The sequence below is a fragment of the Tenrec ecaudatus genome, chromosome 8 (assembly GCF_050624435.1).
Source record: "Tenrec ecaudatus isolate mTenEca1 chromosome 8, mTenEca1.hap1, whole genome shotgun sequence".
In the NCBI taxonomy this organism is placed as follows: Eukaryota; Metazoa; Chordata; class Mammalia; order Afrosoricida; family Tenrecidae; genus Tenrec; species Tenrec ecaudatus.
This window is the reverse complement of record NC_134537.1, coordinates 13,685,148-13,757,236: the sequence shown is the minus strand read 5'-3', so window position 1 is coordinate 13,757,236 and position 72,089 is coordinate 13,685,148. Positions and strand designations below refer to the sequence as shown.

At 38.7% G+C, this 72,089-nt stretch overlaps 1 pseudogene; it reads left to right on the top strand.

The window, feature by feature from the left end:
* Window positions 1–49,800: 49,800 nt before the first annotated feature.
* On the top strand, window positions 49,801–49,899 carry LOC142455731 (U6 spliceosomal RNA; annotated as a pseudogene).
* The last annotated feature ends 22,190 nt before the right edge of the window (window positions 49,900–72,089 follow it).

Sequence of the window (72,089 nt, the reverse complement as noted above, 5' to 3'; positions counted from 1 at the left end):
GATCAAGGGTAATGTAACCAAGAGGAATTACTGAAACCCAAATGAAAGCTGAGGATGACAGTGGGACAAGAGGAAAGAGCTAGGAGGCAAAGGGCATTTACAGAGGTCTAAATAAAGACATGTATATATGCAAATACATTTATATATGAAGATGAGGAAATATATCTATGTTCATTTATTTATAGATTTAGAATTAAGGTAGCAGATGGACATTGGGCCTCTACTCAAGTATTCCCTCAATGCAAGAATATTTTGTTCTATTAAATTGGCATTCTATGATTCTCACCTTCCCAACACAATCACTGAAGCAAAGCAGGTGCATAAGCAAATGTGAAGAAAGATGATGGTGTCCAGCAATCAAAAGATATAGCATATGGGGTCTTAAAGGCTTGAAGGTAAACAAGCAGCCATCTATCTCAGAAGCAACAAAGCCCACATGGAAGAAGCACACCAACCTGTGCAATCATGAGGTGTAGAAGGGATCAGGTATCAGACATCATCAGAACAAAAAAATCGTATCATTGTGAATGAGGGGAAAGGGCCAAGTGGAGACCCAAAGCCCATTTGTAGGCCACTGGACATCCCATTTCAGAAGGGTCTCAGGGAGGAGAGGAGCCAGTCAGGGTGCGATGTAACAAAGATGAAACATAAAACTTTCCTCTATTTTCTAAATGATTCCTCCCACTCCCCCTCCAGCTATCAAGATTCCAATTCTACCTTACAAATCTGGCTAGACCAGAGAATGTACACGGGTACAGATAGGAACTGTAAACACAGGGAATCCTTCAGGACCAGTGGTGAGCCCTTCAGGACCAGTGGTGAGCCCTTCAGGACCAGTGGTGAGAGTGGCAATACTGGGAGGATGGAGGAAGGGTGGGTTGAAAGGGGGAACCGATTACAAAGATCTACATTTAACCTCCTCCCTGGGGGATGGAAAACAGAAAAGTGGGTGAAGGGAGATGTTGGACAGTGTAAGATATGACAAAATAATAATTTGTAAATTATCAAGGGTTCATGAGGGAGTGAGGAGCGGGGAGAGAGGGGAAAAAATGAGGAGCTGATACCAGGGGCTTGGGTGGAGAGTGGATATTTTGAGTATGATGAGGGCAATGAATGTACAAATGTGCTTCACACAACTGATGTATTTATGGATTGGGATAAGAGTTGTATGAGCTAATAAAATGATTTTAAAAAAAGATGAAAGGCAGAAGTGTTTTATTTGTTAAGAAATTGAGAAAACTGAACGGCTCCAGGGGTGAAAAGCATGGTTTTCTTCAGTTGTACTTCCAGATCTGGAGACAAAGTTAATGAGTATAGAAATATACCAAGGTAAACATTTATTGGAATTATGCTCTTCTTTCTCTCCTACAAAGCAATGCTTGTTCTATGACCTGCTGACTCCCGTCTCTGATGCAGGTGTCCACAGAACATACATCAAATGACACCCGTGCCCTGTGCTTGGAAGGAAGCAAAATAGGAGATGAACTAACTGTCTTATGAAGTCGTTTCTACAGTTTTCCCTGCTGACGCCTAGACGGGTAATATATGAGTCATAAAATCCTGCGATAATATTCTGATGCCTATAAATTTCATCTAAAATATTTGTAAATATCAAAATAAACTATACCATCACAAAAATTAATTCATTAAAATGATTTCAAGGCTAGTGACATATGTGAACCTATACACATACATATAGCACTCTACATACTATAAAATACCTATTAACCAGGTGATAAGCAGAAACAAGCCTATGGAAAGATATTAACCAGGTGATAAGCAGACAACAACAAAAAGAGAAATATAAATGATAAGCATCTTGAGTTTAAAGGAAAGAGAGCTATGAAATTAGAAGCAGTGTGGGGGCTTTGGGTAGCCTAAACCCATTGTTGTGGCCACTTGGTGAATCCAGCTCATGGATTGAATTCATTTTCTTCACTGTCTTTGTCTTTTTCCAGGGCCTGGTCCCTCCTGATTACACATTCAAAATATGTGAAAGGAAGTTTGTTATCCTCATTTTTACTTCATCTGAGACAGATTTGTTTGCTACTTTGGCAGTCCATGGGACTTTAATGTTCCTCATCAACACCATCATTTGAATGCATCCATTCTTTGGTCTTCCTCATTCCCTGTGCACCTTTCATATGCAAAAGAGGGCATTGACAATACCCTGACTTGGGTCAGGCCCACTTTAGTCCTCCAAATAACATCCTTTCTCTTACGGTCCTGAGAAGTAACATTTCCAGGTGAGATGTGCCATCTCACTTCTTGACTGCTGCTTCCATGAGCTTTGATAGTGTTCTCAACCAAGGCAAAATCCTTGACGATGTCAATCTTTCCTTAATTTATGGTAATGTTATCTGTTGACCCAGTGTGAGGATTTGGGTTTTCTCTATGGTGTTGCCATCCAGGCTGGAGGCTGCATCAGCAGGTGCTTCCAGTCGTCCTGACTTCCCAAGTTTGTGTCACTTACACACTGCCGGGTGGTAATAAGCCTTCGTCCGGTCCTGAAGCTAAATTCCTCTGGTCCTGTAGCCTCTCAGATTATTTGCTTAGCATACAGAGTGAATAAGGATGGTGAAAAGATACAACCCTGACGCACACCTTTCCTGATGTTTAACCATCCCAAATCCCCTTGTTCTGCTCAAACAACCACCTCCTTACTGCACACCCAGGTTCTGCATGAATGCAACTACGTGTGCTGGGACTCCCAAGCAGCTCTGCTAGAACTCTGCCGGCATCAGTGGGCGGCCCCATGTGAGCCACACAACCCCCAGAGCTGCAGGCACCCTGCCTGGCTTCCACTGACCTAGGACTTCAAAGACGCTGTACCATGTAGCCTGTGTTCTCTGCTTCTCAGTTCACCATTCTGCATCTCTGGCATGCAGCTACATGAGTCTGAAGGAAGGCTTATGGGCGAACATCAGACTTATGGACTTCTTGATATGAGTCAGCGTGGACTTGATAGCTGTGAATTTGGTTTTCTTGATTTGGAGATAAAACTCTTTCTTATACATAGGTGATTGGGATTTGTTTCACTACACAATCCAGCCTAACACAGGCCACAATAACTAATCCGTAAGATAAACATAAACATTCATAGTTTATAAAATTCAGAACCTATTCAAAGTTTTTAATTGTATAAAGTATTGGAGGGTGTTTTCTTAATAGAAATAAGATCGCTGCTGAAAGTCCACAGAAAATATCACAGTCAGTGATAAAACCCAAGAGCATGTGGTCTAAAGTTCGACGTGAGACAAAGATGAAACCACCAGTGCTTTCCAGCACTACACTGGGAAAGCCTTGGCTGATTGCTGAAAGATAAAGAAAGATGAAAGACCTAAAATAAACAACTAAATAAATAAATGACATTTTCCAAAATATCTAGCCAAATCAATTATGGGGGGAAGGGGGAGAAAATTACAAAGACAATAAAATAAATAAAAATACTCTGTGCCGAAGAGTTTATTACCTATATATATGTAAATATATATGAAAGACTTCACTGAATACAATGTAAATATATGAAAAGCAATTGCAATTCTGTCAGGCAATTCAACACCCATTGTTGTAAAAGAAGTGTCATTTACAAAAGCAACAAAAACTTAAGGCACCTCATATAATAAATATTTCAATATTAGAAAAGAACTCTATGTAGATAACAATGTAAACTGAATTGAAGGAGCTAAAATGAGCTGAAAATATTAAGGAATAAAATGCGGTAATGAAAGGAAAGAGCTGCTGTTTTAAAAATGACTTTGTCTTTATGATTTATTCCCAAGAAGAACTTCTATGTGACTTGGCAAGTAGTCCCTGGAATTCAATGTAAGAGGAAAAGAAGAATTTATGCATAATTTTGAAGCAGGAAAGGATATATTTATCCTAAAGATGACATGGATTTTTCATACTATGGGAAAGTAAATAATGTTGTATTACATAACTAAATATCAATAAACAAAAAAGTTAAGTCTATGCATATTTGACATGGAGTAAAATTGGTTCATGAATTGAATGATACTGGGGCTTTGGGCATTCTGCATTGAAATAAGTAACTATAGTCTTAGTTTACAACAAATTCACATCCAAATGAATTGAAGTTCTGATTGTGAAATTCAAAACTACAAAACATTTACAGAAAATAAGAGTAACGCCTTTAGATTGTGGGAAACGAGCAGGTTAAACAAAATTAAAACATGATTTGTAAGGGAAACAGGAGTAAGGAGCTATTAAAATCCTTAAATACATTTTAAGAAATCACTACAAGCCAACCAACAACTCAAGTGCATGCATGTTTTGTTTCCCTCTCTAAATCGAGCGCTTGCCCAACTGTCACTGAAGGCCAGCATGGCATCCCCTGATAGGAAGTACACTCCAAGAGAAACATCTTAATTCAATGAATCCGAGGCAAAATACCAAGTGATGAAACCAAATTTCATAGGATCCTCATTTTGTATTTTGAGTACTAAGGGGTTCCCATACTTCTCCTAGAAAAATCATACATACAGAATTTTTGACAGTGCATTGGGAGGTTTGGAGTGGGTGGAGAGTGGGATAACTTAAAAAGATAAAATAAACACGTGGAAAGAAAATCAAAGGATTTGAAAATGTGCAAAACTGAAAACTCACTGACATCGAGTCAATTCCAACCCATATAACCCCATCGGCCAAAGTGGAACGCTCTCTTTGAGCTTCAGAGACTTGAACAAGTGCTGTGGAAGGAAACACTGAGGCCCTCCCCACACCATTCATAAAAAAATATACCAGAAGTATTGAAATGTAATTGTAAAAGAAAAAGACATAGAAGTAATGGACAGATAGGTAGGTGGGCAGATAGAATTAGAGTAAGATAGATGATTTCATATATGCCATTAAAGTCAGAAATGATATGTGAGTTTGATTACAAGCAAATGAAACATAATCAAATATCACCACAAACAAAATTAGAAGTTCAATGCCAATTTAGATAGAGTGGAGACGGATTTGCAAAACAAGGCGCTGTGCATAAAATAATAATGAGAGACGCTATCAAATATGTTAGCAATTCAAAATAAAACACAAATGATCTATAAACATAAAAGTATTTCATTTGACTAATATCAACTTAAAAAGTAGCACGGATGAAATGTGTCAGATTTTTTAAGTGAAAATATTCACACTAATTAGGATATGATACGATGGGTACTTTCACACTCCACGGCAAGGACATAAACTGGCATAATGAATTCCTGGAGAGTACTTTGAGGGTGGTTTTCAAAGACTTTAAGATGTTTCTTTCTTTTTATTTGGCAATCTCACATCTAAGTGGCCCCCTTAAAAAAAATACCAAAATGAACAACAATGATAACATCATTATTGTTCAAGGTAACACTTATTTAACTTTTAAGTACTTATTTAATATATTAGGAAACACCCGCATAAAAATGTTCTATCCAAAAATATTCTTGATTTGAAGAATTTGAAGACTGTGTGGAGGTTATCATTATCAACTGTTAAAAGAACATATAAAATGTATTAAAATGATCCGTGTCTCATTTTAACATTAATATTATAATAGGTTTAGAAAGAAATAAGCCCAAACTAGTAGGTTATTAGCTTTGCTTATGTACATCTTTAAAAAAATTTTTTTTTGATTTTTTGTGCTGGTTTCTAGTACTTTCTTTGTAAATAAGAAAATATCCAACTATACTCTAGAGTAAGAATATAAATACTTCTTTCATGAAGTATTTTATACAAAAAGTGTACAAATTCTAAAAATATTTTTATAATGTATCTCTAAAACTCATGTATTTATAACACATATATTGTATTGTTGATAGTATGAATTGTATAGTTCAATGGCTTTGGTTTGAAAACTAGCTCCGTGGGGATCAGTTTCCTCATGTGAAAATTTAGTACCACCCAGGGGTCTAAGAATATTAATCCTACTACTAATAGAAACACCCATCTCAGGGCAAATTTATGGTGATGAACTGATTAAAATGGACTGTGGTGCATTCAACATGGTGTGTGACACATAATAAGCACACTATAAGACTTACCCATATGCTTCTTGTGCGAGTGACGTGATAATCACTTACTACCCTACCTGCTTGCACACAAATGAACTAAGCCATCTTGCTTTTGCTGTGACCTCGGAAGATCCACAGACCTCATTACTCTATTCAAGCAACATTGGTCTAAAGAACTTTAAGGCTCAGAATAATTCAGGGGAATAATTAAATAGTAAGAACTATCACCTAGCCAAGTTATCTATAGTATTTCTATTGATAACTGAAGAATTTTACTACATCTGCTACCATTGTAAGCAGACTAAATCCTGCTGATGCCCTTGATTGGGTGAATTATGCAATGGGCTATGGAAAGTAACTGCTATAAGTCTGTCTTACTATCGATACAGACCTCGTGATACTTGGATGCTATTCCTATTCTTACATTTCCCTGTGGTTTATTCCAATCTAAGGGTGTGTGTGCATGGAATCACAAATATAGCAGCTTAGCTTCTAATGTATTTTAAGATTATACAAGAGAAAAGAAACTATGGTTTATTTTAAAGTTTCTGTTCAATGAAAGTTAAAGATCAATTTTATTTTTTTAATAAATCCTTTCATTGGAAGCTCATACAACTGTTATCACAACCTATATATCCATCCTTTGTGTCAAGCACATTGTACATTTGTTGCCATCATCATTTTTAAAACATTTCCTTTCTACTCGAGTCCTTGGTATCAGCTCCTCATTTTTATCCCTTCCTTCTTCATGCACCATTGATAACTTAGAAATTATTATTTGTTCATCTCTTGCACTGACCAATGTCTCCTTTGCCCCACTTTTCTGTTTTCTGTCAACCTGGGTTATAGGTAGGTCATTGTGATCCATTCCCCCTTCCTCCCCCCACCTTCCCCTTACCCTCCTGGTATGGCTACTATCAATATTGGTCCTGAGGGGTTTATTTGTCCTGGATTCCCTCTTATAAAGGTTAATTTTAAATGTATTCTATTTTTTAATTTCTTTTCCAAAATATGCAGGCATTTGTATCTGTTATGGGAAAAAGTGTGCGCCCCCCCCCCCCCCAAATACTTGTTGAACTACTAACCCCTCTATCTCTGGGTCAAGATCCTTTTGGAATTAAGATTTCCTTTGCCACATTAATTAGGCTAAATCATTGTATCAGCACTCATCTGTCAGTCTGCCATATGATGATGATTGGTATGCTGCTGGGATGCCAGAAGCTATAACACCCATGTTTCAAATACCGGCAAGATCCTCTATGATGGACAGGTTTCATTGGTGTTTCCAGAATAAGATCAACTAAAAGCCAGGACCGAGCAATCTATTTCTGAAAATATTGACTGGTGAAAATCTTAAGACTAGCTGGAGAACATTGTCTGATATAACGCTAGGAGATGGGCCTCTGAAGTGAGGAGGCACCTAAAATATAACTGGGGAAAGGCTGCCACCTGAAAGTACAGTTCATCTAATGATGTGAAGGGAAAAACACTTCAAGACATCACCTCCGGATGTGGCAAGACAACGGGAGAAGGCATAGCTGCAAATATTCACTAATTATTTAAATTTAGAATGTGTGAATTATGAAACTAAGAAAATTAGAAGTCATCCAAACTAAAGAGGAATGCATAAAGAGAGATCTTTTAGGCATTAGTGAGCTGGAATAGATTGGGATTAGTCATTTTGAATCACAAAATATATAGTATACTGTGTCAACTATGACCCCGAACCGAGAAATTACATCACATTCATCATCAAAAAGAATATTTCAAAATCTGTCCTGAAGTATTTTTCTCTGTGAGAACATCACATCCATATGATTACAAGGAAGAGGAGATAATACAACTATCATTCAAATTTATGCTGGAGACTAACCTGAAATTTGAAAAATTAAGGGTTTTACTAGAGTCTACAGTCTAAAATTGATCAACCACATGGTTAAGTTGCAAAGATAATTAGTGATGGTTGGAATGAAAAAGTTGAAAGCAAAAAAAAAAGAAAAGTTAACTAGAAAATATGGCTTTGGTGATAGATTTGATGCCAGCGATCACAATGACAACATTTTCCAAGATAAACAACTTATTCATTGGAAACAGTTTTCTCAATAACAGAAAAGTCAACATGCATCTGAAATTTTGATGGGTAGAATACACAGGAGTAAAATTACTGACATCCAATGAAAGATGTAGTAAATTGGCACTCAGGATATTCAGAAGTACTATATTGGCAGTCAGAACAAGGTTGGGGAAAACTCAGGGACAAACCAAGTATTTCTCATATTCAACTTCAAATTGAAGCTGAAAAAATTAACATAAGTCCATGAAAAGTCAAAGTAAGCATTTGGGTATACCCCACCTGTATTCACAGACCATCTCGAGATCAGAGTTGACACACCGAAAACTAGAATCATGGGATGCCCTCAAACCATCACACATGGCTAGAGATCATTTAAAAGACAGGAACTAAATAAAAGACCAAATGGAAGTCATGAAAAGACTGCGACTTGATCTGAAACATGGACTAACTAAAAGAATTGGAGAAATAAGGGAAGTAAAGAAGCTCAACACAATATGTCAAAGGTGGCTTCTGAAGACAAAGTAAAGCATTGTAATGACATGTGCAAAGAGACAGAAAATCAAAAGAGAAGGACAGGTTCAGCATTTTCCACTGAAAGAATTAAGGAAAATTTCAAGCATTTATTTTTAATAGTGTAAAAGTAGTTGGGAAAATATTAAATGATGCCCAAAATATCATAAGAAGATGAAAGGAATATAAAAAGTCACTAGACTAAGAAGAAAGAGCGGATGAACCTTTCAAGAGATAGCATATGATCAAGAACCATTAATACTGAAGGGAGAATTCTAAGCTGCACTGAAATTATTGGTGAATAAGATTTCAAGAATTGATGAAAACAGAACAGAGATGTTTCAACAAAGCGATGGAATGCTAAATGCATTCACTGTTCACTGTCAAGAAATTTCAAACACAGCTACCTGGCCAACTTATTGAAAGAGTTCCATGTTTGTGCCCATTCTAAATAAATGATGACTTAATATAATGTACCCATCATCAAACAATATCATTAGTAAAACACACAAGTAAAATTTTGCAGAATTTAAAATGAGTTGACGTAGTACCTGAACAGTGGAATTCCAGAAATTCCAGCCAGATTTAGAAGCTGATGAGCTACAAGGGCTATCGTTCCTATTGTCAGAGGGATGCTGGCTGAAATGAGAGAATACCAGAAAGATGTGTTTCATTGAATCTGCAAAGGCATTAAACTAGATAAGATCATTTTTTAAAATTATGGATAACACTGCAAAGAATGAGAATTCTAGAATCCAGAATTATAAATGTGCCCATGTGGACTATAGACCAAGAGGCAATTGTCTGAACAAGGTGCTAGGGGTTTCATCCTTTCATCTGACTCAGTCTGTACACTGAACAAACAATCCCAGATGCTGGATGAGATAAAGAAGAAATGTGAAGCGGGATTAGAGAAAGACTAACTAACCAACTGTGATATGCATGTGATACAACTTGTTTGCTGAAAGCAAAGATTTGAGGCACTGATCGATGAAGACAAATGACTACATCGTTCAAAGTGGATTACAGTACCTCTACATTCTCACCATGATACATTCTCACCAAGAAACATTCTCACCATGATAAACAAGGAAAATATGGAGATGGTTAAAACTCTCATTTGGCTTGAATCCTCAAGCAATTCTCATGGAAACAGCAACCAAGAAATCACATACACAACCCCCTTCAACAGATCTCTTTACATTGTTAGAGACCAAAGATATCATTTTAAGGACTACATTTTTGCCTGATCCAATCCATTCTATTTTCAATCACCTCATATGCATATGAAAGTTGGACAAGAATACATAATGGACGGCTTTAAATTATGGTGTTGGCAAAAAAAAATGTTGAATAGAGAATGGACTGACAAGGGAACAAATAAATCTGTCTTGGTAGAAGTATAACCAGAAGGATCCTTACAAGCCAGGATGCTGAGACTCGTGTCTTAAACTTTGGATTTGTTGCCAGGAGAGAGCAGTCCTTGGAAAAAGACATCTTGCTTGGTCAAATAGAAATCTCTCGAAATATACTCTCATCAACTCACTCTGAGCCACACTGGCCCTACCGGACAGAGCAGAAGAGCCCCGGTGGGTTTGAAGACTGTAAATCTTTACAGGAGTAGAAAGCCTACCAGGACCTATCCATTCTCACCATCGTTGTCCCATGGAACCCATTGTTGCTGCCCCCTGCCAATCTAACTTGTCCAGAGTGCTTATTTTTTCACTGCTGTTCCACTTCACTACAGATCCCTCATGCCATACGTCACTCCCCTGGTTTCAATTACTACCTGCATGTAAACCACTCACTCACTAATGACTAGTTCAGATGCCTTTTTTGAACTCTCATATCCAACTGGCACATCCCACTTTGATACACAGATACTCAAGTTCAATCCCTAAAATCATGAACATGTCACCACCCGAACCTGTTCCTCCTCTCTACCTTAACTTTGTCAATGTCAAAATTATTTCAATCACTCTCAAAGCTACTTTGATGCAGGTCACAACCTAGGAGCATTTCTTTTTCTAATTCATCATTTTCCTACATTCAAATAAAGACTCTGCCTAAGCTAGTCTACTCACTCTACTAGTAGTTTCTCCTCTCCAGTCAAGCCTGATCCATTCATTCTTCACAGAATTGTTCGAATGACATTTTCCAAATACATCCAGAATATGTCTGTCATCCCACTTTAATGATAAGACTGAGTATAAATTCCATAACTTAGCACACAGGGCCCTTCATTGTCTACTGCAACTTCCTACTTCGGTTTCGTCTCCATTATCTATAACACGTACCTACTGTGCTCTTCCCTAAGGGCTTCAGATCCTTTTATGTATCCGAGTCTTTTCCTGTCCTGTTTGCTCTTTCTGAAACCCACACCTCAATGTCTAGCAAGCGCATGCACACAAAAAAATAAAATTCTCTAGAGCAATTTTTCAAATAGGTGGTAAATAGATTTATAATTATATTAACCTGTATGTAGAATAAAGGCTTGAATAAGCTTAACATTGAAGCCTGTCAGAGTTAAAATACTTAGACATGATAACTACATGCATAAGGAAAAATTAATTGTTTATATAATTTACCCTTAATTTTGACTTTCTGCCAGTGTCTCCCTAGAAACCTATCGACAACTCCTAGCAGTCCTGTTGTCTCCGGAGAGCAGAGTTCCTGCTCAGGCTGTGTTCAACTGGTCAAGAGGGAGACACTGGCTTGCTTCTGAGGTGAATTATGTCTTCCGGCCACATGAGGTTTTGTTCCCTTCCTGGCCTTCTCCTTAGGTAATTCTCCAGTTTATCTCTCACTCTGCTCTCAAGTAATCAATATTGATGAGACACTGGAGGCAGAGAACAGCAGTCGTAAAATATCATAACACCGTGTTGTCTCCACCAATTTCTCAGAGAAGAAAACGACTCCCTTCCCTCCTTCCATCCCATTAGCTAGATGTAATGTCACTTTCTAAAAAGCACAGTGCTTGTTTAGTTAATAAATAGACCCAATTAACTGATCTCTAACAGCATTTAGCCATTGGTCACTTTCAGTAGTTGTTTCCTTTGAAAAGACAACAGTCTGTACATCACTTCCACGATTTTATAAATCTTTTTTTTAAAGAGACATACTAAGTCAGAAAAGGACAGAACATACATCTGCGGTATGATTCGTAGTAATTGCTGTTCATCGAGTAAGTGAATCACTCTTTAAGTTATGCTGTAACTACCTTTTGATCCCCCGTTATATTTCAGTCACCATGTAAGAATCTGAAGATTCAAGAGTGAACATGACGCAATAGTTGCTCAACCCACAGGCTCTCTCTCTCTCTTTTTTTTTTTTTTACTATTTAGTAGCCAGAAATCTTAGTAACAGCTCAGTGGTAGGAGTTTGTTTGTTTGTTTGCTTTTGAACCAGATTCTCATAGCTCCTTTTTTTATTAAACCTGGAGATACAAATAATAGGATTATTATATTCATGCATGTTAGAGATAAAATGTAAGAACTCTAAGTATTAAAAAAATAAGAAACAAACTCACTACCATCATTTTGAATCTGATTCCTAAGGAGATCTGAGTAAGCAGTCTATATAATGTGTGTGACTTTGTGTGTGCAAACCCATCACCATCGGTCCATACCGACTCGTTGGGTTTTCAAAGTTGTAAACCATTCCAGGAGCAGGTAAACTGAATTTTTTTATTTATTCATTTATGTTTGCCTCCTTGAAGTGGTCGCTGGTCTTGAATCATGCCGCAACTGTGCTTATGTTTGAGCCCATTGTATTAGCCCCTATGTCAATCCATCTTGTCCAGGGTCTTTTGTGCTGCCCGTCTACTTGACCAAGCATGACGCCCTCCTTCAGAGACTGGCCTCTTATGAGAACATGTCTGAAAAACATCAGGCAAAGTCTTGCCATCCTCGCTTCTAAAGAGCATTCTGGCTGCACTTCTTTCAAATCAGATGTGTTGGTTCTTTCAGCAGTCAATGGTGTTTTCAACATTCTTCACTGGCACCTTATTCAAATGAAGATGCTTCAGTCTTCCTGATTCAATGTCCAACTTTCACATGCTTATCAGGCAATTGAAAACACGAGGGCTTTGGTCAGGTGCACCTTTACCTCAAAGTAACATCCATGCTTACCTACTCTGAAGGTCTTTATTAATTAATCAGCAAGTAACGGAATGATACACTTTAGAATAAGTTTGAAGCAGTATACAAATACAATGTACAGTTCTTATTATACAAATAGCAGTGTCTACATTAAGTCACTCGGAAACTTATATTTTGCAACTGTATTATGATTTTCCAAGATTTTGTAGGTTAGAATTGAGGACTTGGTGGTGAAATACAAGAATAAAAACTAAAAGTTGTATTATTTCTCTTCTACATCAGAAAATCTATTAAGTATACATATTTTTAGGACATCTGATGTGCATTTATGATAATATGACAACTATGTAAGATCATATAAATTATTATGAAAGCTAACTATATTAACTTGTATATAACTTCCACTATTTTATGAAAATATACAAATCATTATTTTTAGTTTTAATACAACCAATGAAAATTGTAGCAATTCATATGCATAAATTAATTTTATATATATATTAATCAAAATTGTTTGTCAGACTAAACCTCTAAAATGTCATCTTAGACAAGTGATTTCAGGTTTTCATGTCCTCATAAAAATATTGAAGATGTTTTCTAAATTCTGCATATCTGTACATGGATATGTATAATTTTAATATAAATTATACATATATAAATATTTTAATGAAGTACATTAGAATAAGTTTGGGGGGGTTGTTTTCTTTTTTTAAGATGATGCCATGTTCCACAGAACTGACCATTTTCCAATGTGTCCATTCTAGAGCTCTTTGTTGAGGCATGTTGGTTCAACATGCTTTGCTTTATTACACTGTTTTTGCCTTTTAAAAACAAAAACTTTTGAGAGGGATTTTCATACTGTCCAGTAACCAAACTAAATTTCAAGAAGAAGCTCCTGATGGTGCCCGGATATCAAAAGATATATAGCATTGGCATCCTAAAGGCTGGAAGATAAATAGCGGCCATGTAGCTGAGAAGCAACAAAGCCCACATGAAAGAAGCACACCAGCCCGTGTGATCAGGGGGTGTTGATACGATCAGAAACACACAGCTTTCCTCTAGTTCCTTAATGTTACCCCCACTCCCACTATCATGATCCCAATTCTACCTTATAACCCAGGCTAGACCAGAGGATGTACACTGGTACAGATAAGAACTGGAAACACAGGGAATCCAGGACATAGAAACCCCTCAGGACCAATAATGAGAGTAGAGATACCAGGAGGGGAAGGGGAAGGTGGGGGAGAAAATGGGATCTGATCACAATGATCTACATATAGCCCCCTCTCTGGGAGACAGACAACAGAAAAATAGTTGAAGGGAGAAATTGGACAGTGTAACGCATGAAAAAATAATACTAGTTTATAAATGATCACGGGTTTGTGAGGGTGGGGCAGGAAAACAGAAGCTTTCTGAGAAAGAGAGAGATGCTTTGAGAAAACAAGAAGCAGCAGCTGAGGGGAAGAATCACACGCAGTGATAGAAATTCCACTTGAGACCCAGCCTAGACTAACAACATACTCTACTTCCAGTTTGCTCAGCCTTTGAAAATAAGAGAGGTTCTCTTTCTAACGATAGGAGAAGAAAGTTTGCCAGGCAAAAGTCATCCTGTGCCCAATGACAACAAACGCCAGCATGTCTAATTTTCAGAGACAGGATGGCGGTGTGAGTAGCCCATGGACATCTCAGGAGCTGTAGGGCACCCAATGGGCTTGTCCTCCTGACAGGCAAAAAAATACTGAAAGCTGACCTGAAAAATATTTCTTTTGAGACTCAATAGGTACATACCCTTTAAAATGGAACATAGATTATTTCCTAGAACAAATGATTTTAATATACAATATTTCTATTTTAACAGACAGCTTCAGAAATGAGGGGAGCCAAAAGAAATGGAGCTTTCTGGAAGAGAAAAGGTTTGTCTGACTATCTACAGTCCACAAAGTTCAAGACTTTTCAGGTGGCAATGATTTCACTAAAATTTATTCTTTATCTTTTTTTTTTTTTGCTTCCTGGAATTCAAACTCTGTATTTGAAAGTCAAAGCTGGGAAAGGTGAATTCATTCTAAACGTCTCTTCTGCAAATCAGTATTTTCAATATTTCAGTGTCCATTTTCCACAGTAGGGAGTTAATCCCCACTTTAAGTCCAATGGCCAATATTTCAAGGGACTAGAGGGAGAATAATTAACATGTCACTTTTGAAGTCTTGAAGTTTTGTTTCATTACTCTAGAAAAAGCCAGGTACTCTTGCTAAGAGACAGGTCAGATGCTCAACCTGCAGTAATAATCAGTACAGATTTCACATATATTTTCTTTCTAAAGGGACATAACGCTTACATTTTTCACATAAAAAAGAACTCAAGAATGGGGAAATTTTAATATGGAAAAGGTTTTAGAGGGATAATGGACCTTTCATCAAGGTCTGCTACATAAGTACAGGATTTTAGTTTATCATTACAAAAAATATTCCTTATATTTCACACTTGAAAATGAACTTTACATAAAAAGGACAGATATCCTTCCTCAGTATGGCTATCGTTGGTGAAACAAACAAATAGGAATCTCTGAAATGTTGTGTTTCTAATAGAATGTACAGGTCAACACTGTTTCATTATTCATGATGTAAATTCCATGAAGATAGCTTCATAAGATGATAGATGAAAACAAACTGCTTATCTCATTTGTATCAAAAACTTAGGAGATGAACAAAAATGCCTTACACTGCATTAACAATTCTCGTGGGGCTGAGCTGATGGTCAGAAAAATTTCTATGAATACAATATTGTAGCCAAAGATATTAAATTCTCTAAGTATGTGTCCTTATGACAATTTTTATGTGTTCTAATGCCAGGAAATCCTATTTCTTTATTAGTAATAATAAAACAGCAACATATTAATTTTGTTCTGAGTATTACATAAAGGGTATTTTTAATATGTCCAAGGGTTTTGTGAGATTAATAAGTTCCTTTCACCTGAGGCACAATACTAGGTACTAGCAGCCCCTCAGGGCTAACTCAAATCCAATTTGCTAAGTGAAATTATTCTCCTTTTTAACTATTTAGTACAATTCCTAACTTTGCCTTAGGAAAATTCTACTCTTGACAGAGTACTTTCTAGGCAAATAAAATAATTTCCTATAAAGCTCACATTTACATTTTCATTATAAACTCTGAGGCACTGAAACAAAAGAGCCATTCACAAAGTCACCACAACTAAATACGAAATTGTGCAACTATGGGAAAGATTTTTAATAAGTAAAAAAAATCAAGAAAAGAGATAGGAAAATTTATATGTGGTCTAATTTTTAAAAATATAACCAGTGGGCACAGTTGGAAACTAAGCATTTTCAGATTTATCTACTATCCTAATGTACCAATGCTTTGTCACTGTGTTTGGGGGACTGAGAATTGGGCTTCCTTTACTTGGGCTCTAATTGCCCTTTCTTAAGAGAAAGACTGCATGCTCCCTAAGTCTCTAAATGCTAAGATGACTCCTCAGTTCCTCTAAATAATGTACTTGTGGTGAGTTTTATATTAGCCTCAAACACTTCTGCCTTAATAACCAGATTTAAATTTCTGGAAACTGGAATTCATTACCTTCTTTCTTGGAATGTCAACACTGCTAAAAATTGCAAACCTGCATGCTTCAGCAAAGTTCAGGTTCATGATCTCTGCGCAATCAGAAGCCTGTCTATTTGATGAGGAATTTCTCTAGTGCAGAGGAATATCACGTAGCGTAGACACAAGTTCAGACGCATTAAATGTGTGTGCTATGAGCATTTTGGTTTGGGGAACCAATACCAAAAATCCATTTCTATGGAAATAGTCACAAAAGAAAACCACATACAGTGAAATTTGTCTTTTAATAAACTTTAAATATGGTTGCCACTCATGTACGATACATGTTTACTACAGCGACTAGCTGACACTGTGGTACTGCTGGCTCACAACACATGTTTTATTTAGTTAGTGTGTTTCTTTGTAGACAGTCTCTCTCTCTCGCTTTCAAATATCAGCCACCTCCACTGACCTGGAACAATTTATTAGAAGTTACCTTCCTTTCCTTGAAGCTGACTCAAGCTCACAGAAGTACCTCAAAATGTAATGACTTTCTTCCATAAATTCCTAAAAGAATTGCATTGTTTTGTTCTGTTTCCTCTGGAGGTAAACTTATTCTTTCATTTCAACCCTTACCAAAAAAATTGGAATTATTATTTGCTTATTACAGAGTGCACAGGAAGTTAGCCCTCTAACCCCTGAATTTTTAATTTCAGGAAAAAGTGTTTTTATTCTTTACTTTCATAGTTATCCATATGTATATTAATATATATATTTTTTAATTAAATGTTAAGAAAACACCATGCGTTATAGGGCTTGGACTAAAGACTCCGCTCTGTCTTCGGTTCCACCACATGAAGAGGTCCTCTGTGTGGAGGAGTAAACCCTTCTGCAGCCTCTACTGGATTTCCAGGAAAATTAACAAGCTCCTAACCGTGCAGGAAGGCTGATATATAAACAACCAATCAAGATACAAGGAGCTATGTGCTGTAGTAAGCGTACTTAATATATATCGAGTGCTAAGTGTCTTCCAGGGACGGCAATAGACACTGAAACAGGGTTAGTTCATGGAACCCTATAACTGATTTAGTAGGGGGGTACTGTTATTACTCTAACTTTACATATTAAAAATGACAGATATGAGAAAAATAGCACTCAGGGGGAACCCACATTCACAAAGCTACTTCAACTCAGACAGTCACTGTGTTAGTCCCACTGCTCCGGCACTATGTGCTTGGGATGGGGGAAAGAGGTCAGGATATCATCAACCAAATGTGCTTGGAAACTCGCCCATGGGTAAATCTTAAAAGTAGATAAAGTCAAATGGAAGCATCTGGAGAACTGATGGCATCCACAGCCAATCCTCAGCATACTCTGTAGGGGAGTAATGATAATTACAGATGTACCGGAAACCGGAGAGGACGGAAATGAGTCTGAAGTAATGATGTGGAGCACACTGAATGCCCTGCAGGATAATTCAGAGAGTACTCTGGATGTGAAAGGAGGCACTAGAGGGTTTTGAGTATGTAAGAGATTCCATCATTCCCTTATTTTAAACCCGAAGAAGAGTAATGTATTTAGATCACGGGGTTGGTTACGGATAGTGGAATTATGACGGACTTGCAGGAGAACTCATACATCTGTCTTGGAAGAAGTACAGTCAGATGCTCTGTAGAAGCAAGGATGATAAGACTGGATTTCAATGGCTTTGGACATTGTCTCAGGAAAGATGCATCCCTGGGAAAGTACAGCGTGCACGGTGAAGCAAAGTCTGAGTAACAAAGAAGACCATTAACCAAGCAGATTGACATAGAGGCTGTAAACATGAACTCAAACATAGCCACAATTGTGAGATGGCGCAGGGCCAGATAATATTTCATTCAGTTGTATATAGAGTCAACACAAATTGGAACGGATATGATAACACCTAACAGCAACAGAAGTGCTTTCTCTTTTAATCATTTTCAATTTTTTCAACATTCTGTGACTTTAAATGATTTCCAGATTTAAAATAATTAAACACAAATATATATTATGTTCATATGTACAGACAGAGAAGCATGCACAAGCAAGTCCTGATGGCACTGTCAGGTAAGACTTGGACTGCTAATTGCAAGGTTGGTGGTTCCAATCTACCAGCTACTTCAAAGGGAAAAGGATGAGGCCTTCTACTCTGAAAAAGATCCACATATTGGAAACCCACATACCGTTGCTATTAGTCCAAATGTATTTGATGGCTATGGGGTTAATTTTATATCTCTACATATATGAATCTAGGAAAATTGGAAGTGATCAAAAATGAAATGCAAAACATAAAAATCAATACCCTAGGCCTGATTGCTGGGCTTAAATGATGTGGTTTCCAACATTTTGATACACACAATTTTATGGTTTACTATGTTCCAAAACACAAAATTCCCTGCCATTGAATCTATTCCAACACAGAGTGAGTCTCAAAGCTATTCCAACTCATAGAACAGGGTAGAACTGGCCCCTGGGAGTTTCCAAGACTGTAACGCTTTACAGGAGTAGAAAGCCTTGTCTTTCTCCCTTTGTGAGGGTGTGGGTTTTGAACTCATAACTCATGCACTACCAGGGTTCCTCATAATGACCAATTCAATAGGAATGGCACCACAGTCATAGTCAAATAGGATATTTTAAGATCTGCCTGTGATGATATAATATATATATGCATACACGGAATTTCAATTAATACTACTATTATTCAAATTTACAAACCAACCATTAAAATCAGTGAAAAAGAAATTAATGAAATTTACCAATTTCTTCCCTCAGAAATTGATCAAACAGGCATTCCAGATACCTGGATAGTTATTGGCAACTGAAATTCCAAAGTTGGAAACAAAGGAAGGAATAATATTTGAAAAATATGACCTTGGTGCTATAAACAAACCTGGAGATTTCATGATGAAATTTTGAAAGGTCAACAACTTCTTCATTAGAACTACCTTTTCCAAAAACTGACCCATGGAAAACACACAGGGACTTTTCCTGATGAAATATACAAGGATCAAATTGACTACAACTGTTGAAAGAGACAATGGAGAAGTTCAATATCAGCAGCTACATTGAGGCCGGAGCTTGACTGTGGAACAGACCATCAATTGCTCATAGGTGACTTCAAATTGAAATTGAAGAAAATTAAAACAAGTCCACTAAAGCCAAAATACAATCTGGAATATATCCCACCTGCATTTAGAAAACATCTCAAGAATATATTTGACTCGTTGAACACTAATGACAGAAGATCTAAGAATCTACGTAATGATATCAAAAATATCATAAATTAAGGAAGCAAAAGGTCATTAAAAAGATAAGAAAGAAAGAGAAGGTCAAAGTTTATTTCAGAAGAAAGTCCAAATCTAAAGAAAAGAAAAGAAATGCTGAAGCAAACGAACTCAGCAGAAAAAAATCACAGGATAGCTAGAGAAGACATAGTATTATAATGAAATATGAAGAGACTAGACATTTTCAGAAGGGAGAACATGTTCAGCATATATTAAACTGAAAGCACTAAAGAACAATTCAAGCCTCAGTTGCAATATTGGAAGGTTCTTTGGCAATGCCGCAAAGAACTACTCGCCATTCAAACATTTCCAGCGGTAGCATGGGACCAAGAATTGATGGTACTTAAGAGAAGTCAAAACTGCACTGAAGGCATCAGCAAAAAACAATGCTCCCAGAATTAGCAGAGTATCAAGTGAAATGTTTCAACAGCTGATGAAGCCCTGGAAGCACTGATGTGTATATTCTAAGAAATTTGTAAGACAGCTGTTTGGCCAAGTGATTGGGAGAGATCCATATTTATGCCCATTTCAAAGAAAGGTGACTGAACCCAATGTGAAAATTATCAAACAAGATCAGTAATATATATAAGATGGTGATTCAGCATCAGTTATAGCAGTACACGGACGCGGAGCGGTCAAGAAATTCAAGTGTGAATCCGAAGAGGACTAGGAATATCGCTGCTAAGGCCTTTACCTGTGCTTTGCTGACTATGCAAAGACATTTGACTGTGTGGCTCATACCAAGCTATGGACAGCCTTGAGAAGAAGGTGAATTCCAGAATACCTCATTGTGCTTCTAAGGGACTTGGAGAGAGATTAAGAGGCAGTCATTAAAACAGAACCAAGGGATACTACATGGTTTTAAATCAGGAAAATGTGCTTCCAGGTTGTGTCCTCTCACCATACTAATTCACTCTGTATGCAGACCAAAGGATCAGAGCGGTTAACTATATGAAGAACGCGGCATCGGGATTGGAGGATGGCATGTTGTGGGAGTTACATAATTTCCTGTCAACTTAATAAAAGAACGAAGAGCTGTCATTTAGCCTGCCAATCGGGTCACAGCCTGAAGATGTCTCCTTGTGGGCGTGACCTAATAATGAGAATTCTGGGAACTCCCTCTCTAACTCCCTGGAGGTGTCTGTCTGTCTGTCTGTCTGTCTGTCTCTCTCTGCTCCACCTGTTGACAAGCCACAGAGAGCCACACTTGGAGAGGGACATCAGGCCTGGTAAAGAAAAGGGCAGCACAAAGGGTCTCCACCATCCTCATGCCACGACCCTTTCACACAGCTCCTCATGTGTGGTGACCCCCAACCATAACATTAGTTTCGTTGTTACTTCATCACTGTCATTTTGCTACTGTTATGAACCGGGTGACCCTGTGAAAGGGTCGTTTGACCCCAAAAGGGGTCTCAAATCACAGGTTGAGAACCACTGCTCCAGGAGCTAGGTTGACATGACTGCACCATGGTTTGGAACATAATGAATGTGGAGATGGTATGGGACCAGAGAGTTTCAATCTGTTACACACCGTGTTGTTATGAGTTTGAGATGACTTGGTGGCATTGAACAACAACATCTACAGGCTTAACAACTTGATAGATATGTTGTTACCTGTGTTTAAGTCAGATGTGTGTGTGTATGTGTGTGTCATGCAAAATGTTCATGGAGAATGCAATTAATTTTTTTCATAGTTTTTGAAGCCCCCTCCTATATTGATCAACTTTTTGAGGATTCCCTTCTGCTTCATAGACAGCCCCTGAACATCAGCTGCAATTCATCTAGCCTAAGTTTCTTCACTGTTTCATCATGAGTGGCACAAGTGCTACAAGTCAAAGAGCCTTTTCAAATGACACGGTATTAATTGGTCATCTGAATATATAACGGCCTATGTAATCAGACTGATTCCCCAGGAGCCATTAGAGAAGAGGAGGCAATCATCAGTGTAAGTGGGAGTGAAACTAATTGACAATCAGGGAAGTATTTCTATGTTTTACTTGCCTAGGAGTGGTCAAAGGCCTAGTTGGAAATTAGCAAAGCTGCTCTTTTTTTAAAAAGGATTTTAGTTACTATTTTAAAGGTAAAAGCAAAGGTGATGTCAAGAATAAATTACTGTCATTTTGCAAAAAATGTGTCCAGACCAGGAATAGCTAGAAAAAAATATTGCTGAGTAAAAATTAGGGCTATTTTTTAAAAAGTAAAGTATATTATTTAGAAACCCATGAGGTCAGCAGTTCAAAACCATGAGCCATGCCAGAAGAGAAAGAGCAGGCTTTCTACTCCGTAGAGAGTTCTAGTCTCAGAATTCCCCGGGAGCAGTTCTATCTCAGGAGTCAGGATTGACTCTATGACAGTGAGTTTAGAATAAATAGTATTGAGTTTACTTTTCTGTTTCTTGAAAATACTTGATTTTGCTAAGCCTATGCGTGATAGAGGCATAACAGGTATTATAAAACATATTTTCCAGATGGAGGTCTCCCCAAGACTATACAGCAAGTAAAGGTGAAAAAAAACTCATTGCTACTACCACACCCTCGTCATGCAATAAATCAGAGAAGTTCCCCAACTCCAGAGCCCACTCTACCAACTCCAACAGTATACTGACTTTTAATGGAACTGCAGTGGATAATAGAATTATTTTCATGTTTTAACAACAGTAAGAAATTGAGTTGACGCAACTCACTTATGTATGATATAGTTTCGAATTCAAGAACCACATACATCCTCAGTATCCAAATCATCATTAGATCACGCAAATAATGAGGAGAGTGCTCATCTAGTTTTGAGTAGTAGACTGTATACCTATGTCAATTTATAAATTATCTTCATTTGTTCAAATTTATTTATTTGATAGGCTCTATTATCTAGAACATAACCATGAACCAGAAAAACAAGCAAATGTCTTTGGAATTTTATTAATTGTTCTACATTTCACTCCTTGAGGAGTTTTTCACCCCCACTGAGCATTAACATTGTGTTTGGGGGTGTACAACCCCAGAAGATTCCAAGATGTTCAAAGGAGATTATGATAATGGGTAAAAGGAGATTGACTAAAAGAACCAGGTGGAAGAAAATATGAAGTACCAAACCAGGTAGCAGAACAAGACGTATATTGATTACTTGAACATGTATTCATTGCCTCAAGCATCATGTATTGAGTTGCTATGAAGTACCAGATACTCTATCGAGTGCTGAAGAGACAACAACGTGAACACAACTCAATGCCTGCCCTCAAAGGGCTTCAAGGTGTACTCTCAAGGCCAAGAAAAATAACAGAGCATAGTAGAGAGTGCTAAATAATGCTTCCCCTGAAGAAAGGCTAATATGCTACATAGTAATGATGATCAGGCTTAACCCCCTCAGCAACTCATTGGCGCATCCCTATATCTGAATAAGGCACCATGTCCTTGAGTCAAACAATGACAGCTGATCGCCCGCGATCACCACTAGCCAAAAGTGAGTTTAGAAAGAGTGTGACATCTTACCTGGATTTCTGAATGGCTACATGGAGTTTAGAAAGAGTGTGATGGGGGAGCCATCAAACGGAAGAGACCTGGATTTCTGAATGGCTACATGGAGTAGAGAGACTCCTCACCGACCCACACTAACATATGGATGAGAGAAATTAAAAATGCTTATTGTGCTAAACCACAAACTTTGATCTGTGCAGATATTTGCTAAGGACTTACTATGTGTCAGGAAGCATCAGCAGTATGCTAGGGGATTTCTAGGACATTCTCTCATGTATCTTAACACTTCTGTTTATATTGAGGAGATTACTGGGGTAGGGGATTACAGGTTGGGCTCCTGACAGCATGGTCTGCATTTTGAAACCACCAACCACTTTTGGGGAGAAAGATAAGGCTTTCTGCTTCTCTAAAGAATTACAGCTCCAGAAACCCACAAGGGCAGTTCTCTGTTCTTTGGGTCACTAGGAGGAACCAGAAATCAACTAGATGGTAGTGGGTTGGTATGGAGATTAGATAGAGGATGATCTTTGAGAATTTAGGACATTCTACATTTGTTTCAAAATGTAACAGTAATAAGCCTTGCTCATGGAGAGAATAGAGAGAGACAATGTTTCTAATGCAAATGTTCAACCAGCTGCACTAACTGCCTCCCATAACCTCAACTTTGGTCCCACGAATGCTCCTTCCACAAATTTATTTGAATGTCTATAGACACACTCTAATTATAAGAAGTTGAAATAAATGAAATAGCAGAAATATGTGGATAGTTAAAATAATTCCACTGTATTCTTTGGATAAATTATTATATAAGATCATTAAAAATTATGCAACCAAGGATATTTAATGATGGGGAAATCACAAATACACTTATGAGACATATATTCAACACAACATATTCAATATTTTCAGACACAAATACAAGTTGTTAAATGGAAAATTACTAAACCAGCATGTTAATGTGTGTCATCACTAGATGTTGGAGTTGGACAGACTTTTATTTTCTCCCCATGTTTCTGTATTTTGAAAATGTTATATAATGACTATGCATTATTGTTACACTCAAAATACATGTTTTAAAAATAAGGAAAGCAAAGAAATTTCTAATCCGTTTTGAAAGGTTTCCACATAAGCTTGTTAAAATTAAAAAGTGCGAGTGCTTAAATCTGTAAATTTCATTTATTTAGAAAAGTCTCCATGTGAAACAGCTCACTCCCTGATGAAGTTAGATAAGTGAACTGTTATTACAGCGTTTCCGAAAGCTGTTTCCCATCTGTGAGTTTATTTTTTAATTGTCTTTGGTTTTTCAAATATAAATTTAAAATCACTTCCACATATAAAGATATAGTCATGAGTTGTGGTGATATATTTGATAGCTTGTAAGTCTGATTTTGAATCTACTAGAAAAACCCACATATAGAGTAGCTTCCCATAGTATCTGCCGGTTATTTTCCCACTTTACAGATGCATAAAGTGAGGCCAGTGTGTGTGAATACACTTAGGATAGAAAAGAAGACACGGCAGTAACACCAGTGTGGTGACGCCAGTTCATACTGTTCCCTGGGAGCCAGTCCGCAGGCTTTTCCCAACTCTCATCAGTGTTGTCCTGTTGGCAGCTTGAAATTGGCCATTGTGGGAATATTTACACCTGAAAACCCTGCAAACATTATATCATGGATTCTTGTTATTTAATTTTAGTGAGCCATTGTACCACTGTGTACAACTCAGTCCGACTCTTTTAATGTGCTTAATTAGCTCAGGGCCAGGACCTTGGTAGGCATGAAAAGATGTCAACCTCCAAGGGAGAAAGATGGAGCTTCCTATTCCTATAAAGAGTCTTGAAAACCCATAGGGATAATTCTATCCTGCCTTATAGCATTACTAGGAGTCAGCATGGACTTCATGGTGGTGTTTGTTTTAATCTTTTAAGTACCTGGCCTTCTGTCATAGGACAATATCTATCCAAACATAAGAAAATACAGTCACTACAACTATCATTCAAATGTAAACAATAAGTACTGAAATTAATGATGAAGAAATTTTCTTTCTCTACATTTAATCTAATTTCTAAAATTTTTTATAATTAAATACTTTTATTGGGGGCTCTTACAAGTCTTAGCACAATCCATACATTCATCCAGTGTGTCAAGCACATTTACATATATGCAGCCATCATCATTTTCAAAGCATTTTCTTCCTGCGTGAGCCCCTGAGATCAGCTCCCCATTTCTTCACCCTCTCTCCCCCACCTGCCCTCCCTCATGTACCCTTGATAACTTATAGATTAATTTTTAAATTTCAAATTTTGAAATTAGATTATTTCTAATTTCTAACTCATTGCCAACTTAACATTTTCATTTGAAAATCTAGCTCTTTGGTTGAATTTTGCTAAACTCAACTGTATATCTTTCTTATAAACTCATTTTCTTCAGATAGTGCTTGTGTTTTTGTAGGCAAGGTAGAGGCGTTTTTCCCTCCTTACTACCCTAGAATTTGTTGTCTACCAAGATTTTCTCTTAGACAAGGTTAATCCATTAATATACAATGACTCACTTGTCCAGCAAAGCTCATTCCTCAATGAAATCCTCAGATATTAATAAAATCCACTGCTCAGTTGTTTATTTTTCTGCAGGTTGGATGACCCATGTTGGCTCATTCTTCAAGAGCCGCATCTCTGGTGGCACCTGGTTCCCACGTGTAGGACACCATCTTCTGAAAGTTGGCAGCAGACCAGTTCAATGTGTGCACTGATGCCTTTGAAGATCTCACCTTTTTCCTTGGAAAAAACGACTAAGCCTGTTACCACAAAACGGAGCTATAAAATACTGTTCAGATTAACTTACGCATCCAGAGGTGAAGGAATGTAAGATTAAGCTCTGCAAGCACATTCCCATAAAAGTTGGGTTCATTCTTTGAAACTGCCTGGCTCCCCAAACCAGTACTCAGCCTTTTCAACACTGAAAGCATTATTATTTCCTTAAGTTCTAAAGATGAATAAGTACGTTAAGAAGTGACTCTCATCATTAAAGCCTTCTGAAAGCCAGGTTTATTGGCCAGGTTTATTGGCCATCATTTTTTGTTCATTCTTTCTTGTGCACAGAACAGTAGCCAATGTACTGTGGGAGGCAGTGTGAGGGATAACATGTTTTCATGAAAGAGGATGTGAAAAGAGTACAAAATAGTTTGGGATCAAACAAGTTTGTAAAATCAGATTCTACCACTTAGTTTCTGGGAAGACATGGGGAATCCTTTAGTTTCTCTGAAACTCAGTTTCCACATATGTAAAATTAGCATAATTAGAATAAAGGGTTATTTTCAGGGTTACAGTTTGGGTTTGAGATCATGTGTTTAGCAGACCTCTCAATTATAATCTTTTAGCAAGCATAATTCATTAGTAGTTATAAAACTATAAGTCAATATCTAGCCTTAAAATTGTCATTAGACCCTCTTGGTTAACGCAGCACACCAATCAAGAAAGAGGAAAACTAATAATGTCATTGGCAACCTGCTCGTTTTCAACAGAAATGCAAATACTTAGTGAGCATTCAATATGCACAGCACATTCTTTGAAGAGGATCAGTACAGTTAATGGGACCCATGGTGGATCCTTGGGTTAAGCATTGCACGTGGAACCAAAACCTTGGTGGTTCAGACCCATGAGCAGCTTCATGGGAAAAAGAAGAAGCAGTCTACTTCAGGAAACTCTATGGAGATCTACTGTCTACAAGGTTCCTCATTAGCAATTGGCCAACTACTGCCATTCAGTGAACTGCTGCATCCCTGTTTGTATGTAGATAAATCCATAAATGAAAGTAACCATGGAGAAATGTTCATGGCAACTCACCCCAGTAACAGGATATCTGATAAACATGATCATGAAGTCTCTGCTTTACATTTTATTTTTCTTGAATGCATTCTTTTAGATACTATACGAAAGCATCCATCTGAACTGGATGACAAATAATACAAAATGAGCCTTCGCCAGAGACAGTTCAGGTGGCACAGCTTTGCGTGGGGTATTGAGCTGACTTCTGACAGCTGCGCCAGGCAGTAAGTGCCGCTAAGACGTGCATTCTATAGATAGAGAATGGAGACCTGGACAAGCACACGCTGGGAGTAAGTGTTAGGAAATGTCACCGATACAGTTTATGGAAACCAGACAGTGGGTGAGGAGACAGAAAGGGAATATGTGGACAGAGTATTGCAGCACAGTGTCTAGAATATGGTCTGGTTATCTTCATTAACTAAATGATAAGTGTTTATGAGACAACATAAAGAACTAACTTAAATGCTTGAAGTGGTATTGATGTTGATTTGTGAGTTATTACTCAGCTTCTCAAATATGACTTATAGGCCTATTATAGGTATAATGAAGCAATACAGACACTAGAGTTCATGATATTTAGGTAAAACTCAGAGAGCTCATAGCCTCCCTAAACCTCAATTTTTTTTCATCTCTATAATAGTCAACGTAATAGAACATTCCCTAATGGAGAATTAAACTTTCTGGTCCATGCCAAATTCAGCACTGTGCCTGGCTAGTGGGAGAACTAATATATATATATATATATATATATATATATATATATATATATATATATATATATATATATATATATATATATATATATATATATATATATATATATATATAATGAAACAAAATGGGATGTGGGAAACTAATGGGCTCAGGAGCTTTTCCTTTCCCAAGAGGGTTGGATATCCATATGGATGGCTGGAGGATAAAATGCCCCGAGTGCTCACAAAAAGCTCTAGCTAAATTTAGTACTTTACCACGCTTTAATTCAGAATCAAGGATTCCAGCCATGCATAGACAGGTCAATCTGTTTGATTGATTTCCTTACATCAAGAACCATATAGGTGTTAATTGCTTGGAGTTGACTGGGAGATGTATCTGACTAGCTTGTACTGAACCTCCCTGGTGCTCAATAATTTTTAGAGTAAACCCCTGTCTCACTGTGATTCATCCACATAGCGGATACAGTCCAGATGTCGCTAGGGGAACAGCCTAAGCACCTGTCAAGCCCATCTCTGTAAGAGACGAGTGCAGCGTAGACACACTTTCAATACAGAGAGAATTCCCACGGCAGCTCTTCACAGTATGAGATCACCAGGGTGAGGGGAAATTTGAACACTGCGCCCAATGTCTACTTCAGAGACAGACTAGTTTTCCCTGAAAACCCCGCTTTTACCATCATGTAAGTGACAAGAACTTAGCATGACAACATTCAAATTCCCCTTCCCTTTGGAGGTCCAAGTTTTGCCTTGGTAAGTTACACAAAAATTCTGAAATACAGACCACATCTAACTTTTGGCAGACAATTCAATGACAAAGAATCCAAAGAACCAACTGCCTGCTCCTAATAGCTAACTATTAGCTCTGTTAGTTCTGGGGTACATTTACAAGGGCATGCCTTGGGTCCTTGCATTCAGAGGTGGTGCTGAGTTACAGCACTTTAACAGTTCATAATTAGTTGGTCTTTCCAGGTGAATGGATGTCAGGATTTGAGAAAAGACAAATTTCAGCCTTTATTTTCCATTATTTTACCATAATAATATGTAAAAAAAATATCTTACACATGTGTGCTCTCCACAACTAGATTGTAAGGCCTCTGGAAAAGACTTACAATTTTCTTGAAGTCACGTCAATTGTCTCACGTATAGAGTATGTAGATGCCTGTAACTTAATATTGCTGTTTCTTTTTCATGTCTGCATTCAGTTCTCTTAAGAAGTTTTTACAAATAATTGAGAATACCTACAGTACACTATTGCAAGCCTAAGGAGCAACGATAGCATTTTAAAATTGATACATAGTTTATAAATATATATAATTTATCTCTCAAATTTGCAATTAACTCTTATTATCATAGTGCTTGGCCTACAATATTACCTCTCTAAATAGTTGTTGATTAATATGTTAATTGGTAAATATTGATTTTTTAAAAATATTTTCTACATTACCTAGAAATTTTCATAGCAAAAACAACTATGAGGTCTCAATGTTTTCCACACATGCTAAAAATATAATTGCTTGTCATATATTTTTATTTAAGCAAGGGCTTAAAAATTCCCAGTAATTCTAGGAAATAGCTTTATAAATAATGTCTTTGATTATCATGATTATCACTTCTTTCTGAATAACATAAAAATGTGTATGGCACACTCTTATATTAGAGGGTATTACAGGGTTAATTATTCAGGACTTGTCTCTCCCTAAAACCTATTATAAGAATGCTCTTGAAATGGGTGTGTATAAAGATGATCATGATAAAATAAATATTATCATAAATATAATTATGGTGATGGGTATTTTTTTTTGCTTCTTTAAGTGCAATCAGACTAGTCCTTTCACTTTATTTCAGATTTATTTTTTAAATGTTAGCACAGAAAAGTCTACCATGATTTTCCAGGGTATTATTTTTAACAAGAAAATAATAATCTCACTGTTCTCAAAGCCATCTATTTTTATTCCTTATCTTTTTTGAAGCCATCTATTTTTCAATCTCTACTTATTCCAACAAAATTCAGGACAAAAATATCAGTATGTAAGTCTTCTGGCTAACCAAATAAGTTTCACTTAGTTCATGCAGTAGTAACTTGGGGTTTCCTAGTATTTTTTTCTTTCCAAGGCTATTTGCTATACACAAACGCACATACATACATATATACATACACACATACACACCTGAAATGGTTTGGGTGACTTGAAGATTACTCTGAAAATAATCTTCACTCAAATAAACAAACAAAAATCCCTGCCGTCCCATCAATGCTGACTCACAGCAATCCCCTGAGGTCTTCCGAAACTGTCCTTGTGCATGAGGGTGGAAAGCTCAGTCCTTCTCCTGTGGAACTGCCGGTCTCTTGGACCTGCTGACCATGAGGAGCGCAGTCCAACTTGTAACTGCGACGCCACCAATAAAGAAAATGGTAAGAATGGTGCCTGGAGGGTGACAAGGAGAGGCTGCCACCTCCCAAGTCTCTCTACTGATGGAGGCTCTGGTCAGTAGAGCTCCTCCTGCACAGACACTGCCATCGAAGCAGATTCTGACTCAGGAATCTGATAGAAAGACAGTGTCTACAGTACTGCTCCTGAGACTAGGAATCTTTATGGGAGTAAGCCTTTCTGCGAGCAGACAGCCTCATCTTTCTCCTTCAGAGTATGTGGCTGGAGGGTTTGAAGCACCAAGGTGGAGGTGAACACATCAGCGTTTAACTCTCTGGGCCACCACGGCTCCTATTCCACTCCCACTAGACAGACTAGGGTTAATGACAACATGCCTTCTCTGATTCCAGTGGGTTGAAAATGACAACATTCCCTCTCTGATTCCAGTGGGTTGAAGGGCAGGACCTGGTTGACTCACAAACTTCTATGGGTTCCCTTAGCTAAAATCCTACCTCTGCAAATGGCCCCTTCATCAAAGTCTCTTCAAATGAATTCTTTTCAGTATACTATGTGACCTTTTTCAGTACATGCGAGTCCGAACCCACAGTGAAGAGAACTTGAAGCACTTGCTGATGAATATACAGAATTGCAAGCGTCAGTAAGAATCACAGCTCAATGTGAAGAAGGTCAAAATCCTCACAAGTGGACTGATAGGTAACATCATGATAAAAGAAGAAAAGGTTGAAGTTATCAAGCATTGTTGTCTTCCTAGCATCCAAATCGACTGATCAAAAGATGTATTAACATGAGGTAAATCAGCAGCACAAGACTTCTTTAGAGTATTGACAAGAAAGGATGTCACTTTGAGGTCTAAAGTGCTCTGGCCCGAGTCACAGTACTTCCCACTGGAGTACCTCCTATGCAGGTGAAAATTGAACTTTGAATAAGGAACACTGATGAAGAATCTCTGCTTTGGAATTGTGGTGGATGAAGCCTATTCAAAGAACCATGGCTGCTTAAAGGTCAACCTGATCTTTCTAGAAAGAAGAATGGCCACAGTGTTCCCTAAAGGCAAAGATGGAAAACAAAACAAAACAAAAACAACCGACTTCATCCTACATACTTGGGATGCATTATTTGGAGACAAGAAAGAAAATGTGAATGCTGACAGGAAAGCTGAAGCGATTGACATTCAGGTTTCTGTGTTCTCTATGGAGAGAACGGGGTCATCTGCAGGCTGTAGCGGGGAGAGTGGATGGAACCACTGACAGGAGAACCTGCACAAGCTTTCCACTCTTCATTACATCGAACTGGCACCCAAGAGGAGTATGGTCAGGCTGTGCTGAGAGCCCGACAGAGGTTGGTTGGTGTGGAATTGTGATTGATCCCAAACTTCCCTGGTTTCTGACTTCCTCCAACATTGTGCAGCTGCCCTTGTGCAAGCCAGAACCAAACGAAAAACCAACAAAAAAACAACAACAACATACCCTACTGAGATCAACCACGAATGCTGAAGCAAGCTGGTGCTCTGTTAAAAGCACAATGTCTCCAAAGGCTGAGCAATCGGTGGCCATTTTGTGTGTAAACAAACCGTCCAACATCTCAGCAGGCTCTAAAGGCATTAGTGAGTTACTGCAGAGGGGCACAACGGAGCTCACTGCATGGGAAGGGCAACAAGCTTAGGAAGTGGAGTCAGCTCAGCCGCTTCCTAGCAGTGTGATCACTGGCAAATTACCTAATCTCCCCAAGTCTCGGTTTTTGCATATATAAATTGAAATATATATGCCTTCCTTGAAGAGTTGTTTTGAGCCTGGGAATTAAACTTTAATTAACCTGGGAATGTCATGCATATGGAACAGGCCAGTCTACTATAATTCCAGATAAAAGAAAAGACACTGATTGACAGAAAATCATAATGGTTCTTCTGCACATGCATAATCTTATGTGCTTCCCCTTACATGCTGCATTTCGGAAAGTGTCCAGCACAGCACCAAAGAAAGTATTTCTACAACCCCTGTAATTTTCTATACTTAAAAAACCCTACAAAATATCATTTTTATATTTTCCTAGAACCCACTACTGATGAGTCCAGTCTGACACCAAGGGACCTTATAAGACTGAGGAGAATGGCTCCCTAGCGCTTCTCAGGCTGTAAATCTTGGTTGAAGCAGATAGCCTCTTCAGTGGCTGCTATTTTGCGATACTAATCCCACTCTGCCACCAGGACTTCCATCCTTTTGTATTATATTAAAATATTAGGTAATGATATCAACAAGCCCCTGCAGCCGGTAACTAGCTTCATCTAGCATTGGCGGCTAAAAAGGACAAAATATAACTATTGATAATGATATTTTCCAAACTTAAGCTATTTTGCATTACCCTTTTTTCCCCAAGAAACTGAAATGAAGAGAGCCCCCCATATAGATCTTACTTTCAGATTTTACTTTCACAGAATGCTAAGAATTGAAGCAGGTAGTTTTTAAAGGTTAAAGTTGACACACATGTACTCGAAGTAGTAATAGTTGTGATCTCAAGATGATGAATGAAATAGGCAAGAGTTGCTTCATGAGAAATGAAGGAAGAGATTGGCAGAATGGAAGGAATAAAGGTATATCAGACTGGCACGAAATGACAAAAGCAATTCATTTAAATCAAACAGAACCTTAAATTTGATCTTCCATTGCATGGATACTAAAGGCTATCCACTCTGAAGAGCGGTACGATCTTCCATTGCATGGATATTAAAGGCTATCCACTCTGAAGAGCGGTACTCCCTGGTCTCCTTCTGCTATGCGGACCAGACAGGTAGCCACAGGAATATGACAAGCATTTTCTCTAGATGCACAACACAATGTCAAAAATGGCAGCATTTTATCATAACCTTAAAAAAGCAAGTATAGAATTGTCTGAAAAATGTTTAACTGAAAAACATGAGAAATTTTACATTTCTATAATAGTAGGATAGTTCATGAACTTCCCAAGATTTGTAAAAAGGTGCCCAATATGTGATATATTCTGCAAATGATGTTTTCTGCAGTTATTTAAGGTTAAAAACATGTGGGCATTACTAAGAATAAAGTGAAGTTTTAATTAGGAGTAAATGAATATATTTATTACACATAATTTTTATTCAAGAAAGTAAAGACACTAGTCAAGGGCCTTATTATTGACAAAACAATATGTTGTCAATGAATACGTGTAAATGGGCACATTTGTAAATTATCTAATTCAAATTTGCATTATTTTGAAAGATTTTAATCCATCCTAATTCTTTATAGCACTCTGAATTTCAGTATTTAATGCTGATGGGTTTAACTTTCATAGCGGTCTTTCTATGATAAAACGCTTTCAAATTATTCACTAAAATGTTTACAGTTTAATATTAACATTTACATTGTTTCTTTCCAACAGGAACAGAGAAGGAAAAATATCAACATTAGTATTAAACTAGAACATTTTCCTTTTCTAAAGCAACAGATGTGCAAAGACCTAGAGTCAAAGAAAACAAAAGGAAAGAAGATGCTCAGGATATTTGAGCCTGAAAGAACTCAAGAGAAGATGCAAGTCTCAAGTTGCAAACTTGAAAAATTCTATGGGCAAACTATTAAATGATGCAGGAAGCATCAAGAGAAGATGGAAAGAATACAGTCACTGTACCAAAGAGACCTGGTCCACATTCCACTGTTTCAGGAGGTAGAAATTCAAAGTACACTGAAAGCATTAGCCAAAAGCCACGTTCCCAGAATTGATGGCATGCCAATTGAAATGTTTCAGTAAGCTGAAAGAGCACTGAAAGTGCTCACTTGTCTGTGCCAGGACAACTACTTGGCCAACGGACTGAAAGAAATCAAAGTGTGTGTCCATTGCAAAGAAAGGTGACTCAACAGAATGTTCAAACTATATATAGAACAATATCATTGATATCACATGCAAGTAAAATTTTGCTTAAGATCATCCAACAATAGTGGCAGCAATGCATGGACAAAGATCTGCCAGAAGTTTAGGCTGGATTCAGAAGAGGATGTGGAACGAGGGATTTTATTGCTGATGTCATGGATCATGGCTCAAATTTAAAAATACCAGAATGATATTTACTCGTGTTTTAGTGACTATGCAAAGGCATTCTCCAGTGTGGACCATAATAAACTATGGATAGCCTTGAGAAGAATGGGAATTCCAATACTTCATTGCACTCAGGAAGAACTTGTACATGGGAGTTATGCAAAGAGAACGAGGGAATTCTGCATAGTTTGAAATCAGGAAAGGTGTCAGTTTTGTATCTTCTCACCATACTTGTTCAATTGCTGAGCAAATCATCAGAGATGATGGCTTATATGAAGAAGAATGTGGCATCAGGATTGGATGATGGATTATTAACAACCTGTGATATGGCACAGCCTTGCTTGCTGAAGGTGAGGAGTAATTGAAGTTCTTGATGATGAAGATCAAAGATTGTAGACTTCAGTATGGATTACAACTCAATGTTAGGAAGACCAAAATCATCACAACGGGACCAACAGGTAACTTCGTGATAAATGGAGGAAAGGCTGAAGTTGTCAAGGATTTTGTTTTGCTTGGATCCACAATCAATGCTCATGGAAGAAGCAGTCCAGAGAACACAAAATGAGCTGCATTGGGTAAATCTGCTGCACAAGATCTCTTTAGAATGTTGAAAGATATGGATGCTACTTTAAGGAGTAAGGTGTGCCTGACCCAAGTCATGGCATTCTTCATAGATGCATGTGAAAATTGGACACTGAATAAGGAGGACCAAAGAAGAATCAATTCATTTGAAATGGGGTGCTGGAGAAGCATATTGAAAGCACCATGGACGGCAAAAGGACAAACTGACTTATCTTGGAAGAAGTACAGTCAGAGCGCTCTTAGAGACAAGGACTGCAAGACTTTATCTAACATATTTCAGACTTGCTGTCAGGAGAGACCAGACCCTGGAGAGAGCCACGATGGTTGTTAAAGTGGAGGGGCAGCAACGGAGAAGAAGGCCATCAATGAGATGGATTGACAATGTGGCTGCATCAATTGGCTCAGGCATAGGAACAATCTCAGTATGGAACAGAACCTTGCAGTGTTTCCTTCTGCTGTGCATGGGGTCATGATGGGTCAGACACAACTCGACAATACCAAACAACAACAACAACAACAACAACAACAACAGATAACGGAAGTTGGTAAATCACCATCAAATGAAATGTTGCCAAAAGTTGAGAATGAAATACTCAAGGTCCAAGTTTGAAAGCAAACTAACGGTATTATCCATAGATAATAAAACTTATAATAGTCTATACAGGCAATCATGTGATCTATAGTGATCTATGGCCAAATTTTGTTGATTTTGCAAATATAAATGTGTTGTTTACTCTTGTCCCCCCCTTCATTAAACACTTTTCAAAGAGGCTACAGTGTTTAGAAAAATCTCAAGTAATAGAAATGATAGTTGCATAAAACATGAAATGCATGGTGCTTTTTACAAAACACACACATGAAATATTTTAATCATGAAGATCTTCTGCCTATCAACTAATGAATATATATTATTAAAGGAAAAAATAACATTAGTATTCAATTTCAATTATTTTATTCCAATTAAAAATACACAACCAATTGCTTCCCCTAGAAAGGAGGGCAATGCAGGTATATACTCCACTGGGCTTCAAATTACTCGGTCATTTTCTGATAATACAAGAGAATATTGCATTTCATTACTAGTGAAAGTAATCGGCTGGCTTCCTTCAGGAGATGAAGTAGATACTAAATAGATGAAGTGACTAATATAGAGGAGATGAAAAGGTACATACAGATCTCCTAATTTTTTGACTGATTCACAATATAATTAATCGGGCCAAAATATAAAAATGTCAAAGATATTTACAGCTTATAAAAACCAACATATCAATAGCTTTAAATTCTGAAACACGATTTTTGCTACTTTCGTTGTTGCCGTTGTTAGGTGCCACTGAATCAGGACCAACCCATGATGTCCTTACCCACAACAGAATGAAACGCTGCCCGATCCTGTGCCATCTGTGCAGCTCTTCCTATGCCTGAGCCCCTTCCCCTTGTCGTAGCGGCGTTGTCAGTGACTCTCCTCGATGGTCTTCCTCTTGCTGCTGCCCTTCTACTCTACAAAACATGATGAATTCCTTTTCTCCAGGGATTGGTCTCTCCTGAAAATATGTTCAAAGTATGTAAGATGAAGTCTTTTTGCCCTTGGCTCTAAGGAGCACTCTGGCCTTCTTCTTTTCAAGATAGATCAGTTTGTCCTTTCAGCAATCCATTATTTTCAATATCCCTCCCAGCACCACAATTCAAATGCATCCATTTTTCTTCAGTCTTCCTTATTCAGTGTTCAACTTTCATACGCATCAGAGGCAATGGAGTCTACCATGGATTGGGTCACGTACACAGTAGTCCTCCAACTAACCTCCTTGCTCTTCAATACTCTGCAAAGGTCTTGCACCCAATGCAGCTCATCTTGTGCTCTCTTGACTACTGCTTCCATGAGCATTGGTTATGAATCCAAGCAAGACAAAATCCTTGATAACATCAACCTTTCTTACATTCATCATGATGTTACCGATTGGTCTCATTGTGAGGATACTGGTCTTTTTTAAACATTGAGCTGTAGTCCATATGAAAGGCTACTTTTAGGTACCACCTAGACAGGTGTTCCTCTTGGTAATCCTTTTACAATAGAGCAAAATATGGTCCAGTCTTGTACCACTGTCACACCAATCGTGTCAATCCATTTCTTTGAAAATCTTCAACTTATTCATTGACCTTCTATCCACCAAGCAGGCTGTACTTCTTTAAGATCTGGTCCCTCAGGATACAAAATACATGAGATGAAGACTTGACACCCTCACTCAGGGTCATTCTAGCTGGACCTCTTTCCACGCAGATTTGTTCATTCACTGGTAGACTATGGTATATTAAAAAAAATCTGTACTGACAGCATAATTCAAAGAGACTCATTCTTTTATCTTTCTCATACACTGCTCAGTGTCCCCGTGCAGCTGAGGCAATTGAAGATGCCATCACGTGGGTAAATGCGTCTTAGTCCTCAGAGTGACATCTTTGGATTCTTGCCACGCCCCCTAAACTCCTTTAAAGTGTCCTTTGGTAGCAGATTGGCTGGATTAAGTGCCCTTCTGAAGTGAAATTGCTGAAATATGACTTTTCAGCGTATGTCTCCCATCAAGCGATAAGGTAGAACCATGTAAAAAGCTTGTGTAAAACAATAGAGGAGATTAGTCAGAAGTTTTGTCATTCCTCTGCCCAAATAGCTCTTTATGAAACAAGATGATAGGGAATCCTGGGACCATCCAGAAAGGACATTCGTGGGATCTCTGTTCTTGAGAAGATCTCTAATTTCAGGTTTGATACATTCCTGGTCATCCCTGGAATCTTGTGGATTTAGTTTTCTTCAGTTTCTATGTGAACTCGTATAAAAGCAATTGGTAATCTGTTCATCAGTTAGTCTCTAAACTGTTCTGCTGGGTGACGCTCATCTACAAGGTCTCTTTCCACAAATGTTGATTGGATTCTTTTGTACCTATGTGGCTAAGTCCACATGTACAGCAAACATCCATGTGGAGGAAAAATGGTATCTGCAATGAATAAATTGTTAGCCTTGATAAATTCTATCATGTGATCTCCAGTTTTATTTCTATTGCCAAGTCCATGTTTTCCAACCAACAACCTTTTTGTGTTTCCAATTGTTGCACACCAGTCACCAGTGCATCTTGATTTCATACTTGATCAATTCCTAGTGACAGAAAACCAAAGACCAAACTCACTGCCACAGAGCTGATGCTGATTCCTAGTGACACTATGTAAGGTTTCCACGTATTGGTAAGCTTCACAGGAACAGATAGCCTCACCTTTGTCCTGCTGAGCATAGGGTAGGTTTGAACACCTGACACTGTAGAGTACACTCCAGTGGTTACCCAACAGCACCACCAGATTTTGATTTTTAAAATCTTCATTTTTTTATCCTCTTTGCCATTACCTGTTGGTTCACAATTTGAATGGCAGTCACATTACCTGGTCTCCCTTGTGTGCTCATGGACAGTATTGTAAACTGACAGAGTGGGACTTCAGAACAGGTTTGGAAATGGTATTTTTGACAGTGAATATGATACCATTCTTCTTCAATTTGTCTTTATTTGCATAGTAGACTATAATAGCTCTGTGATTCAAAATTGCCAATATCACTTGATTTCCATGGTTTCCACCAATGCCTAGAATATTGATCATTTGTATTCCATTTCATTAACAGCTATTGGTTATCTTAGATTCATAATGCATACATCATATTCTGATATTTAATGGTTTCTTCTCTGAGTCAGGCACTATTATCAAATGAAGCCTCTCTATTCCATCAAACTGAAAAACACTCGACCATGAGGTAGTCTGGAAGCTCTGCTGAAATCTGTCCACCAGGAGTGACACTGAGTGCACCTGTGATAGCAAGGCATAGCTTCCAGGACCACAGCCATATGACAACCACTGTGCCACAACAAACTGACAAATAAGCGGGGCTGGGGAAGCTTGGATTACGTAATCTCATCAAGATATTTTGCAAATGATAGGTAATATCACTAAACTTTGTTACCACAATTAATCACGCACCCTCCAAAACGATCCTTTGCTTATTGTAATAGGATCCAACATGATTTTTGTTTTAGAAGGACCCAAAATTATCCAATTTTTTGTTTTAATAAGATCAGGAAAATAATAGTTTAAGGCTTTTAGTTTTATGTTGAGTAAATCATGGCTGACCATGTATACAATTTAAATGAAATTTAATCCCTTCAACATCAGCATCCCAATAGAGTCAGTAGTGTACTGACACTGGGGAATTGCCCAAATAAATCTGTAGGAGATTCTTTCTTTAGGGAGGAATAGACACTTTGAACGTTACATATTATTTCTGGTTGGTGATCTGCCGTATTTTAAAGAGAGAGAACACCAAATGAATCCTAGAATGAAAGCAAGGGAGTGTTTATTTTCTCCATGAAACTTCTAATATTTTTACATCAAACGATTCCTAAACACAACACATTTTAAATGCAACTACCATCTCCAAACCTCAACACATTTCACATCATCATAATTCCAAAATCAACGCTATTTGACAGTGCACTTAGTGAGCGCATGGCGAAACTGGTTAACTTCCAGGAAGTTTCTAACTAGGGCACTTTCCCAACAGATAGGGACATGTTCATTTCTCCATTTTTAAGTAAATTTCTGTCTGCACACATTTTTTCATAATTTGAGTGCACGTGCCACGGTTTTGCGGTTAAAGGGCTTAATATGCAAACAAGTGTTAATAGAAAACTATCCTGGAGGACTTGCTGTGTGCAAAGGGGAAGAAGAAAAAGATCTGCTCGTTGTGCAAATCAACCGGTTTTCTACTTGCCTAGGCATTTCCTAGTCTTTCACATTCTCTCCTTTTTATCATTAGGTGAAATTTAATACATATAACCCATCATTCCAGAGTTCAATCACATGAAGTAGAATTGTACAATTGCTAACACATCAGTTTCCAACCATCCTTTGTGGACATAGACTCCGTGACATCATCTCCCACTTTACCTGAGGTTTTTGTTCTCGGTGTGTGTGTGTGTGTGTGTGTGTGTGTGTGTGTGTGTGTGTGTGTGTGTGTGTGTTGGGGGGTGGTGGTGGTGCATGTGTGCATGTTTTCTTTCCAGAAATGTCTGGGTATCTTTAATATGCTAATATATGTTACTGATACTGTACAAGAGAATTTAATGTGCATCTATCCTAAGTCCATTTGCCCGAGAACCTTAAAAAACATGATTATCTCTGATAACGTGGGGTCCTATTAAAATGTAACTTGAGGGAGCTTGGAGCATTTTCCCAGATAAGTCTGTTTTTTAAGAGCTCTGGAAAAGTCAGTTCTTAAGTCTAAGTATGAGCTATGCCTTCACTTTGCTCGGTGGCCTCTCCTCCAGTCCCTGTATCTTATATTTATGGAAAAAAATAGCTGCTGTCCATTAACTCTATGAAGGCGGTTGCATCTTCGTCTTTTCTCTTTACTAATTAATTCTAATCCCTTGAAGCTTTCATCATAGATTCCAGTTTACAACTCACAAGCCATTCTTAATGTTGTAAATGTTCATGCACTTTGTCTAAGGCTGTCTGAGAAATTAGATGCCTAAACTTTGAAAAGAATACTTTACCAAAGTAAGGGAGGTTTTTTTCCCAAAGATGGGATTTGTCATTACTAAATTCCAGGACAATGTTAATTGTTAAATGAAAATCATATAAAATACTACATGGGAAAGATTACATAGTATAACTTTAATCTGCATGGTACTGGCATATCCCCGAATAAAGTTCTTCCCTTCGTTATGTCCTCTTTAAATCTGGTTCGAATCTTGCCATAACTTGTAGGACATAAGGCACCCATCTATATTTCCACATCTAGGGTTTAGTGGGAAATGGGCATCCCTCTTCTAGGGAAAGCTGCCATGTAGTGTCATCCCACCAACCCAGTCCCTCAAAACAATATTTTCCACTTCATTAAAAAAACCTTCCATTTCTGATAGCACAGGGTTTTGATGGCAATAACAAAAACCCAAGCAGAAAATAATTCTCTCTTGAAAGACGTTATTAGGACACATGTTGTCATGAGTCGCCAGTGCGTCAATTTGGATTCATACATGCAGAACAGAACTGCTGCTTAGTGCTTTGGAGGCTGCTGCCTTTGGGAGCGGCTCAACACAGGTCTATCTTTCCAGGAGATTCCAATTGTCCTACTAACCAATTACACCACCCAAGAATTCCATAGGGAGGGAATGTGTAATAAATACTCATAGTTTTCCCACCTTAAGTAAACCGTACTCCAATTTCAACTCGGAAATTGGAATTCTGCTGTAGAGACGTTATGAAGCAAAACATTTATATATCCAAGATACAAGATTTCTCCACTGCTAAATGGAAAGGATTTTGATTTAAAAGTTGAGACCAAGGAAGGAAATAAAAAATGCTGTTAAAATGAAATTTATATCAAAACAACCAAATGATCAAAGGCATATTCTGATTTTCTCAAGAGAAAAATATATTCATGGGCATCTGCTATAAACCCAAAACTAATGAATCCTCGAGGATTAGCCTTCCTTTAGAAGCATTCTACACGGTTAAAAACAAAATCCAAAATCCCAAACTTTATCATCTGTGGGGACTCAGATACTTGGGAGCTCAGTTTATGGCTGAAATCCAGAAGAAAACAATCCGTTAAATTGCCTGTTGTTGGAAAGGATGGCATTTGCGATGGCGATAAGGGTGGCAGTGGCTTGAGGGCAATTGATGGTAAGAAAGTCAGGGCCAGGGAAGGCAGAGATGTCAAATCAAGAGCACGGGCAGCTTTAGCGAAGTCGAGGGGACAAGCCCATGCGTCACTCAGTGTTCATTCACAGTAGAAACTGCCAGTCATGCCAAAAAGAGCTTCCTAAATATTAGAAATGATGGCTATTAGTGATTTAGACACAGATAAGAAAAACCAGAAAGCAATGCTGTGGCAAGCAGAGATTAGCAACTGAAGGAAGCCATGACCTGATCGAAGGGCCAGGGTACAACACTGTTAATGGAGCGCAGTGTGAGATGAATGAACGGATGAGGACCATCTTATGGGGACTGTATTCATCAAAGGATCCAGTTACTGCTGTACAGTAGTGCCCAGAGGGGGACAAAAGAGGGGAAAACAAATAAACCAGACTCTCTCTTCCTATCCTTTTGGTCTCTTGGGCTCCACTTTCAGTGGTAGTATTTCCACAGAAGATAATTGTCAAGTGAGCCTGGGTTTCTTCAGCTCACAGCAGATAAAATTGGACTCCTGGGACATAGAACAGCATAGTGACATGGGCCACCTCCTTACAAGTAAAAACATTAGTGGACTGGATGCACATTTGAACTATACCTAAGAATTAATTATTCTGGTTCTAAATGAAAAGCTTTCTCCATTTGACTTTCCTTTAAATATCTCCACCTCCACCACCCAAAAAACTCACTGCCATCAAGTAAATTTTGACTCATACAGATGCTATAGGACAGGATAGAACTGACCCGTTGTGTTTCTGAGAATATACATCTTTCCAGAAGCAAAAGCCTCTTCTTATTTCCCATGGATTGCCTGGTGGTTTCACAAGGCTGACCTTGTACCCCCAAGCAGGCCAATGCTTAGCCTACCAAGCCACGAGGGGCCATTACGTTAGATATCCCAAAATTATGAGATGATCCAAGAGTGGAAAAAACTTCAGTTATGAAAACGCCCAAGGACTCATATATGTACCAGACATGGGTGGCCAAAGTTGAGTTTCCCTCAACCAGAACAAACAGAAATTGTATGATATTATTTGTTGTTTGTTTCTAAGTAATTCTGAAATAATCTAAATATTAGGAAATACAATACAGATGTTTCCTTATTGTCACTGTTGCTAGGTAGTTTCAAGTTGGATCCTACTAAGAGCGACCATACGAACCACAGAGCATGTCATTGCCCTATCCTGTGCCGTCCTCAGAATTGCTATGTTTGAGCCAATTGCTGAAGTCACCATGTCGATCCCTCACATCCAGGCTCTTTCACTGTTTTGCTGACCCTCCATTTTACCAAGTATGGGGACAGGAGTCTCCCCATCACATGTCCAAAGCACGTGAGAATAAGTCTTAGCATCGCTTCTAAGGAGCATTCTGGTTGTACATTTCACAAGACCCAACTGTTCTTCTGGCCATCTGGGGTTCTTTCAATATTCTTTGCCAACATCATAATTCAAATGTAGGAATTCCTCTTTGGTCTTCCTTATTCCTGGCCCAATTTCACATGCATATGAGGCAATTAAAAACACCTCGAGTCAGAAGTGTCATCGTTCTCAAAGTGATTTCTTTACTCTTCAACATTTTAAAGAGGTCTTGTGCAGCACTATCTTTGATTTATTGGCTGCTGCTCAGTAGACCTTGGTTGTGGATGCACAGAAATCAAAATCCTGGACAATTAATATTTTCAATCATCTATTTGTCCAGCTAGGAAGAGTTTTATTTTCTTTAAGTTGTAATTCATACTGAACGTTGGAGTGCTTGATCTTTATCCGTAAGAAGTCCAAGTTTTTTGCTTTCAACAGCAGTTGTGTCACCTGCCTATCCCAAGTTGTTAACGTCCCTCCCTCCAATCCTGAAACCGCATTCTTCTGATGGGCATCCAGTGGTCAAAGGATGTCACCCTGGTGCACATCTTTCCTGAGTTTAAACCATGTAGGGTCCCCTTGATTGATTCAAAACTGTGTCTTTTTCTATGCACAGGTTCCACAGAAACACAACGGCGTATTCTGGAATTCATTCTAAACAATTTATCCAACATGTATTCACCTATTTCAATTAGCAGATTACAAAGATGATAATGAATGTCTGTGTTGGTTTTAAGGTTGGTTCTTTAAAATCAATCCCAAAAGTTCTGTGAAATCATCTTTGTCTTTCATCTTGACAAGTGCTAGCTCATTTAGCATTTGATAGCTTGATTTAAGGAAGTCTTAGACATATTCAAAAGTAAAAAATACAGTGGCAATAAGGGAGATCCTGTGTTGTTTTATTTTGCTCTTGCTTTCACAGATTAAACCACGTATTCTGCTCAAAGTTACAAAGAGCAGAGACTCAGCTCTGTTCTCAATCCAGAGTAGTTCTGTCTACATTAAAATCGCTAGATTTACCCTCCTCATTATAGCCCTTTCTCATTAAAAACAATGTTTGCCTTCTTTCATAACGGAATCACAGGGTAGACGTATTGTACTTGCTCCCCTACAAAGGAAGTGTTTTATTAGGCTGCTGACAAGATTCCACAAAAGGAATGCATCCACGAACTTTCAGAGATTGTTCCTATCTGTATACGTCATTGAACGAAAATGTATACAATAAATATTTAAAATAAAATAGCTCAAGTGCTAATGATGTTTGTAAACATAAAACCCACTTTTTAAATAATGTGGAGAAAGGAGGAAGGATATGAGAAAGAGTGAGTGGCTATGTTCAAATCACAGGTGAGGGTCTAAGCCTGCTTATGAAAACTCTAACATGTTACATTGAGAAGACTATTAAAAATATTTCAACACACAAAAAAGTCAATGGAACAAAGGAAGTAAGTCGTGACTATATCGGCTCGTCAGGAAACAGGATTGCTGTTTTCTGTGGAGTCTTTGTTGCTGCTTTTCTAACGCTTCAGTGGTTGAAAGGATATCATACTGAGAGGACTTACTGCCACTTCATTGAGCCCTGGGGGATTTGTCACAATTTTGGAACCTGAGTGGCCTCAACTTTTACAGCTCTGGTCTTCAGATGTGACAGAAAGCAAACAGACCCACCGAGAGAATTGAGTATTAGTTACACGGAACTGAACATGAACATATTTTAAATCATTGGACAAATTTCAGGTGAATTTTTCCGTTTTACATTAGGTCAGATGACCTCATAATTTCCTTCAAAGCCTGTGCTATACTCAGGAGCTTCCAAGCAACAATCTTTATTTTGTAGCTGTTCACGGATCACTCTGAACTTCTAAACTCTTAAAGGAAATAAATAACTATAATGTGGAATTCCTTTACTATTCCTTTTAGACTATTTTGTATGTGTCATTTCACCAAAATCCTCAGAAAGGAGAGAAATACTTAACTCTTCATCCCCAAGAGAGATGGTAAACATCATCTACACAGCCTGTTCTCCAGGTAGATCTGCAGAAGAATGGAATGGAGTCCAGGATCTCAGAATTCAGGGATGTTTCTTATTCCCTGAAGTTTGATATCTTCTATGGAAAAACACTTCTACATTTTTCCCTTCACTTCAAGCAAATGTAGTAGCTGAAATGCTTATTTAGTCACTGTTTCCCTCTGATTCATTTTAAGTGAGGGCCACACACCTCAAAGCCCCATCCTGAACCCCGGGGATTCATGAAAGTTGGAAACAACTTCTACCAAGGCCTCAGCATTGTTTCAGGAACAAGGATATGCACACTAAAATCTACTTGCCTATGCCTTTGGCACTTGTAGAAGATTCCAAGAAAAGTACAACTGAGAAGAAAAACATAGTTTGGGTATGTCAATGGTGTCCTAAATTATATATGAAATGACAGTACATAATTTAATTTCATCATTTCCACTCCTGTCTCTGGGCAAGTAGTTTAGATTTAAGTCAATTATAGGATTTTGAGTAATTGTGGATTTTCCATTTCCAACTTCCAAAAGAAAAACAAAATCTAAGCTTAAAAATAAAATCAATCAGTATTTTCACTAACTCTGAGAAGTTCTCATAAAGCTTCAATCTTTGAAATTGCTTGTTTATATATTAATTTTAAAAAGATTTTAGTGTTGAATAGTAATAATACTTGATGGACACTTTTATTTAAATAACGACTTTCCAACAAACACAAATTACACATGTGGGCCCCAAGCTTCTCAACGCCAAAGGACTATCATCTGTTCAGGAAACTTCCATTGAGCATTAAATGATATGGAAACTAATTTAGGGAAAAAGTCAGATTAAATACATATGAAAAAGCCAATAGACCAAATTGGAAAGTGAAATTATGATTTTTTTAAAAGAGGAAATGATTATGTCTAATAAAAATCATCAAAACTTTGGTTAGTTAAAACACTCAAAGTATAAATGAAAACTTCCCCAAAGGCCACCAATAACAAGAGGGGAAGAGCAGAAAGCAAGGTTCACAATGTGAACAAAGAGATGAACTGTCTCAAACTCAAGGAGCCCTGGTGGGGTGGGGGTTACGCATTGGGTGGTGGGGTGGGGGTTACGCATTGGGTGGTGGGGTGGGGGTTACGCACTGGGTGGTGGGGTGGGGGTTACGCACTGGGTGGTGGGGTGGGGGTTACGCACTGGGTGGTGGGGTGGGGGTTACGCATTGGGTTGTGATTCTTGTGGTGAGAAGCTGAAAATAACAGCAGCTCCCAGGCAGAAACGGGGCTTTCTACTCCCGTAAACAGTTAGTCTCAGACTCTCTAGGAGTCATCACTGACTTGATGGCAGGGAGTGAGGAATCTAAAAGAAAACTAAAAAGAAAAGCAGGCACTTTATGAGAAGACATCAAAAGAGATTTAGTCTCGTGTGTGCCCCTTCTTTTTAATTACTGAACAAATATGTCTTTAAACAGTTAGGTAAGGGAGAATACAGGACACTTGTCCTTGCCTTGTTTACTTAAAGAGAATGGAAATACAACATATTGGGAAAGTTAGATATGCATCAGAGATTAGATATATATGACCAACAAATATATCTTCAAACATTTTACATCATTAGTATTCAAAAAACCTGCCTCATAAGCTAATGAAGTAGATTCCACCTATCTGATTGGCGTTTGGTTTTTTTTCAATAAGGAGACATTGAGAAGATCACACTGAACCTCCCCCAGGAATCCAACACAAACTGCACACTTGTGGAAGGGCACTAGGGAAATATATATGAAATAATTAAGAATGCAAATATCCTTCAGATTCTCCAAGAATATGCCCTGGGAAATAAACACATGACCAGAGATGTATGTGAAATGTCCATTGTAATGGCAAACAAATGAAATAATGAAGATCATTGAATAAAAGATTTTAAATAAATTATGCCACATAAACAATGAACAATTCTATAATATTTTATGAAATACATTTATAACTGAACGTTAAAGACTGTTTTTGGATTTAAAAGTATATTTTATGCTTCAAAGTATATATCTATATCTCTCTATAGATATTCTCAGACACACATGTAGAAATACAGAATTAACTGATGTCAGAGTAAGAACATAATAATGGAAAGAGAAAGTAAAAGTTTTCCCAAAATGATAGAATTTTAGCTTTTTCTTTCCACTCATCTGCTTCCCCCTCCCCTAATTATAATGAGGAGGAGCCCTGAGGGAATAAGGGATTATGTGTTATGATGCTAAACACTGTTCACTCTTCAAACTCAACCAGCCACTCAGCGAGAGATGAGACCTCCTGCTTCCTTGAGAATGTACAGTCTGGAAACCCACAGGGACAAGTCCACAGTGCTCTCTCCAGAGTTAGGAGGAGGAGGAATTTACTCGAGAGCAGGGAGCTTGGTTTTGAGTTAATTATAATAATATGAACATGCACTTTTTATATAATAAATATAATAAAATCAGTTGATGAGAAGCACTTCACCTAAAAAATTTAAAAAAAGGAAAAAGGAGGCAGGAATTTTTAAAACATTTTATTAGGGACTCATACAACTCTTATCACAATTCATACATACATCAATTGGATAAAGCACATCTGTACATTCTTTGCCCTCATCACTTTCAAAGCATTTGCTCTCCACTTAAGCCCCTTCCCTCCCCTCTCCCCTCTCCCTCAGGAGCCCTTGATAATTTATAAATTATTATTTTGTCATATCTTGCCCCTCCCTTCACCCCCTTTTCTGTTGTTCATCCCCCAGGGAGGAGGTCAAAAGTAGATCCCTGTAATTGTTTCCCTCTTTCCAACCCACTCACCCTATATCCTCCCAGTATTGCCCCTCACACCCCTAGTCTTGAATGTATCATCCACCCTGAATTCCCTGTGCCTCCAGCTCCTATATGCACCAGTGTACATCCTCTGCTCTATCCAGACTAGCAAGGTAGAATTCGGATCATGGTAGTTGGGGGGGAGGAAGCATTTAGGAACTGGAGGAAAGCTGTATTCTTCATCGGTGCTACATTGCACCCTGACTGACTCATCTCCTCCCCTAAACACCTCTGTGAGGGGATCGAGGAGGCAGGAATTTTACAAAAGCAAATGTTAAAGAAGAAATAACAGCAAAAAATGTAGGTAATTTTACATTTTATATGTTCTATTAATATTTGTATTACAGTATTTATGATATAACTTATATGTAGCACTATTTATTTTCAAAAAACATAACTAATAAATATCAAAATATCTTATCTTTGAAAGTACAAGTTATTGTTTATAATCTGTTATAACTTATTACATTTCTGTCAAACATATGATATAAAACTAAGCTGCCCAAAGGGGTTAGCATTAGGATTTTATAAATATTTGCTAATATGATATTTAAATTCACATACTGAAAAGAAAGCAGGCATGACTAGTTTTATAAAGAATATGATTCTTTTATGTCATTAGAAATGCTTATATGATCCAGATAATTAAACAAAATAAGAAAACTTCTCAATGGATATAGATTTAAAGAACTGTGCAGGAGTTTCATATTAAGAACCATTTTAAAATTATTTTAATTAGTGAATGTTTAAATGATTGTCTAATTATATAATCTTAAAATAGAAAAAGACCACTTATAAGCATCATCATAAAGAGTTTTTGTTTTCACAAATTCGATTGAACTTAGAATATCTAAATTCAATGGCATAAAAAGTAATTCAAATGCAATTTGTGGGGTCTTAAAGAGCACCTGCGATGACGTGAGATGGTGTGTTAAATATACCACCAATTACGGGAACAACGGGTATTTTTCTATAAAAACCTAGTAACACAAAGTATTAATTCAAAGAAATGGAATCATCTCCTACCCCTCTCCCTTCTCACTCCAGCATTTTATAAAGTGGTCATTTTAAAGCTATGAGAGTACATACTGATAATTCTGACACAAGAGTTGAATTAAAACACAGATGAAATATTATGGTTCGGTTTCAAAGCTGTATCTGTAGAAGAGTCAAAATAAACACTTAGTCTTTTCAAATAGCACCGCCAAAATTCATTAGACTCACTTTGGCTATAGATTTTAAAGTATGATTTGTGCTTGCACCGTGACTACAACCATTTAACTATATTATTTTCTAAAGGATATACTTATTATTTTCAACTATCTATCACCCACCTCTGCACTAGTTACATAATTTCATGTTCACTTGATGACATCATAAAAGTGTAGGGGTGGAGTCTAGCCTGTCCAACGGGTCATGGCCTGATGGTGACTCATGGTGAGTGTGCCCTTCTTCTAGGAATCTCCCCTCTCTCCTTCTGCCTTCACCATCCCATTGGCTGATCCTGATGCTGACCAGAGCTTTGGAGATGGATGTAACTACTGTCATTGATTCCACACACCTTTTCACCCACCCACCTGAGATCTTCCTGCATTCTGCTTGTGACTGTGTGAGTCTGAAGAGGGACTTATGGGTTAGAATCAGACTTAGTGACTTGACTTGGACTGAGCTGGGATGTTTTCCTGATATATAAAGCTTCTTGATTTAAACAACATATGAAAAATCAATGCAATGTGTTGCGACATAGTTTACATACACAGCCTCACATAGCCCTTTCATGCTGTGAGAAAGGTATTGCTATGTCCATGTTACAGATGAAGCCATGGTACTTAAAGAGAAGAGTTCTGTAGCACCCTATATCATGGTTCCCAAACTTATTTGACCTAATGCACCCCATTTAAAAATACCATTCATTGTCCCCATCACAATTAAAACTTTTGCACCCTAGCCAATAATTCAGAGTAAATTGTATGTATCTGCCTTTTTAGCCCCCCCACCCCGGATCATTCAAGCACCCTACAACTGTCAGTATCACCCACTTGGGAACACATTGCCTTTTATACCTGCTTCTACACCCTCATCTCTCTGTCATTCCTAAGTCTTAGTTTCATTTTCCATGTACAAGATATATCAACCATGCATTCCTGCAAGAACTTTGCACTGTTTCCTCTTTGAATAGCTTCTTTCCCAGGTTCCATATTTAAGATTTTACTCAGAAAGGAAGTGTTGTGAGAAAAGTATAAAATCCACAAAAGGGAAAAGGTGAGGAATGACATTATCTTATGGGAGGGAAAAAAGTACACTGAGGGGTAAAAATAAACCAAAAAGGTTAATGATATTAGAATTATACAGAGAAGATTAGCATGACCCCTGCCCAAGGATATCACACAAGTTTGTGAGATATTCCATATATTTTATAATTATTCTCCATTAGTTCTAACCTTCATTTCATCCTTTCAAAATAATATATTTTTCACAATCTTTAAACTACAACTATCTGATTCTTTTTTCCCTCTTTCTTCTACTACTTTCCCATCCATTTTTTAATCGTTCCCCTCTCGCCTACTCTGCCACTTTATCCCCACTAACTGTTCCAATGTGTCTATTGTTCTTCCACTGCACCGCTCAACAGAGTTAGTTACCCACACACAACCTACCTCCCTGTCCCCCTTATAGCTACACCAAGATGTCCAGGAAACAAAAGAGAACTTACAGGTACACACACACAACACCAATAACAAAGAGAAATAGGCACAAATAAGTGAGAACACCGAGACCTACAGGAAACAGCTGGGATTGAACAGGCAGCAGAATCATCTGAAGAATCCAAATGAATGGTGACTGTGCATGTTCAATGGATGAGACATGTGTCTGAGAGAAAAAAGAGATTAGAAAAGTGAAAAACCTCACCATAAGCCTTACAAGAAAAATTTCAAACAGAAACCCAGCAGTCAAACACAAAGATAATAGAATTATTGTCTGCTAAAAGAATGGAGACACAGATTGCAAGACATGAAAACTCAAATTAGTGAGGTTGAAGACAAATCTTTTGATTCCAATCTTAAAGAAGAGCAAATAACAAAAAATGCAAAGGAGACCCAAGAAAGTCATAGGACTATGTGGGGCACAATCAAGAGGAAGAGCCTACAACTTATAGAAATTCCAGAAGGAATCCGCATAGACATCCTCAGAGAAAAGTTCCTGAACTGCATAAAATATGAAAAAAGAACTATACAAGAACCTGAAAGAACCCCAATCAGAATGTGTCCCCAAAAGAAAAATAGCATGATGTGATATGGCCAAAAACAAAGACAAGGGTAGAACTCTGATAAAAGTCAGAGAGAAAAAAAACAGTAACATACAAGGGACAATAAATAGAATAAGTTCAGAATTTTCAGCAGAAACTATGCAAGCAAAAAGACAATAGAATGACAAGTGTAAAGTCTGGAAGAAGATAAACGGCAATCGAGATTCATGCATCCAATAAAATTATCACTCAAATATCATGGAGAAAAAAAATTAATTTTCAAAAACAAGATCACCACAACAAAAAATTCTAAACAGGGTGCTATGATAGTAGAAAAATCTGAGACCATCAATATCAGTAGTAGAAAAATCTGAGCCCAACCTTAGAGACAATTCCTCACAAAAACCAATGCACTCAAAGCAGTGCCCCAAACAGTGCAGAAATAAAGGAAAAACAAAGAACCCAATTATACAACGTATACATGACATGTGTACGCACGCACACACACACACACACACTCAAATCTAAATAACAGAAACAAATGGGTACATATCCATATAATACCACTGATCATTAATGGATTAAATGCACCATTCAAGAGATGGAGAGTAGCTGATTGGATAGAAAAACAAGATCTGCCAATATTCTGTTTGCAGGAAAAACACTTCAGACACAAATATAAAAACAGACTGAAAATAAAAGGATAGACAAAAGCATATCAAATGAACTGCAAAAGAATAAAAAGGTGTGGTAGCATTAATCACTGAAAATAAAATAAGTTTAAAGACAAATACCATAATGAAAGACAAGAAAAGGCAGTACATAATGATTAAAGAAATTATAGAGTAAGACATGACCATAATAAGCCCATATAATTACAATGAAACATCCTCAGAATACATTAATCAAATGCTCACGGAACGAAGAGAGAGATGGGCAGCTCAACAGTCATAGGAGGAGGTTTCAATATGCCAATCTCAAGGAAAGGCAGTTCATCAGGAAAGAAACTCAATAAGATCATAAAAGAACTAAACATCACAATCAACCAACTGAACTTCCTAGCTGTATACAGAACACTCTATCCAACAGCAACACAGTATACATTCTTCCCCAGTGCACACAGAATATTCTCAATAATAGGCTACTTTTCTGGCCACAAAACAAGCATTAATTTTTTAAATGAAAAAACAAAACTGAGATCATACAATCCATTTTCTCAAATCACAATGCTATAAAAATAAATTAACAACAGAAGGAATTGGAACACAAAGGCAAATACATAGAGAATGAATAACTGCTTAAAAACAGCTTGATAAAAATCAAATATCAGATGAAATTAAGCAAAATCTTTGAAAGAAACAAGAACAATAACAAACATACCCAAACCTCTGGGACACAGCAAAAGAAGATACCAAGTGTCAATTTATAGCAATCAGCACATATATGAGAAAAGTGAATCAGTCCAAAGTCAATACTTTATAACGCAATACCTCCCACAGCTGCAACAAAGGCCACAAAAACAAGCAACAGAAGAAAAGAAATCATAAAGATTAGAACAAAAAATAAACTGAAAACCAAAAAGCAACGAAAAAATCAACAAGACAAGCAGTTGCTTCTTTGAAAGAATCAATAAAATTGACAGACTTCTGACAAGCTTACTGGAAAAAATAGAAAATGCAAAATTGTAGAATTAGAGATGGAAAGGGTGACATAATAGTAGATCCAAATGAAATAAAAAGAATAATAACACATACGAAAGACTGCACTTGAATAAATACCTAGATATTTTTTCTGCCACCTACCCAAATTCATGCAGATGGATATGGAAAACCTCAACAGACCCATAACAAAAGGTTACTTATAAAAGCACACCATCAACGCTGAATGGCGTGGAAATTAATGTTTCAAGAATGACAACATGATAAAAAAATCTTGGCAAAAAAGTAAGTCGTAAGAATAAAAGATAGATAATAATACTACCAAGAATACTTGTTATAAAGCTGTTGGTGAAAATTATCACAAACTTTCTAAGAACACAAGCCAGTACACTAAAATGTCCAGGAAAAGCTGAATTAAAAATGAAACACAAAGAATTTTTATTGAACTCATTCTACATTAACCTTTAGAGATTTATTTATGTAAGAGATACATGAGGGAACTGATGCTCAAAGAGATTAGTTAATTTTCTTTGATCATGCATCTATGTTATTTTTAAAGGGCCCTGATGGCATAGTGGAATATATGTGGGGCTGCTAACTGCAAAGTCAGCAGTTCTAAACTACCAGCTGCTCTGTGGGAAAACAATGAGGCTTTCATTTGCTGAGAAGATTCAAGTGAGTGTGTGTTGGTGTATGTGTGACTATATGTGTGTGTATCCTCACACACACACACACATACACACACACACACAGATAGGAACGACCTACACATTGTTCACTGCGAAATATACAGGTGTTAGCTCTCAAATATATTTAAAGAAACTGAGATGATTGAGATATATGTATGTGCATATATAAATCTATATGCACACACATATATTTCTGATATCAGTTACATAAGTGTGTGTAAGTAGATATAGTTTAAGTATACAATGCAAGAAACTTAAAAACCCAACCACCATATTGCTGATGTTGTGTTAAGTCTGTTCCCTGTCACAGCATCGTATGTACCACCGAACAAAACACTGCTTGGTCCCACGCCATCGTCACAATTGTGATGTTGCGGTCCATTGGCGCAGCCCTTGTGTCAGCGCACCTCATCCACGTTCACTTTTTCACTTCCCTTCTGCTTTACCACGTACTGTGTCCTTTCCTGGGACTAACCTCTCCTGAAAACATGTCTAAAGTACCCAAGTACATAAGACAAAGTCTTTCTCCCTTCGAAGGAGCCTTCTGGTGTACTGGTTTGTTTGTTTTTTTCTAGACTGGCTTGTTTGTTCTTCATCAATCGCAGTTCTTTCAATATACTTTTCTACAACCCTAACTCAGATGCATTGATTCTGCTTTGATCTGCCTCGCTCATGGCCCAGTACTCACGTACGTGGCGTGATTGAAAATACCATGGCTTGGTCCAGGTCCATCTTAGTCCTGCAAGTGACCCTGTCGTTCTTCAGTATTTTAAAGAGGTCTTGTGTGGCAGATTTGCCCAATGCAATAAGAAATTTTATTTCTTTACTGCTGCTTCCATAAGAATTGATTGTGGATCCACTAAAGATTAAATCCTCAACAACACTAACCTTTTCTCCATTTAACATGATGCTTTCTGTTGTTCCAGGTGTGGGACATTTTTAATTTCATCATAGTGAGCTGCAGTCCACACTGACAGCTCCAGTCCTAGGTCTTCCACAGCTTGCACTTCAAGTCCTCCTGGCTTTCAGCAAGCAACGCTGAGTTAATAAGGCTTCCTCCAACCCTGCGACCAGTTCTTCAGAGAGTCCAGCCTCCTGACCACCTGCTCGCTACCCAGGCTCAATAAGGAAGGTGAGAGGGACAACACGGACATCTGCCTATTCTGATTTCAACCACGGAGTATTCCTTTGCTGTTTGAAAGACTGACGCTTGGTCCACATGCAGGTCTCCCAGGAGTACAATAAAGTTCTGGAATTCACATTCTTTTCTACATTATCCATAGTTTGTTATGATCCACGCAGTCAAAAGGCTTGTACAGTCAGTAAAACACAAATAAACATATTTCTGATATACCCTACTAGGGTAGTTACATAATTTTCCTGTCAACTGGAAGATATACAAAAGAATGGAGTAGAATTTAGTCTGTCAATCAGGCCGCAGCTTGATGACCTCACTTGGAGACGCCACTGAGATACACAGCTCTCTCTCTGCCTTCACCTTCCTGCCGGCTGACAGAGCCCGGCGATGGATCCTTCTAACCCCTCACCATTGGACCCACACATATTGCACCCACTAGCTTGTGATCTTCCTGCATTCTGCATCGTTGCATGTGATTGAGTGAGTCTGAAAAGGGACTTATGGACCAGTACCAGACGTAAAGACTTGAATTGGACTATGGTGGGATGTTTTCTTAATATATAATTACTCCTTGACATAAAGCTCTCGTACATATATGCGAGCTTCTGAGTTTAAGCCTAACACACCTGTCTTCAGCCAAAATCTATCTGATCTCAGAAATGATGCAGCACATCTCATGCTATGTCTTTTCTGAATGTGGTTTGAATTTCAGGGAACTCCCTGCCAAATTACTTCTGCAACTGTTGCTGAATGATCATCTTCAGCAGAATTTTACTTGCATGAGATAGTAATAGCATTGTTTAATAAAGCCCACATTTTGATAGAAAGCCTTTCATTGGAATGGGTACAAATGAAGGTTTCTTCCAGTCAATTGGCCAAGTAGCTGTTTCCAGGTTTCTTGACATAGAAGAGTGAATGTTTTCAGTGTTTCATTAGTTTGTTGAAACATTACAACGGATATCCTGTCGGTCTGGTTTTCACTAACGCCTATAGCACAGGTTGGAGTCTCCCTTCAGTAACACTGTTTCGTATAATACCTCGTGAATGTCAACAATGATTGACTGTTGACCAGTTCTTGTTGGTACAGTGACTTTGTGTTTGAGGGGTACCCCCAAAAAACTGGAATTATTTTTTGAAAGCTATGTATTAAAAAAAGTTTTTTTACAAAACCACCTAATCACCTTCAAAGTATTCTCCCCTATACTCAATACATTTGTCATATCTGAGATTCCATTCTTGGAAACATTTTTCAAACACATTTGTTTAGATGTCTGACAGAACCTCCCTCGTTTTTGTTTTTTTCTTCACCTCTTCTATGTTACCAAATCCCTGTCAGGTCGGGACCCTCTTCATTTGTGAAAACAAAAAGAAATCGCACAGAGTGAGGTCAGGTGAGTAAGACGCGTGGGGGAAGAGAGACACAATGTTTGTTGCCACAAACTGGCGCACTGAGATGACTGCGTGAGCAGGTACATTGTCAAGGTGGCAAAACAAGTCCCCCTTCTGCCACCAACAGGCCTTTTTGGTCGCACACTGTTACGCAATCTTTTCAGAACCTCTAGAAAGCGTGATGAACAGTCTGACCTGGTAGAATGTACTCCAAATGCACTATATCCCCTCATATCAATAAAACAAATGAGCATTGAGTTTTTGGGGGGCGTGCCCGCTGACGTTAAGCACGTTCCTCTGCTGTGATCTTCTAATGTCAAGTCTTGGCATAGTTCATCATAGTACTTCACTTCGTCTTCTCAGGCTGCCCTCTGACAGTTGCTGTTCTGCTCTTTTACTTCATCATTTCTTCCATCGGCTTTAGCTGCTCTAAGTCTAGAGCAAGTTTCAGAGCCTCTGCTGACATCTACTTTGATATTTTCTTTCGTTCACATCTTTTAAATGACCTCCCCTTCCTCCATGTATGTTCTTGACATAATCCCACAGCCCATCAGGCTTCCTGTCATTTGTGTTCAAGGTCAAATCTCTTCCTTACTATCGTCTTGAAATTCAGACGGGATATACCTGAAAACATATTTTGGCTCTCTTGGATTTGTTTTCATTTTCTTTAACTTTCACCTGAACTTACATTTGACCAATGATGGTTCCACAGTTGGATTCTGGCCACATTGTCGCCTGCTTACATTGAGTTTCTCCATTGTGTTTCCAAAAGATGTTTCCCCACAGTTTGATTGTTCTACATTCCATCTGGTGAATCCACATGTATAGACACGGTCTATGCTGTTTGGGGGAATAAAGGGGGGTTTGCAGTGAAGTAGTTGTTGGTCTTGCAAAATTCTACCACACAACTTCCAGCCTCCTTTCTACCACTTCAGCCCTATTTTCTAGCTGTTGTTTCTCCTGTTGTGTTTCCAGCTTTTGCTCACCTACCAGCACTTAGTCTGTCAATGTTCTGCTGCTTTCCATAAAGTTTTCTGTATATCTGACAATAGCACACTGGCATTTGTAATGTTTCCAGTAACGGATCACTCAGAAGTGGATGGCCTATTCCTTCTTGGCAGTCTGTGCTTCGTATGGAGTCTCTGCCCTCAACCTTTTCACCTTTGATGATCTTCCCATGTTAAAATTACCACTCATCTAGTTTCCAGCTAATACTGATTTCGTTATGCAGCCTTCTTGGGAACCACATCCTTTAGGTGGACCCCCCTTTTGCTCCAAAGGTGCAACAGCTAACACATCTGCCAATAAGGAACTGCAGGCACCAAAAGGGTAAAATCCTTGAGAGCAAGGCTGAAGTTCATGTGGGGTTCCCTCTCTTTCTAAGTCCTAAGCTCTGAACTTCACGTGTCCTGACTCACAACATGACACTTGTCTTTTGCTCTTGTGTGTTCATCAACATTCCCGTATTTGGATCAAGATTGATGGTTTACAAAACACCTTCTCGGATTTTGACCAACTGGATCCTCACGTGACTATGAAACAGGTAAGGAGATGTTTGTCTTTCTCACCTCTATCATGAAAACCATGGAAGGGTAAGCAGCCTGAATCAAGTGAACATGCGGCAAAATTAAAGCTTGCACCTCTAGCATCCAAATGTGAGTTCAAAATACCGACTGCCTCAGCACTACTTTTTTCCCATCCTACATGTTCAGGAACCACCAAAATTTGTCTTCATACTGCTGAATTACTTGTTTAGAACTAAAAAAAATAAGAATCACAGAAAGAGATATAATGCCTGTCAGCTGCTTTAAATTATCTCCCCCTCCTACCCCCTGCCGTCTCGTTAGATTTAAATAGCAATCCCTATATAATGGGGAGTTGTAAATTTTCCTATTTTGTTACTTGACAAATGAGGTTTGTACTGAAAGCATTGCTTGAAGGTCTAGAATTTAGCCATATACCATTGAGTTACTATAATTGTTTGCAGGAAAGTTAAATCTAGGTTATTTGAAATATCCCTTTAATCACGATTAACTTGAGAAACAACTGAGATTTTAAAGGTACTCCAAATGATCTGCCATCACTTGATAAACAGTTAACCAAAGACAAAGGAAAGTCTCACTCTCCTTGCCTTTTATTCCTTTATCAATGCCTTACCATCCTCTGTGATTGCCAGAAAGACAAACTGATCTGTCTCGGTATAAGTACAGCCAGAATGCCTCTTAGAATCATGGACCGTGAGACTTTGCTTCATATACTTTATACATGTTAGCTGGAGAGACAGGAGCCTAAATCTGATGCCTGGCTGCGATCTGTAGGTTGGCAGTTTGAAACGACCAACTTCTCCTAGGGAGAAAGGCAGGGTTTCTACTCCTTTAAACAATTAGAGTCTCAGAAACTATACATATTTGTTAATCAACTATAAAAATGCCTGTTTTATAGGTTCCCTATGAGTCACCGTTGGCTCAATGGCCGTGAGTTATGTAAAGAGAACAGTTCAGCAAATAGGACCTGATTGAAATATGGAAAAGATATATTATGTGGATTTAACCCTAAATACTTTTTCTTTTTTTTAAAACAAAGAGGAAGAGGTCCGCAATGGGAAAGGGCTCTTCTGTGAGAAATGAGGTAACAGGTTCAGTTGGAACCTGGAAGACAGGCCTGCATTCAAAGCCTCAGTCAATCAATCACCAGCATTAGATGTGGAAAAGGATATTTCAACCACCTGCATCTGAGCTTCTGTGTCCATCAAATACGAATGAGGGTAGTTTTGTGGTTTCTGCATGTCTACATGGTCAGTCACAACCATGGTCCACAGGGACTAGCTCACTTTTCACAGCTATAAACGATATGTTCACCATTCCAGTATTTTTGTGATGTAAATTTAACACCAACGTGGTCCTTAGACACTCCACATACTGTCAAAGGCTACACTCCCATGAACAAAGCTAATGCCGTTGTGAAGGGGGAGAGGGAGAGAGCATCAGGACCTGCAGCGGTACCACCAACCTCCTCTGCGCCGTGTAGGCGGTTTTCTGCCCTACCCTTGTACTAGCTCCTTGTGCCCTGAGGTACTAGGCTTTTCCTGTTTATCTCCGACATACAAAAATGGAGTCAACGTGATGGGCTAGGAAAACAAGTGTTCCATGATGCTTTTCATTCATGTGACTTTGAAGAGGTTCAACTGCCTAAAATTATGTGGATGGAGAAGTTCCTTTGACATGGTGTTACAAGCTATCGAACATGGGTGGGGGAGCAGTGTCTAGCTGTAAGAATCTTCAATGTTGTACTTTTGTTATTAATTCTCTTTACTTAACTCTTTGATGACTTGTGGGAAACAAAAGTGGAGTCCAGTGGGATGATCGTGATAACTGAAGTGGCAAAAGTTGTAACATCTGTATTTCCCACAATATTTCCAAATAAAGTCAAAACTACTCCAAATTTAAGGCAAACTAACAAAAAAATTAAGGATTATACTAGAAATTTCAGTTAAAAAAATAAGGATAAAGGGCCTCGTGTTGGTAGAGATTCAGCAAAAAAAGAAAAGGAGGAAGCCGCTTCAAGAATGGAATCAAATGTAACAATTGTGTAATCGAATCGGCCTGCATAGTGTTTCCTTCTATCCTAAGTAGGCTCAGTGTGAGTTTGCTCTGACTAGACAGCACCTCGCAAGGGCAATAGAAACTGTTACTGTAAGTTCTCAGTTCAATTCCTTTTGCACAGGGTTCTCAAGTGTCTTTTTATAATGAGTTCTTTCATCCAATCTATCCAGATATATTTCAGCCTCATCACAGCTGGAACCTGGGCTACATTCCATTGTGAAGTCTTCCTCGGCCTGTGGAAGCCTTCCTCAACCCCTCCTTGCACCCTGCTCCAGATCTGAGGTCCAAACCCAGCTTCTGAGTGAGCCACTCCTCCCCAAGTCCTTTCTTCTCCCCACAGTGGCATCAATATGCTGACCCCTTTCTTGTCAAGAGTTTTACTAAGAATCACTAGAGGGAAAGAAAACCAACAAAAGAGAAGTTATAAGTCACACAATATAGTTTCTTACATAAAGTTTCTAGTTTCTTAGAGAGAGTCTCTGATTTGCCTCGAACCAGTATTTTGAAATATCTGCCACTAAAAAAGTTGAACGGCAATTCAGGAAAGAGGACAAAGATGGAATCACTGATTTCTTAAATGCTAACCAAGAAAATCAATCAAAAACAAGCTCTCTGTCACTGAATTGATTCGTACTCAGAAAGACTCTATGAAGCCAGGTGGAACTGCCCCTGTGGCTTTCTGAGACTATAAGTCTTTATGGGAGTGGACAGCCTCATCTAGCTCCTGTGGAGTGGCTGGTGGTTTCAAACTGTTGACCTTGTGGTTAGCAGCCCAATGTGTAACCATGACGCTACAAAGTCTCCTTTTAAAACCCTAACTAAAATCCACTAATTCCTACCCACCTGACCCTATCTAGACTTTCCAAGACTGTAAATCTTTCTGGGAGCCGTTAGCTTCCTCTTTCTGATTCCATAAATTCATTTCATATCATAGATCCCTGAAGATGGCTTGCCTTCTAGTTCAACTCTAGTTTATTCATTACTGGGCACTCCCCCTGCTCTCCCCTCGATTTTTGCATACTACCAAGAAGAAGACTGAATCAATGTTCAGTCACCTTCTCTTTCTCATAAATTGGTAAACAAACACCAGACATCGCTTGGAGACAAAGCTATCGTGTCCATCCTAGGGATGGCTATTTCAAAGTGGACTCATCTCCTCTCCGAAGTTCCACTCCTCTGCCCACACATCACACATTCTGATGAAATGTAAGTATGGAAATGCCCCTGAAGTTTTGTGGGAGGTCCTCTCTATGTGAAGGTCTTGTCAAGCCTCTGCCTTCCCTGACTACCTCCCACAACTCTGCTGCTTCCACCTTCATTGGCTAGACAAGGACACCTCTTTCCAAGATGGATGCCAATGGGGTCAACAGATCACCTGAAGTTGTCCAGGCCAGAGTTTCTGACATGACCCACCACATCCAGAAAATTTCTAGACATCAAGGGGCCAATATTCTTCAGGGAAAGACAAAAAAATGTTTGCTATACTCCTGGAAGTTGGCAAAATTTCTGTGGAGCCTTACTTCGGTCGTAGTACCTCTTTCTAGAATTAGAAATGTAAAACAAACAGAAAATATGTAGATGAATAGTTGGATAGGTGGATGGATGGATGGATGCAGACAAAACTAAAACAGACAAATTAAATTTGCTTCCTTATGTCAGAAGTAAATTTGCATCTATAAAATCCCATGGGAAGACACTTGATTACAGTCCCATTGCTTTCTCCCAACTGACCTCCCTTCACCAATTTCCTTGTAATGGATTGAACGTGAACAATTTGTTAAGGAGTCGAGTTGCTGGAGAGTGGGCAATGAAAGAAGAGAAGGAAAGACTAATGAGAAAGGGATTTCCACAAATTATGTTAGAGGGTCAAGTGCGAGTACTCTTCATTCACAATTTCTCCCCTCTATCTCTCCTGCAGACAGCAATAACGGAGTACTTGGGGAGAACGACCACTGCATGGACAGGTAGGAACGGAAGAAACTACAGGTAGTCAGCACGATGCACCAGGCATGACTGAGCCAATAGAAGGAGAGGAGACAGGTCAGTCAGGGTGCGATGTAGTACCAGTGAAGAATACAGCTTTCCCCTAGATCCTAGATGCTTCCTCCCCCCAACTATCATGATCCGAATTCTACCTTGCAGGACTGGATACGGCAGAGATTGTACACTGGTGCATATGGGAGCTGGAGGCACAGGGAATCCAGGGTGAACAATGCCTTCAGGACCAGGGGTGTGAGGCTGGGAGAGTGGAGGGTGAGCGGGTTGGAAAGGGGGAACTGATTAAAAGGATCCACATGTGACCTCCTCCCTGGGAGATGGATGGCAGAGACTCTGGATAGGGCAAGATATGACAAAATAACAATCTGTGGATTATCAAGGGCTCATGAGGAAGTGGGGAGCGGGGAGGGAGGGGAAAAAAGGAGGGCCTGATGCAGAGGGCTTAAGTGGAGAGCAAATGCTCTGAGAGTGATTAGGGCAAAGAATGTATGGATGTGCTTTATACAATTGATGTATGTATATGTATAGATTGTGATAAGAGTTGTATGAGCCCCTAATAAAATGTTTAAAACCAAAAAAAAAAAAGAAGATTGTTTATCACAAGAATCCTTCTCTCGTATTTCTGAAAAGGGTAATTCTCCTGGTGTTGTCCAATCTGGAAAGGCAGAGGAATACTCGGAATAAAAAATCTTTTGTCGAGAAAAAATATGACAATTCTACCTTCCCAGTGTTGTTATGTTTTGGGTTACTGTTAGCCAAGATTAAAACAACAACATAAGAGCTAGAAACCTTCTATTTAAGAACAAAAAGATGAAAACAGAGCATTTCCCTGAAGTATTTTGACAGAAAGGTAATTAAGAGGGTGTCACTCTGGACTGTTTGCACTTGACTCTTGGTTGTTTCACTCTTGTTTGACTAAAGAAGATCAACACGTAATGAGGATCTGTGGCTTCTGCAGGACTGCAAAGCACTCTGGATTCTAATGTATGTTTTATCAAGATCACTCGCTGTATGAGCACACGTGGATGTTTCTGTGGTGGGGGGGTTGAGGAATGAAGGAGATTAGGTGTGAATGTATGGGACCATTGTCATATACACCTAAAGAGCTTTTAGTCATCCATCATTATTTGTGGTAGCATCATTTGCATGACAAAACATCTCAAACATGCAGACTTGCTAACAGTGTCCTACAAAGGGACTATGCCACGTTCTGGAAGAGGCCCACTTGCTCCAAATGACATTTTTACATTTTGAAATGTGATTCACTGTCTGGAGTGTAGCCAGGCATGTGCCATTCTCAAGGGCTTTTAAGCAGTTGCAACGAGCCCCATAATTTAGAGTTGCGGCTAATGTATTTTACCATCACCTAATTGGGGACCATTCTTCTTAAGAACAAATGATGGACTCTTAGTATTTCTGCATTTCAAGCCTTATTGGCAGATTTGCTGATACTTGAGACCAACCTGTGCAGGTGGCTCCCTCTGGAGCCACGACTGGCCACCGATGCATGTTCTTTCCTGCACAGCAAGGGCTAGGGGAAGAACAATGAGTAGAACCAGCATTCCTAAAAATGTTTTCAATTAATGAGTGTGGTTCTTTCTGATATGACAATTAACACTTATATAGCTCTGGACCTGTGTCTTCATTTCATATACACCCAAACCTACTACCCAGTGCCACTGTGTTGATTCCAGCTCATAGCTACCCTGTGTAGTTGCCAAGTCTGTGAATCTTCCGAGGAGGCATGTGCACCAAAGAGAACGGCAAACCGTAAAAGAAACCACATGTGCATTCTTACCTCTGAACAGACGAACCTCCACAAGCTCCTGGCATACGTCAAATTTCCCTGAATCCCCAGCCCAGAGCTCCCCTTGGTCTGGCACTGACAGAGCAGGGATTAGAGCAAAAGAGGAGTCATAATAAAATTCATTCAAAGGCTCTAGTGGAGCATCTCTGAATAGCCGTGGTAGAGAAGGGTGGCATCCACCCTCTTCATGGCTGTGACCCACCACTGTCCCTGAAGACCACTCTTGCTGCCACCAAGTGCCATCCTGGGTATGGAAACTCCAAATAGAATGATCCAGCTCTCAGATCATGCATCACCATGTAAAGCACTGTGCATAGGAACTCCATGTCCATCTTCTTCTCCCTTTGGCTCAAGAGACAGCACACTCTCCCTGCTAAATTCCACTGAAGCACAGCATAGCATCCCTCGACCAGCAGCCAGAGTGCTAACGCATTATCTCTCTGCACTCTGAGAGAACAAGTGACCATATGCAGCCTCTGCCAGCTGAGCTGTAACTGTGAAGAACAATGGCTCTGAGTCAACAGCAGACTTAAACTGCTCCCTCTTGTGACGCTCTTCTGAAGAGTTTAAGTGTTGCCTTGAACAAGTGGGATTATGTGCAAGTGTAAACATTAGCTTAATGCAATTTTTGGGGGGTGGGGGGCACAGAGAATATACCAGAGTTTAAAAATCAGAATTGAAATGCAGAAAATAACTTTGGGATATATTTGATTTTTTTCACGTGTGATTAAAACATGATTGAGGAGGCATACTTTACGTATAATTAAACTAGCTTTGCAATTAAGAGATTGAAGCATGGATAGAAAATGATACGGCTTAGTTTGGTGATTTTACAAAGGCGCCTATTAAACACTCCCCGGCGAGCCTATGACACAAAATGTTTTCATTCTAGTGCTGATAGAGCCCTTGAATTTTTTCTAAGCTGCCAATTCCACCAATTCTAAATGTTTTATCCTTCTTTCAATGTGCTAGTGAAACAAAAACAGCCCTGTCGCCCATGCCTTCGCCAAAAGAGAGCTACAGAACACTCAACGTACTAACTGCTGAAGCTTTGGTGGGAGAGAGAAAGAGGGGTGCTCACCATCACGGAGACGGCGTCTGACTCATCTCTGAGTCCTCCACGCTGCCCAGCTCTCGGCCAGGCTTAATCGGTAGAAAGTATTTGATCAATTATGGAGTGAACAAAGAGAGTGTGCCCGCATGTGGGCACATGCAGGGTTATCATGCAAAACACATCTGCGTGCTCTGAATGTGCCAGGAACTAAGTGATTTCACACATTAGTCCGTCCTCCCTCCCCCCAGCCCAGAGCCAGAAAGGTGGCATTATTCACCCAATGTTATAGGACAGAAACAACGGGAAAGAAAGATGAAGTCTGTGGCTGTTTGTACTAAGTTAGCAACAGCACCACCTTTGGGCTTCAATTGTACAAAGTAGCAAGTTTACATTTTCTCAGTCTGGCTTTGTGCTTCTCCTCTGTATCCAGTCCCCAGCCCTTCAATCCGTGATTCTCTCCAAGCACCCTGACTTAGTCTCCCTAAAAGAAAGAACATGGGGCTGTGAGTCAATTCCCTCTCAGTAACCGACCGGGCAGACTAGAATGATGCCATAGGATTTCTAAGGCTGTAGTCTCACCACATTGGACATGTTAGCAGGAGGGCCCGTCCCTGGAGAAGGACGCCATGCTTAGTAAAGCGGAGGGACGGTGCAAAAGAGGAAGGCTTTCCACAGGATGGGTTCACACCGTGGCTGCAACAATAGGCTCACACACAAGAACACTTGGGAGGGAGGCCCAGGACCTGGCAGTGTTTGCGTCTGTGGTGCAGCGGCCACGACAAACTGGACCCAACGCAAGGGCACTGACCAGCAGCTACGATCTTTTGGGAAGCAAACTGCCAGATCCTTCGCCAACAGAGCCAGCGGTGCATGGGAACCACCAATGTTTCAATTAGCAACTGAGTCACGAAGCACTGCAGTGCCAGGCATCCTTTGACCTCCCTACAGGTCTCCCTAAGGCATCTTTCTAGTAAACACCTGGCAATGGCCTTACGTATCACCTCACTGGCATTTGTCCTGGGTTCAGCAGATTTTGCAGCCCTTCCCCATCAAAACCTGTCTTTTCTATGTTTCAATATGTAGCAGAGCACCATAGTAGGGATGAAATGCTGTTTTGATAAGTCAAATGTCTTTGGCTGACACCAGCAATTAAGAGACCTTACGATCGTCAAAAGAACCTCTAGAACATTTGGAAGTTGGGAATCTAGATGTACCTATATTGTGTCAGAAAGATGTCAGGAGGGAAGGAAACAGCCATCAGGATGATAAGAATATGTGTACAGACTGCAAGATGGATATGGAGTTATTTCCTGGAACTGTTGCCTGATTTCTCACATACAGAGTTTACAGAACATGAATAAGCTAGCCCCAACTACGCATTTGTTCCTTGTTACTCGCCATCACGTCAGACAGTCATTTACAATTCCCAGTTAAAACATTTCTATATATTTTCTGTGTAGTGGAAACATGTAAGCACTTGAATGATAACTGAAGCATTAGCAGTTTAAACTCTCCCAATAACTTTGGGAGGAAGGCCTGACCATCTGTTTCTTCCATACATATTATACCCAAGAAAATCCCATGGGGTAGTTCTGCTCCATCACATGGTTTTGCCAACATTGCTTAGTGGCACTTAACAAGAACAGTATATATACATGCACACATCGACACATGCATAGGTAGCTAGATAAGGAACCCTCCCGAGTAATACAGTGGCGATGTGCTCCTCTGCTACCGGAAAGGTCAAGGACTCAATCATAAGAAACAGCATGGCGGTGTGCTTCCTTAATGGCTTCTGGCACTAGAAACGCTACGGGGAAGTTTTATTCAGTTAATATGGCCCCTGCTAGTCACAATGGACACAGCTGCAACAAAATTGGTTTGTGTGTGTGTATGTCTATCGGTACATATGTGCATATACGTATGTATCACATGAGTCTCTGGCAACACTGTGGGTTAGGTGTTGGGTTTCTAAACACCAGGTCAGCAGTTCAAACCCACCAGCCAATCTGCAGGAGAAAAATGAGGCTGCCTCATCTTTATGATCTGTCTCATACAGATTCACAATCTTGAAACTAGGTAGTGTCATTATGAGTCAAAATCATTTTGATGGCAGTGGATTTAGTTATGTATGCATGTAAGTGTGTGTGTGTGTGTGTGTGTGCATGCATGTACACATACCCTGGTGTAGTGAATTACAAGTTGCACTATTCACAATGTCAAGTCTTCAGGGAAAAAAAAAGCTGCTCCGCAGGAAAAAAGCGAAACTCTCTACTCCCATAGCTACAGTCTCGGACACCTATGTGGGGAATTCTAACTTGTCCTATAGGGTCACTATTAGTCAAAATCAATCCAATGCCTGTGACTTCTGATGATATACAGAGTCTATATTCAATGCTTACATACAGCAGGAATGTGGAAGAATATTACAAACTGAACAATGTTCTTAATATCCTCTATATCTCCCCAATAGGCTGTTCAGTTTTATGTAATAACACCTCATTTCTATATTATCTATTATAGTTATGTTTCTCCTGCAACTATGGCACAATCATATCATTCTCTCTAGATCTTCTCAGCCATGAGCGGGAGCAGGGGCCAGGGCAGAAGACATTGCTCCATGAAGCCCTGTGTTTCACGGAGTTTTAGGGAAGTCTGGTGAGGAAATGGCACGCCAAGCTGAACACCAGTACTATTCCCAGTATATTTCTGACAGGTGGAGCTGCAAGGCACTGATTTGTGAGAAAATTTAACCATGTTTATGGATTTTTACAGTAAGCATTCACACCCTTCTGACTGCTTGCCTCCCAGTCTCCGGGTGCTGGTTATTCTAACCACTGATTCTCAAAATGAGCTGCTGTTTTCACAGAGCATTGATTCAAGGAGAGTCAGGAGGGATGTGTTGATTTCATGTGAAATTTAGTAGAAACAGAAATGTATCTCACTTGAAATTGCATCCCCATGCCTTAAAACTGTGATAATTTTTTAAGTGATGTTGAGTAGGGTCATCAGGTATTAAAAGATGGATTAGCTCCCTGGGGGAATTAAAACATTTGATTCTAGAGATATGTTGGTATCAGCAGGTGTGACAGGACTGATTAGAATATTGTATTGAAAGGAAGCATGAGGAAGAAGATAGGCTCTCAGGGGCAGTGTTTGCAGCGCTGTCTGCAACATGGAACCCAGGCAAGAAAAGAGTATTTAGCCAGGCTTGTGAGAAAAGGAAGCTCTTAGCTTGAAGGCCAGCAATGAAATGGCATCAAATGGATTTGACTCAACTAGATAATAGACAAGCTTATAAAGTTTTCTTTTCCATTTTAAAAGGTAATTCATTTTCTGGTTAAAAGAAAGTCCTAAAAACGCACTGCCACTCAGTCAATGCTGATGTATAGCATCCCCAAGTGGGTTTCCAAGACTGTCCTGCTTCCAGGAAAGAAAGCCAAGTCTTTATGTCCACGGTGCAGCTGGTGGGTTTCAACCATCAACCATGCAGATCGCAGATCAATGTGTAACCTCTACATCACTGAGGATCCCTAGTTTTCTGGTAGAAACGAGCTTTTTCTGATATGAACATCACAGTAAAACTTGTAATAGCTGGAGCCTGTGTATTATGGAAACCTGTTGGTGAAGGAAAATTCAAATATTTCCCATGAGTAGAGAAGACAGCAAACTACTAAGACAGCACCTCATCAAATGGAAAAACTTGTGAAATAACGAAAAACAAGACAAAACCATCAAATTCAGCTCTGAGAGATTTCACTTTAGCAAATAACTTTTCAGGGGTGCTGCTTATTCAATGCTAAATATATAGTTGATAATTATGATCTATAGAAGTCTTAAGTGAAACTTCCAAAGAAAATATGAGATATATCTCCTCAATAATGACCTTGTTTTTTCTCTCCTACATGCTCTATTTTACAATAGTAATATGTACATATATAAAATCAAACTCACTGCCACTGAGTCAATTCAGACTCAAAGGGGCTGGTGGTTCCCAGCTGCTGACAAGAGTGCTGACAACAACGCACGATATTTTGTGGCACCAGAGCTACATAACAGACATGCACATACGCACACACATACACTAATTTTGTAAAAGTCTATTCAATTCTCTCTGCAGTGTGCCTTATGCTTGACTCACATTTCTTTGGTTCAAGCAATACCTGCTCATTTTTCTCCACTTATTTCTACCCTACTCTCCTTAGAGGCAAGCATGATAAGACTTAGTTTCACATACATTGGACATGTTGTCAGGAGGGGCCAGTCCCTGGAGAAGGACGCCATCCTTGTCAAAGTCATGAGGCAGTGAAGAGGAGCAAGCCGCTGACACGATGGATGGACTCCATGGCTGAAAAGATCTGCTCAAGAATCAAACTGGTAGGACGGAGCAGCCCCGGGAGTGTTTCGATCTGTTGTGCCCAAGGCTACTAGGAGTCGGAACCGACTCTCAGGGAAGGAACAACAGCAATCCCCTTCAAGCGTCGCTTTAAGTAACATCTTCTCTACAATAGCTTCCAGAAACATTGAGCTTGCTTCTCTGTCATTTCAGTTCCTTACTGCCAGGAATCAAATAATTCTGTAATGTCAGTAACCTTTTATCTATGTCATCTTAGTGATACTATGATGGTAAAGGGGATAACTGTATTAGCACTGTCATGTAAATAAGATGGATGCATGAAGGCATTACATGAAGATTGGGGTTTGGGTGTAATGTAAGCGCTACAATTGGATAAACAAAACAAGCTTTTCTTATCGCTGAGCTTCAACTTGGCCACCTGTCAACTGAGGAAGTTGCCCATAACTCTGTACATACCTCTCACGGCCCTCTAAGCACCTGAGCTGGAAAAGCCACTGGGAATTTATTAAAGTTTCCAAAAATGTATTATTCCTTTTCTTAAAGGAATAATGTTTTATAGATCATCTGGGATTGAGCATTGTGATTTTCTCCGCCAATCATATAAAAAAGTGATTGCACTAGGAATAGGATTTCAGAACTCTATTTAATGGCCTAAGACTCTAAGCCATTAAGCAATATTCTCCATAGTAATGACAAAGATTTTGAGTATTATTCTCATGGGGAAAAAATGGCCTAAGCAGAAGATTAAAATAATTGTATTAATAATTCATCTACAACCTACTCACTTGCAACCTTATGAGATCTACCTTACGCATGTTAATATTTCACTGTATTCAACGAGAACTTCAAGATTATGTTGTAAGAACAAAGACATATAGAAACAAGGGTTTTCTTCCTGCTTTGTAAAGCAACTCGCTTTTTTAGCAAAACAGGTGGGTGAGAGGCAACACAGTGCTTTCTCTGTGGTGGGTACAGCTCCAGCTGGAAAGAAGCAAGCAGCACACCTCTGGAGAGCATGTTATTCATCAGAAAGTAAGTGCCCAGCTCTCTGACCACTTAAGAGCAGTAGCAATTTTCAAATACAATACAGGGAAGAAACACTGTTGTCTGCGGAATTGCACAGTAAGAACTGTCAGGATATATCCGCAAATAGTAGCATCTGACTGGTCCCAACTGTAGATGCTTCTCCCTTTTATTCATATGTTTAAAGATCAGTGGTGTCTGGTTGAGTAAGGATAAAATGAAATCAAAAAGGAAAGCGCCCTTTCACCTGCCAATTTCCTCCTCATTTTCACTGATGGCCCTTTCTAGCAGAATATTTACATCGTGTGAGGGTTAATTCCATGCATACATTGTTTTTCTTCGTAGAAAATGCATTTACTCCTTGACTCATTCCACTTTCATATGCTCTATCTGGGTTTGATTTATTCAACAATCTTGCAGATCCAGTGTTTTCTAGAGCTGGGCCCCTAAATCTTAAGACTAGTCTATGAAATCATCTGCCTTATATAAAATTGTTTATAATTGCCATATATATATAATGTATAAATGTATATGTTTCCCCAATTCTGCAAAACATTCTAACTAGACAGCATATCCCGAGCTTAAATGATATACACTATTATTACTAAAATTCTTTAGCACTGATTATCTTAGCTTTTCGGTGCCAAAAAGCTCCCTTAATTAATATGAAACCCAACCTATACAAACCATGACCAACACAGAGGAAGTGAATGGAAGTGACAGGAAGAACTAGTAGAAAAATGTTTCTGTAAACATCAGCTGATTGATTCAATGTCTGACTTTTGATTCCATGTGCTATTTTTTTCCATTTGGGAAGATCAGTCCCAATGTATATATTGGATGATAAGTCCAGACTGAAAATAAATAGAAATAGATTCTAATCACGGTTTCGGAGAAGGGATGCTGCACTCTTACTCAAGGCTAAAAAATTAAATCGTTTGGCTAGTTTGGTACTGCTACTGCATGAGTTTATTTTAAAACGAGGATATAACATTAAAATTGCTGTATTTCTGGAGGCGGAACCACTTTTCTGTCCCTCAGACCAGAGCTCAGGGATCTAAATGGCCTTGCCGTCATGCAGAGGGCATTATAAAGGGGATTATCTCAGATGCCATTTGGTTAAAATTTAGCACCTTATCATTTGATCTCCCTTTGGCCCATTTTAAATTCATTCTACTTTTTAATTGACTCTGCTTTCTTTTTTTATTGTTGTTTATCTGTTTTACCTTGTTATTATTGTTAGTTTTTCTATTGTTTTGCTTATTTGTCTGTCTGTATATAAAATCAAGGATAGGAGAACCTATTGCGATGGTAACCGGATTAATGGTTTCTTGGGGATCTGGTGGGAAAGTTGGGGAAAAGTATGGCACTAATAACAAGGAGTAAAAGAAAGAAGAAAAGGGTTTTAAATTGATTGTGGTGATGATTGTACCACTCTTCTTAATAGGAATGAACTATTGGATTGTATGATAGGCAAGTTATTTGGAAATAAAACTTTTTAAATTGCCATATTTCATTGACTCTAAAATACATTTAAAAATAGTCTAACATCTCTGAAACCAGGAAACATTTTATAATTCCCTGTAGCTAGGTAATAATGGTGATATAACTGGGATTAATTAGGTAAGTGAAAATTGATTGTATTTCACTTGGCATGATCAGACCACCATTCCCGACATTTCTGGACAAGAGAAGGGTGGAATACCAGTCCTGGGTTTTTTTCTCAAAATCTTCCACGGTCACTTTTTAGTAAGATCAACACAATGCTGCCATCAAATCTTTCAGAAGGTATCAGCAGCCTAGGATCAAATCCTGAAGACAATCTTGAGAAAGATTGCAACACCAAGAAGCATAATCATAAAGACAAACATGGAAATGGAGGACTCTGGGTAAAATAGGGGGGAATATCGAGAACAGTGAGATTTTCGAATAAGAATCATTCTATTTGGAATATTTAACCCTATGTATTATGCATTGCTATTCATTTTACCCATGTATAAAATTCATATATGAAAAATCTACATCTAATTAAGAATAGAATTGCTTTCTATAAAAGTATAATATAGAATTTCAAGTGGTACGCAAGTTTGGCTGGTTATTTAGTTGGCACATTTTTCTTTCTAAAGCGTGAATAAAGTAAGTATAAAGTAAGAATTCACCCACTATTAGTGCCCCCTTAGAGTGGACAAAATTATGTAGTAAATATAATTGCATATCTTATCCACAGAGGAGTTCTGAGTCCCTGAGGGAGGCAAATAGAGAATCTGTTGACTCGCGGAAAGACTGGCTATTAGATCACCCCCAGAGGCATCTTGGATAACAGGCCTAGTGACTTGCATCTGAAAGCTTACAACCCAGAAAATCCACATGGTACAGTTCTCTTCTGCGCACAGGGTGCAGTGGGATCTGAAGGTGACTTACTGCCACCGACACCACCCAGGACGAGAAGTCCAGGAACTTGCAAAACCATCAGGTCAACCCCGCGCCACAACCATTTGGCAGAGCGTTGCTCAAGTAGGGGTGCTGTGGAGGTCCCCAGGAGAGAAGGTCAGACAGACCACTGCTCAGGGATAATATCCCTTTTGATGGTCAGCACTTCAGACATGTGCCCACTAACACCAATTTCATGATAGATCTGCTGTC